Below are 64,978 nucleotides of genomic sequence, written 5' to 3'. Positions count from 1 at the left end.
TGCCTCTCACTGCAAATGCAGACACTCCATTGCTCCAGCTGAAGAGATCTGGGTGAAGTCTGCTGATTGCATTGGCCTGACTAGTCTCTCAGCTGTCATGGGACCTTGGATCATAGATAGGGTAAGGAGAGGAGAGACACCTCATGTTTGTGTATTGTCTCCAAATGCCAACACACACACTGCCAAGGGCGAGATTCTGAGTGTACTTCAGTAATCGCGCCGTGTGCTGTAGGCTGAAACACGTGCTGTGTTTTAAGGTGAGAAGAGATCCATCTGAATGGGAACAGGAACTAGCTCAGATGCATTTGATGCGGTTGCATCCACTGAGCCAACCAGGTTCTTCTGCACCAAGATGAATGGCCCTTTCACATGGATGATGGGAATGATTCCAGCTGCTCCTCCTACTGCCGTGCTTCATTTGGGGAAAAGAAGCAGCATCTGGCCACATCTGCCTAGAGAGGCTGAGTTGGGGACCTCTTGGGTACCAGCCTCATCAACAAGTGCCTGTGTGACTGGGGAGCCAAGGAACTGGTTTCCCACTCTCACAGCGACAACACACAGGTAGCCTTAGGAGTTGCTATTTCAGGTCACACATGTTTGGGTTTTCCCTTTTCCACAGTGGAACCAGGGCCTGTATATCAGACACTGCCCTCCCATAACTTTGAATATGTTTTCCACTCGTGGTGTGCCCTTCACGAGGGCACAGAGAGTTACCAGCCACTACACAAAACACATCCATCAAAATAAACTACTTCCCCACTCTTCCACCTTAGCTCCCTCTCAGCAAGATGTGTCCCCAGCCATTAGCTAAGGGAATGATGTGATGTTTAGCCACCACCTTCAAAATCGTGCACAACTTTTGACAACAATAAAAGAGAAGAGGACAACTCTAAAAGCGTGCATGAGGAAGTTCTTGCAGCCCCAGCACTGCGGGGAGATGGGAGGTTGGCTTGTCCACTTGGCTCTGCCCATCTGCTTGTCTGCGCTCATGCACAGCTGGGGCTAACAGGAATGGCACAGGATCCCTCTCCTGGCATGGAAACAGAACTCATGCTCCTCTGGTGTTTCCTCCTCCCCTTTTCTGCCCTCAGGTCTCCACTGCCTACTGCTATCATCCTTAAAAACTCCATACCTTGAGGGGTACAGGCCACAAATGTGCTGTTTATACCTCCAGGAAGGTGCTGCCTGGTGTATGTGAGGGTTCAGTCCAAATGCTGCTATGTGTTTCTGTGCACTTAATGTAAGCCAAAGAGGGGAGAATGAACTGGCCTGGATACCAAATGGGGATGGGGAAGGAAGGACACTGGCTACACAGACACTGTGCTCTGTGCTTTCCACTTCAGCAGGTACAGCCAAGCTGCAGTGAGCAACAGGACGTGTGCATCTGTTCAGTGGGGGAAACAATCTCTGGGACTTGCCCCAGTGCTACCTGAAATCCCTCTTGGATTGAACTGGTTTTGTTTCCTGTTCAGTGGTCAAAGTGCAGAGCTGTCAACTGGTAAACTGCCTCTGTGCTCCTTGAATCCAGAGAGCAGGAATCCCAACTCCCTCTGAGGAAAAGGAGTGCCTTAGAAAGAAAAGAGGTTTAGGAAGAAGGTGGCTTTGGGTGGGCTTTTGAACCCCTGGATGCCTCGGGCAGCACCCGTCTCACCTCCTGTCTAAGAGATCTGTGGGGTTCATGAGGAAGAAGAGTTTCAAAGTGGGGATTTCTCTGCAGAAATGCAGAGGGTTTTCCACCTAAATGAAACATGTCTGATAAATCCTGCACCCTCAAGAGCTGAGGCTTGTGTGTGTGGGGAGGAGCTGTGAGGATGTTTGGTTCTACTGACGAGGCAAAGGACTTTCTGCTGGTGTGATCCCCCCAATTCCTTTGCTAATGGCTTGTCATCTCTGTGGGAGGGAGGGGAAAAAGGGACCCCCCTCCTGCACTTGGATATGTCAGCTTCTGGTTTTGTAATCCCAACAGCACAAGCAAAGCATCATCTGAAGAGCCTGTACTCCCTGGACTCTGTTCTTTTCCATTACTGGAAAACACCCACGATGGCTTTGGGAAGAGAAGGTACCTTGCTTCAGATTCTCCCCTGCCTTGCACCATGCAATCACTGCCAGACATGGGAGAGAGTGCCCTTGGGCTGGAGAAGAAACTGGGTTTGCTCCTGTCTTGCACGTGTTGCAATGACTGCATGCGATGGGGAAGCCAGAAACAAGTACTCCTGGCCCTTCAGTTCAGGCAGTTAGCCCAAGCTGCTTTTAGCTCTCTTGAGTTCAGCATCACAATGGGCTGGCCAAAGCCCTCTAAAATCAGTTCCTTGGCATTGTGACAAACAAAATGTGCTGTACAACTCAGTACAGTGGAAAATAAAATCTCTCTATTAGTGCTGCTGTGTTGGGACCCTTCTTTTGTTTGTGCTGATTCTTCTGATGGTGCTCCCAGGCTGCAGGCACTTGCTGCCTCTCCCCTTGGTGAAGGTACCTGAGGATTTCCTATTCCTTGTCACAAAACAGAAGGAAGGGTAGGACATGCAGCCCCTGTGCTATGGTCTCCTACCCCGAGGCCCATCATGCTCTTCCCAGCAAACGTGCAGCTGCTTGGGACACCAGCCTCTTCCAGCCTCCTTCAGCCTCTTCCAGCCTCTTCAGCCTCTTCCAGCCTCTTTCAGCCTCTTCAGCCTCTTCCAGCCTCTTCCAGCCTCTTTCAGCCTCTTCCAGCCTCAACTTTAATGACCCTTAAAAAAAAAGCAGCAGGAGTTTTCTTTCCAAAAGTCCCAGGCTCTTGTTCCAACACTTCCGAAACAAGAAAAAAGGGAATTTCCCCCTTTCCAGAAGCTTGGATTTAGTTCCATTTAAGAAAGGGAGGAACTCAAAAGGACAAAAAGTTTGGTTTGTTGTAGCTTTCTTTCCCAAAATCACTTTATCTTCTTGTCTTGAAAACAGCAGCCAAGCCACCACTCCCAATCTGATGCCAGCCGAGAAAACCCCTCAAACATCTAAAACTTTGCCATCAATAACCAACACACACCTACAGCTCCAGGACACCTTGTTCTTCTGGGTGCATCAATACCCCAAACCATGTGGACCACATCCCTGCCCACAGCATGGGCCAGCCGGGACCGAAATCCCATTGTCTTTCCCTGGAAAACACAAAGATGTTTTGCATCAAAAAGCTTTAGAGAACTGGCTCATTCAGTGGTGTCATCACTGTATTTACAGCTTCTGCTGGGGTCTGTGTTTTGCAGGTAGCCTGCAAAGAAGTGGAACCATTACATGGAGTGACACATATGTATTTAGCTGTACATAGCTCGCAAATACATCGAGCGCTGCCTACACACCACATCGAAGGAATTGTTTGCCAAATACTTCACACGCTGCAGTCGGTTTCTCTGATTCTCTTCCCTGAAAAGAGAATCTATCCTACATTCATCAGAGAGCAAACACAAACCATGACAGGAACAGCTCCGGTGGGAGCCGGTGGGATGTGGCTGTAGGAGTTGGCTCCTTCATTGCCCCTGACCAGAGCACCCTGCTCCCCACAGGCATCCAAAGCCCTGTGGCTCTGCACAACAACCCCCCCCCCCCCCCCCCACCCCAAAACTGGAAAGCAAAACCCTTGGTGTTTCCCTTCTGCTTTTCCACGCTGTCAAATGACACTGGCCTCTCTTCTAACCTCCCTAGGAGGCCAGGAGCTCTCTCCCCACCAGGGTCAACCTGGCCACACAAGAACATAAATCCCAAGAAGCACTTGAAGTGAAATACAAAGAGCCAAACTGACTTTAGAAACGAGCATCCCAAGGTGCATAAAGCCTAAGAGGGTTTCAGGACACCCAGCCTGCATCTCTCTGAAGGCAGAGCAGAGCTGAGCCCTCGTCTCCCACATCAGAGGCAGCCTGTGATCAAAAGAGTGGGGAACAAAGGAAACCACAAGGACATTTGGTGCTGGAAACTGCTCATGGGGAGGGCGCGATGTCCGGAAGGAGCCCGTGGCACACAGCGTGTGCCAAGGAAAGGGACGAGATGTGCTATCTCCTCACCCACGCTTGGTGTGAGACACAAAGAGCATCCCCAGTCTGGGGGGACCCTGGGCTCCTGCCTGGGCGCCGTGGTGCCCACCACGAGCACCCTGCACCCCGACAAGCACCAACCAACCAGTTCAGTGATTTCATCTGCAGACGGTGAGGAGGCGGCTCTGTGCAATGGCATCAATACAGCTCTGCTGCCAGCTCCACGGTGTCATCGGTTCTGCTCAGCCTGAAGAGGTGCCCATGTAGAAAACAAGGTCATTGTTGCTGGGGTTTTGGGGCTCCGGCTGCCTGGCCAAGCTGAGAGCATGTGGTAGTGCTGGGGAAGGACAGGCAAGAGGAATGGTGTTATCTCAGATGAAGGTGAGGAACTTCCCTAAAGGCTGAGTCCTTTCAGTGCACAAAGGCACTTTTTGAACCAGATTTCAGTTATCAGCAATGTTTCTGGCTCCTGTGGGCTTCAAGAACATCAGAGCCTGTGCCTGCTGTGGATTTGGGGATGGGGACAAGAGCCACCCCCAGCTCTGAACTCACAGAAACATCTCAACCTCAAGGCACGAACCCACCAGAAATTGGTATACATAAGACACCTGACATCCCTATTTACCCCTGAAACACTCCCTCAGTGCCAGACTGGACACAGCTGCAGCAACGAGCAGTGAAGCTCCTTCAGACCCCCTCATGTCTCATCCCACCGCAATGCCAACGCAGGAGACATGGCACAAGGCAAATGCTCCAGCAGCTTCCAGCATTGCCCTGCCTGCCCCAGGCTTGCAGTAGTACAAGAGGCAGCCTGGTATTTCCCATACCCCTTGATTCAGACAGGAATACACCCTCCCACCCTCCAAAACCATGCCAGAAGGGCCATTGCACAGCTCTAGGCACACCAAGAATCTGAGTTTCAGAGCTCTTTAGACAGTTGTGATGCTCACCATACTCATGGTGCTCTCTGTCTTGAAGAGCCTATAGCACCTGCACAGGATCCATAGGAGTTCTGTGGCGTTTTGGAGCCTGAACCAGACCCATCCCAGTCCTCACTTGCTGTGGGCAGCACTATCACCCCACTCCAAACTGGCATTTCTCTCTTCAAAGCTCTGTGCCCGATGACCACCAGCTCCAAAACTGTTTGGTGAGAGGCACACATCTCTGAGAGGTGATCACAGAATCACGGAATGGGGACTGCATGAGTGAGGTCCCTCTCTGCCAGTCTGCATCCCTGATGGGGAAAAAGAGAAAAGCCTTCTTTGACTAACACAGGCAGATCTCAGCAGTGTGCTACATGCCTTAGCAAGTCAGCCCATTCCCTATCCTTGACCACTTAGCCATGGATTCACACTGAGGCAGTGAACAGGAAGTCCTACTGCTCCAGAAGAGCAATTTCAAGATGCTCACCTGCCATCAATTGACTCCCTAAAGGATGTGGGAACAAAACAAACCACATGTTAAAGATACACCCCAACTCTGATAAGTCCCTTCCCATTGGGATCTCATTTGGAAGGAAGGAGGGCTTTAACCTTCAAGAATACTTGAGGAGCGGTTTCAGAGCAGTATCTCTCTGCCTCCTTTCAGACTTTGATAAGTGGTCCATTTTCCCTGAATTCTGGCATACTCATTTGCTAAGAGGGCCACTCTGATGCTGAAGGCAATGGCTTTCAGCACAGTGCTGCTTGGTCTTCAGTTTTAAGTCTTTCAGGCAAAATAATCACATTCTGATTGAAGCTGATCTGAAGCAACATTCGCTTTGCACTCACCTGGCTGAACAGAATTCAAGTAATCTCTAACTGCAGCACTAGAGGCCATACAAGAAAAGGGGATATATTACTGCCAATTTCCCTCTCAGGGGAAGATTGGACCACCCTTAAAATTCCAGCCCCAGCAGATGAGACCATCAATGAAAATGCACCACAAAGGCTTCTTTGTTCTTTACAATTCTTTCAAAAGGGAATAACAAGCAGAGTTGAGCAGGAAGAAAGCCAGTTTATTTCAGCATAGAAGGTCTGCAATTGATTCCATGCTCACTAGGAGTAATGCAGTTATTGCTCTATATGGTAAGACTCGATTCATCGTTAACCCCCACCCTGAGTGCTGGGAGTCTGGGTTCCCAACATTGCCAGGAAGAACCTCCCAAGCCATTAGGATTGAAATAACTGGAAGAAAAAAACTTCATTAATAATTGCTTGTAAAGATGTGATCTTTGAGAAACACACAAGTTCCTCAGTTCTTCATATTGCCACTGCTTTGTGAATGGAGGCTAGACTGCTCTCCACACTAGAATGATGTACAAGTTAGAACACAATATTGGAGATAAGGTGAGGTAAGAACAGATGGTCCAGGTGATCAAATCAAAGAACACGAGACACAAACTTCTTGCACAAGGATGCTCTGAAGCTGGAATCCTTTAACTGCAATGCAAATCATCCAGAATTTGTTTTACAGCCTGGAGTTTAGCAAGAATTAAAGTCTTTTTTCTTGGGTAGTAGCCTGCAAAGCAAAAGCAAACATGACAGGATTCAAGTGTGGACCATTTCTGCATCAGACCACCAGATTCTGGTTTGCCCATCTCACTTCAATTACATGTAACAGACACTGCTGATGGCATCACTTTGAGTCATTTCCATGTCAGATTCCATCTATCAAGTTTCCCTGGGAGCAGACGATACCAATGCAGGGGCCTTCCATTCTCAACTACCTTCTGCCATTTACTTCCTCTGGGTTAAAAAAAAAGGATTGTTCAGTTTACTCTAACATGCTACAATATGTGCATGCATAACTGTAGGCAATGAGTGAGTTACTTCAAGATGTGCTTTTTCATTGAAGTGTGCTTTTACTATTACATATTCTACATCAAGGTGGAAGGAAGGAAGGAAGGCAGGCTGCAGAGTGCTCATACACTGAAGCTGAAGGAGCTTCCTTCTCCTGAACAGAGTTAAAATGTTCGTTCCAATGTCCTATGGACAAACCACTCTATCCCATGCACTCTGGCCTGAGCCAGTATTCAACATTCCAGAAACTTGTGGGTTGTTTGGATAGTTAATGGCAAGGCTGATAGCAGCAATGTTTTTCAGGGCCTAAAAGAGGGAAGGAAAAAACAAAGCCATGATTCTCCTCAATCCAAAATGAAAGAAAACCTTGTATGAAATTAAACAGAAATAGATAAATAAATAACCATCTTGCTGGTCCTCTCCTGGTAGTGCAACAACTGCTGTGTATCGTAGTTCATTCACGTATTCCAGAAGCCTTTCATGGTATTGTGAAGTCAAAGTACATTTATCTCTACTTTATACAACTGCACTGGGCAGTCAGAAACCATTCATTATCTCTGCCTGTCAGAAAGGTATTGCAAAACCACACATCACTGAGGTTGTGCAAGCTTATTACCTGTGCTGTGCAGTGATGAAGATGATCTTCAGTACTTCAGGCAAGCAAATACTCTTGTAGAGATCCAAGCTCCTGCAAGAAAGCATTCAATGAACACCAACACTTCTAGTGAAGATATCATCCTACTAATTAACATTAAAATGCTGATCATTACAGTAGGCCCCATGGACCAAAGCTACCTGAACTACACATAAGACTCTCCCTGACTAGAACACAGTTTGTGAACACAGAAATCAGTTCATTACAGACTGTTCCTATGTAATGTGCAAAACCAACTCAAGAAAAAGCACATATGAATACCTTGAAATTAGTTATTAAACCAGCATTCCTCTCAGAATAGAGTGGCTTTAGGGCCTGCTGCCTTAAGTGCATAAGGAGGAGTCATGACTATTCCATAAGGCTCCACAATGGATAGGGCAACAGTATGGCCCCTCCATTAGAATTTGCTGCCAGATTCCACAAGAGAAAGTTTTTAATGTTTCTGAAGCATTGAATGGTTCTAAAGCTCTGATGAACTTTGCCAAGGAAAGGAAAACTGCTTTTAATTTAACACGGAACTATGTATCATTGTGGGCACTGGGGAGAGGAGGGATACAAACACAGGAACTGCTTCCACTAACTCTGTTTTCTGTAACAAGAACGAGTTCTGCAAGTGCACCATGAAGAGGAGGAAGAATCCCAGGCTTGGCCAGGTCATGACACAAGTTGTTTTCCATATGGGTAAAAAGCTGCCCAAGTGGCTTCAACAACGGTAAGGTCACAGTCCCTGAGAAAAGGCAATTCAAATGAAATAGTGAGTAACTGTGACCTTAGGCCTGTTTCTGGGAAGGAAAAAACCCAACACAGAACCCCAAACAAATTGAAGAGAACAAAACCAGACAGTTTTAACTGATGAGTAAATGAAGGAAGAAGCACAAGAATTATTCTAAAATCTAAATTCAGTGAAGTGCTTCAGGACAATTAATTTCATTCTGAGTCAGTGAAGTGGAGAAAATGTCACATCTATGAATATGTCCAAATGACTCTGGTAAACCTCAGTGGCCTCCTGAAATGAGGACTTCAAAATTACTGTATCATCACTTTGCGAAATGCTGTAGCTCCATTGACTGAAACTATCAAATACCTGCACTACAGCACTGAGCAGGCGATTGCCCTTGTACAGCACAGACAAACCTGAGCTATAGCTGAAAACAATTCCAACCCTGCCTCCTTCCTACTCCTGAGTGAAAGCCAAACTAACCCAGATGTTACTTACTACACAGATAGGATGGACAAATGTTGGAGGGGAGGGAAAAGGGGAAGCTCAATTTCAGAATGGACCATCAGATTAACACAAGAAAAAGATTAAAGAATACAAGCACAATGGAGACTTGGCCTTTCCGCAATTAAATCTCTTGTCCACGTGACAAAGATGACATTTGCTGATGAAATACCTAAGGGAACTTGAAAAAGTAATAAATCCACGATGAAAATCCCAAAGCCAGGTTTTCAGACTTGGATGCAAATCAAGTTTGCATGAGAGCCAAATTGTCCATTTTTTATCACAGCACAAATATACTTTTTCACTTCTCTTTATCAAAGCAAGCTGGTAGGATGCTGCTATTTTCATGATTTTGCTTATTCTGAACTGAAAAGGTTCAAATTCAAACAAACTTCAAACAGCTGTTACTTTAGTAGCGACCCATTCTGTTCACCACACTCAGTTCTCTCTTCTCCATATACTCAATACTGATCTGGCAAGCAAGAAATACCAAACTGTACCACCAACCAAAAACCTGAGATAAGTCTGGATTACGTCTCAAGGTCACAAGTCTTTTCTTTGGTAACATCTAGAGCAAAATGAGAAAGAAACCTATCTGAAATTAAAATTTGCCCAAGTAAGGCAAATTAAACATAGGTGTTTTAGTCGTGAGGTGGCTCTGCCCAGGGCAGGCAGGTTGGAACTAGATGATCTTCAGGTCCTTTCCAACCCCAACTATTCTATAGGTCCTCACTCACTATGCAGTAGACTTCTGCTGATTGCAGTCATCCACCAGCCTCAATTTCATTACAACTATTTGAACTCTAATACAAGCTAACAAACCCTTTCATGCTATACCTAGAAATTAGATGCAGAACCAACTTAGTTTAATGGATACCTGTTTTAAAGATACAATTACAGTTATTTGTTTTCCTGATTATGGCACCTTAGAGTGGTTAATTCGGTGTGTAATTACTGATATAATGAAACTCTGAATGCAAATAACATTGTGATAATTGTCCCCACATCTCTGAAGATTTGGTATTTCTAACAAAGTCACAGCAAGTAAGAGACATTGGTCAAGAATCAACTTGAACAAAACGAAGCACCTTGTTTCCAAAACATTGGAGAAAGCAAATTCTAAGTCAAGAAAGGGGATAACCACATCTCTGTCAAAGCTTGGCCAAAATAACTCCAGAAAGCCCTTTCCAACACATCCTGAGCAGTGCTTACCTGTCTGAAACCTCCCAGGATGACCTGCTGTCACTGTAAACTTATAACCCCCACTCAGTGTTACTCATGTCAGAAGTAAATCTGTAATACAGCGTGGCACCTGTGTACAAGGGGAGGAAGAAAATCCACATCACAACCTTCTGAGTTAGCTTGGCTACCACAAATACAATTCAAAGAACAGTCTGTCATACATTAATCCTAGAAATCATCATTCAGGAGATGTGATCTTTTGCTTTTTTGGTCATTCTGAAACGCACAGAACACTATGATAAGCTGGAGGCTGAAGTAAAACAACGGAATGGTTTCCACTGTGTACAGGTACAAGGATAATGCCTCTTACATTTTTGCCAGTTAGATGGAAGGAGGATGTTAAAGAACCTCTATACCAGTTACGCTTCCCTTTTCCAACTCGTGTTATGGAGCAGTTATGATTTATGAAGAAAGAACCTTTACAGAGGCAGCCAAATTCACAGCCCATTAAACAAAAGGTTAAAAACCAGAGAAAGCAAAGCTGCACTGCTTTTACAGACAGAGAATTAAATGGCAACACTGCCACTCTAGGGAGCAAAACCCTTAGGTGGCTATGGCTAAAAAGTGGAAGAGCTATCAAAGGTTTGACCATTTTGCTGTAGGAACTGGAACATTCAAGAAGTTCTTGTCATTGTAGCATCCTCCAGCGTCTCAGAGGGAACACTGGTGGTTAGCTGAAATGCCAAACAAAACAGGTCCTTACCTGTCGTGCTCTGCAATACTAGAGCTGGTTTAAAACAGAACTTCCTTCTGTTCCATGGACAATCCTGGCACGCTGGGACAAGCATGCCAGTTTGCACCGAGAAGCAGAATTTGCAGTTTCATGAAGAAAACATTTTTAAACACATTTTTTTCACAATTAAAAAACCCCTAAAAGTCTATCAGCTTCTTCCCGTTTCCATCACGAAATGGACTCATTGCTCTCTCCTATTCCTAAGAGGTTGAGAAAGCCCTTGCCATCAAATGAAAAGCTCAGAAGCCTTCAAACGCTAATGACATTTCTCTGTTGAGATCCACTGTCCTCTTGCCAGCCCGCTCCAGCTGGGCAGCTGCAGAGAAACTGCTTTCACACAGAGCATAAACTCTCTCAGTACCTCCCCAGCTCTGCCTATGGAGGCCTTTCCACAAGTCTCTCTGCCCTCCTTCAGCCAAACTCATGAGCATCTGATGTTCTGGATTTGCAGGAACCACAGGTGGACACCATCACATCATCAGAGGGATGCTTTTAGCTCAGAGAACACTCTTTCTTTCTAAGGGACTCTTGACACAGTTCACACATCAACACCCATGATTTGGGGAAGCCAATACATTTATGTGTTTAGCACAGGAGTCATCCTCTCACAATCCCTCATATCCTCTTCCTGGGAATTACACAGCCCATTCTCCAAAGTAAATTCAATACCCGTTCTCCCACTGGGTGTGCTTCACTGCTTCATCTTACACAACACAGCAGTGAAGGGGAAGGCCTGTGCTATCAGGAGCAACATTGGCTCATTGTTTAATCTCAGGAAGAACCTGCAAAGGTGTAGTTTACATCAGCACCCTGCTGAGAGAGCTCTTACAAAACCAAACCAAACCCAAATGTACATTGCTTTAAATGTGTAAGCTCTTCCTGGTGGAAGGAAAGGGGATACAGAGAGCAGGCTCCTATGCAATGTCAGGGGTAGCTAATTCAGTCACACCTTAGCCTTTGTTTCCAGTTTAAGGCCAGTCCCAACTCCTGCCTGTCTCTCCCCTCAGCAGCAGTGGGCCAGCCATGCTGTTCCAGCAGTAACATCCTTATAAACACCTATTCTAGCCTTACAGTTGTATTTCTATGCTGAAATAGGTTATTTTCTCTCCAACCCCCAAATGCACTGGGATAAGCCCCTTTACCTTGGCACAACTAACTCGGCTCAGAGAGGTTGGATGGATTTAACTGTTTAATTCATTGATTGATTGTTTTCCCTCTCACCTGTATCAGCAGGAGCACCATCTGTGTCACCCCCAGGACAAGCAGAAGACAGCAGTACAAACTCGTGTCAGCAGCCTCTTTGCAAGCACCAGGAACGTTCCAGTGGTACCACTTTTCACTCTGGGGCCCAGGAGGAGACACACACCAACTGTGCCGGGCACAGAAGAGGAGAACACAATGTGTACCACCCATGTCCTAACAGAATCCAAAGCTCTACAGGATCTTGATTATTAACTCCCCTCTCTGGAACTTCCACCCATTGCTAGTGAAATTCTCAGGAAAATAAAGGCCAAAGTAATAAACACAACATGGAAGAAATTATTTTTTTTCCCCTTTTCCATCACAAATGGACTCATTGCTCTCTCCTATTCCTAAGAGGTTTGAGAAAGCCTTGCCAACAAATGAAAAGCCCAGAAGCCTTCAAATGCCTGGTTGCAGTTAAGCCTGCTGAGGGGAATCAAGAGCCTTAATCCAGACACCCTTGTCCAAACATGAAGTTCCACAAGGTGAAACTCAGGTTTCACAGCCAGGGCTGCTCCAAAACAATGGGCCTCCAAGTTCAGTTTCTTAGCAAACCTCTGCAACTATACGGGAGGATAAGGACAGAAAGAAGGTCATAAAAATCCAAAGTATTTCTACAGTATACACATTAGTTCCTAACATGCACTTTGTCACCCAAACTGCTTTGCTAAGAGAGCTCCTATGCCTATTTCCAGCTACTGACAGCACCCGAAGTCAAAAGCTTCCTGCAATGTCATGGTGCTCAGTGGGTTCAAACAACTTGAAGATGTCATCTTTCAGCTCACCAGCATTTGCTCCTGTGTTATCAAAACCAGGCTTAGGAGAGAACAGAGACTGAAGCTCTCAGTCAACTGAGTGAGGTTTTTTCAGCTGTACTCTGTGGCAACAACTGGAGACTTGCACTTGACATGGTTAAACATCATGGGGTTGGCATCAGCCCACCTCACAAGTGTGTCAAGGTCCCTCTGGATGGCATTCCTTCCCTCTGGTGGATCAGCCGAACCACACAGCTTGGTGTCATCGGCAAACTTGCTGAGGCCGCACTCAATCCCACTGTCCATGTCAGCGACAAAGCTGTCCAACCAGACCGGTCCCAACACCGATCCCTGAGGAACACCACTCATTACTGGTCTCCAGCTGGACACTGTACCATTGACCACAACTCTTTGTGTGCGCCCATCCAGCCAGTTCTTTACCCACCGAGTGCTCCACCTATCAAATTGATGTCTCTCCAATTTAGAGACAAGGATGTCATGTGGAACAGTGTTGAACGCTTTGCACAAGTCCAGGTTGGTGACATCAACTGCTCTAACCCTGTCTGTTCATTCTGTAGCCCCATCATAGAAGGCCACCCTATTGGTCAGACAGGATTTCCCCCTAGTGAAGCCATGCTGGCTGTCACCAAGCACCTGGTTGTTTTTCATGTGCCCTAGCATGCCTTCCAAGAGAATCTGCTCCCAGATGTTGCCAGGCACAGAGGTGACACTGACTGCTCTGTAATTCCCTGGGTCATCCATTTTCCCCCTCTTGAACATGGGGCTTGTATTTCCCTTTTTACAGTCATCGGGAGCTTCACCTGACTGCCATGATTGTTCAAATATGATGGACAGTGGCTTAGCAGCTTCATTTGCCAGCTCCTTCAGGACCCACAGATGGATTTCATCAGGTCCCATGGACTTCTGCACAGTCAGGTTCTTAAGATGGTCTCGAACCAGATCCTCTCCTACAGTGGGCCTAAGGTCTTCATTCTCCACTTTTTACCTTTAAGGGGAACCACCTGAAGTCTTAACCATGCTTTCCCAAAGAATCTTAGAGAATAACAGAATCATAGAACTGTTTGGATTGGAAAGGACCTAAAGATCATCTAGTTCCAACACCCTGCCACAGGCAGGGACACCTCACTCAAGATCATGGTGCTCAAGCCACGTCCAGCCTGGCCTTGAACACTGCCAGGGATGGAGCATTCACCACTGCTTTGGGAAACCTGTGCCAGTGCCTCACCACCCACACAGGGAACAATTTCTTCCTTCTAGCTAACCTGAACTTCCTCTGTTTCACTTTAAGCCCATCACCCCTTGTCCTATTGCTACCAGCCCTGATCAAGAGTCCCTCCCCAGCATCCTTGTAGGCCCCCTTCAGAGGCTGGAAGGCTGCTATGAGGTCTCCACGCAGCCTTCTCTTCTCCAGGCTGAACAGCCCCAACTTTCTCAGCCTGTCTTTGTACAGCAGCTCCTCCATCCCCCTTAGCATCCTCGTGACCCTCCTCTGGATTTGCTCCAACAGCTCTACGTCCTTCTGGTGAGGACACCAGAACTCTACCCAGTGCTCCAAGTGTGGGTCTAATGAGAGCAGAGTGGAGGAGCAGGATCACCTCCCTTGACCTCCTGGTCATGCTGGTGGTGATACAGCCCAGGACACAGGGGGTTTCTGGGCTCAAGCCCATGCTGAAGCCAGCTCATGTCCCGACCCCCAGGCCCTTCTCCTTGGGCTGCTCTGAATCACTTCTCCCTGCAGCCTGTAGCTGTGCTTGGGATTGCCCTGACCCAGGGGCAGGAGCTGCACTCGGCTTTGCTGAACTTCAGGAGGTTGGTCACCTCTCCAGCATGTCCAGGTCCCTCTGGATGCCATCCCTTCCCTCCAGCACGCTGACTGCACCACACAGCTCGGTGTCGTCAGCAAACTTGCTGAGGGTGCTCGATCCCACTGTCTGTGTCACCGACAAAGATGTTGAACAGGGTCTGCCCCAACACCGACCCCTGAGAGACACCATTCCTCACTGGTCTCCAGTTGGACATAGAGCCACTGACCGCAGCTCTCTGCTTGCAGTCATCCAGCCAATTCCTTGTCCACCGGGTGTCCATCCAGCAAATTCACGTCTCTCCCATTTAGAGACAAGGACGTCGTGTGGGAGGATGTTAAATGACATTTATTTGCTCCAGAGAGCAGGAACGTGGCAGGAAGGGCCGGGGGCAGCTGCTCACTTGCGGGGGGAGGGCAGGCCCCGGAGGTGGTAGATCCAGGAGCCCCCAGGGCAGGAGACCACCAGCCTGCTGGTGACAGGAGCCGGGCCGCCCGCGAAGGAGACGGTGATGGTGGTGCTGCTCTTGGCGCGCAGCACCTCGGGGGCCCTGACGGTGAAGCCCGGGTGCTTCACTGCGTATTGGAACGCCGTGGCCTTCCGGAAGACGTTCCTGAAGGAGATGGAGGTGGTGCCGCCGGCTGGGATGAGGAAGGGGCCCTGGGCTTCAGGGGGCAGCGCAAGGCCCATGAGTGGGATGCAGTACTGCCCGCCCAATGCAGAGCTGAGCTGCAGCGTGGCCTTGGCTTCGCCCAGGTGGCAGGGCTCAAAGGTCACTTCCACGCTCAGGTCCGAGCCCCCAGCACTGGCGGGTGCCGCACTGATGGATTTTGCCGTCTGGAAGTCGGCACAGTCGGTCTGTGCAGGGGAGACAAGAGACCATGGGGGGTGGGTCACAACAGCAGAGCCAGCACCTCGGGAAGAACACGATGGTCCCCTGGCCCTGTCCCAGCTGGTGACAAGCCCACACCAGTGGGAAGACCCCTGGGCTCACATGGCCACCCTGGCTCTGCCACGCCAAGCCAGAGGCACTTGGAGCCCTTGGTGGAGAGGGCTGGTGCTGGCCAGAGGAGCTGCCTCCCAGCCAGAGCCCCGGCAGCCGCGCTCACCTGTACGAGGTACTCGGTCTTCTGCTGGGCAAAATGCCGTATTTTGGTGGTGATGGTCTGACGGGAGCCCAGCCTGGTGCGGAAATACACGGGCTTCTCTGGCCTGCTCCAGGTGGCTTTCAGCTGCAGGGTGTAAAACAGAGAGCCCAAGTCGCTGCTCTGGAGCACCAGCTGCCCGCTGCTCTCACCTGTTTGCAGGGGCTGATACTCCAAGACAAGATCCGCCTGGGAGGAAGGAAGGAAAAAGCCACTTTGTCAGGCAGAGGCAGGGAACACGTGTGCCTGACAAGGGGCAGCTGGTCCCTGCTGTGCTCAGGCAGTGCCGGAAGGCTGGGCTGCCTTCCCTGCTCTGACTCCCCTCTCTTGGGCACAGCCTTGCTCCTTCTGGGGGACAGTTCACTTAGGGACAGATCCCAACCGCATCAGCCTTCAAGAGCATCCCCTGCAGCCAGGAGTAGGGAGAGCAGAGGGAGCCAGAGGAGCTTTGCCCCTACCTTTGACTGTGCAGGGACAGTAAAGTGCTGGGGAACGCTGACGTCAGGCACTTTGCAGTTGATGTCAAACGTCACCGGGACAGGCAGAGGGTTGTCCACCTTGACGCTGGAGCACACTCTCTGCCGAACAGCGGTGCTCATTTGAACAGTGCCCATGGGTCCTGAAGCCACCGCCTTGAAAGTCACCATGTGGAACAAGTACTCTCCGGTTGTCTCATTGAGGAAGGTCACCTAAATCAGACAGAAAGGGAAGGGCTGCTCATTCCACACATGAAAACAGACCCAAAGCAGCCCACTGAGCTCAGCGCCCTGCTTCCAGGAATGGCTGTGAGCACCCACCGAGGAAGAGCACAAGACCACAGAAAGCACTTGCGGTATTTCATAGGACCTGTGCACGTGGAGGTATGAAGAGGCATGTAGCTTCTCGGTGAGCCAACAGCTCCTTGAAGGGCCCTGCAGACCACTGTCCTCACTTACCTTTGCCCTGAAGACTCCTTCTTTGTAGGAGAGGAAGGTGAGCTGGTAGTCCTTCTTCGCAGAGCTTGGCACGTCCATATAGGAACACCCCTGCAGCACAGAACTGCTTTCCAGGTTCTCTGGTTTGAGCATGTCAATAACCACCAGGAACCTGTGGGTGAGAAGGACACAGTGAAGGTCAACACGAAGGACTCCCATAGGATACCCATCGTGTGGGGGTACAATACAGCCCCTCTCACCCTCAGTGCCTCAGGCACAGGGCACCAGCTCTCATCCCCCTTGGAGGAAAGCCCTCCAGGGTGCCTCTGCACAGGCAGAACGTGGGTATGGCCAGACACGGCCAAGGAGAGGGACAAGCTTTCGGGAAGGAGCTTCCAGGCACTTCCAGACTTCCTGGGCTGGACTCACCTCTGTGGTCTGTGCAGCCAGTTGGACACAGGGATGAGCTCCGTGTGGCACTTCCTGCATGGAACCTGCCGGGAAATGGCCCCTGAACACCTGGGGGCTTCAGCAGTTCCTTCCAGGTGGTAGCGTAAGCCTGTCCCGTCCGGCAGGGGGAAGAAGATGGAGCCCTACAGACAACGAATAGGACAAGTCGGCTCTGGAGCACCCCTGGCCAGCCCCATGCCTCAGGCTCTCACTGCAGCACCTTCCAGCACGCCCAGCTGGCAGAGCTCTGCCTGCAGCCCTGTCCCGTGCAGGAGGAGGCACCAGCATCGCACCTGCTCAGAGCTGGTTGTGAGAGGGTGCATGGCCCACAGGACATGGCACAGCTACAGGACACAGAGGCAGCATCTCTGGGCAAAGCAAGGAGACACGGGCCCTGCAGCAGAGCTGCTCTGCACATCCCAACACTCCCTTACTGGCCACACTCACCTGGGCACGTCCCTGCCAGCCTGTGCTCATGCAGGGACAGCCCTGGGCAGGGGGTGCCCGTCCCTCATGAGCTCCATTGCCTCAGTCCTGCTGGCCTTAGCCCCAACAGCACTGCCCAGACACCAGCCTCTAAGCTGGCACAACAGGGGCCCACCAGCCGCGGGCCATGGAAAGCTCATATCCATGCTCATTCTGGGTGCCCATGGATCCCAGACACCTGCCTTTGCCATCTCCTCTGCTTCCACAGCAGCTGAAAGCTGCAAGACTCCTCACGCAGGCTCAACGTTAAAGACATGCTGAGCACGTGCAACCCTAAGGGCACAGATCTGCTGAGCACCCTGGAGACGGAGACCAGAAATCTCTGACCTCATTTCTAGCCTACTGTAAGGTCAGCTGGAGCGGGACAAGGACCCGGCAGCTCCAGCACCCCAGAGCCCTTCTGAACTGACCCCTTATGGCACAGAAAACATTGCAGAGGGGCCAGTCACCCCCTTGTGCCCAGCCTGAGACCTGCAGGAAGGGCTCCTCCCACAGCTCCTGCATGACTGTCAAGAGATCTCTCTCGTTTCCCACTTGCCTGTTCACGGCCAGGAGGGCACTGAGAAACTGCAGGGCAGCTTTGCCCTTCTTGCTCCCTGCAAGCTGCACAAGGACAGGCACAAGTGGTTGTGCCCAGGGCTCGGAGAGCCTGTGCAGCCGTGCGCTGAGCGTGGGGGTCTCTGAGCCCCCTGGGCTGCCACAAGCAGCCACCAGGAGCTGCGCAGAACAAACTTCATTTCTTGGCCTTCAGAAAGCCTGGCTCTTTAGGTCAGCTGCTCCAACACGTTTGGTGTCAGGCCCGAGTTCCCATCTGCCCTTTGCCTGTGCCTGGCCCCCAGCCACCACAAAACCCAGCTTCCAACAGAGGGCACAGGACACCTTCAGCTTGGACAGGACCTCTGAAGGTCATCTCGGCCAACCTCCTGCCCAAAGCAGGGTGAGCTACAAGGGTCATGCCACGAGGGTCAGCACACGCTGGCACAGCTCACGTACCTGGTGCTTCTTGTTCTCAGAGCTCATGGTTAGGGGTCTGTAGGTGACCTGGTAGACCTTTTCTTTTTGCCTGGCCTCCAGATGGATAAATTCAGGCCCTTTCCAGTATTTCCCCTCAATGATGGGCTGCAGGGTCCAGGCCTCGCTGCTCGGGTTGGACAGGAGGATGGTCTGGCTCTGCCTCTCACGCACATTGCAGCTGAAAGTCAGCGTCTGTAACAGAGGAGCACAGAGGCTGCTGGGTCGTACCCACAACCCTTCCCACTCTTCTCACGCTGGCTCTGCACCAGGACCTGGAGCACAGGGAGCAGCTTTTCCTTGTCACATGCAAAAATTACGCTTTGGCCATAGCTTTTGGAGTAAATCAAGCTGGTTGCTCTTGAAGAAGGGAGCAGAACAAGCCTTTCGCATGCTGGGTGAAAGGAAACGGGGAGTCCTGAAAGGAAACTCCTGTGCAAGGACAAGATCTGCAGCCACACAGCCCCTTCCTTCGTGGGCAGGAGGAAGAGGAGCTCCACGCTCTCTTTGGGAGCAAGAGCCAACAGCTCCCAGGCTGCCCCATCCCAGGGACTGGATGCAGATGCCTTGCCCCTTCCTACTGCTGAATGCCCTCCCCTGGCCCAGCAGGGGGGAGAAGTGTGGCTGCAGGTGCAGTGCTGGGATACATGGCATGGGTGCTGCAGTGCAGAGCCAGGACAGCTGAGCTGCTCACTGGAGGAGCAGCACCTTGAACAGGGGAGAAAGGCAATGACAGGGCTCAGGAATTCTGGCAATCCTGCCCAGCAGTTTCTCTCTGGGATACCCCAGCACCAGCGAGTCTGTGCTCACAAGTGTCCTTCAGTTCCTGCCCTGGGAGAGATGTGGTGCAGATGCTGGGGTCCAGGGGCCCATCCTGTCCCTGCTGCGTTACCTCTTTGGGGCCAGGGGCCTCCATGCAGGATCCTGCCAGCGTAAGCCGCAGCGCCTCACTGCCCTGGATGAAGCACCGCAGCCCCTCGTACTGGACAGCCTGGCTCAGCTTCGAGGGGCGGAAGGTCACAACCAAGGGGACATCCATCCCTGGGCTGATGTAACCCTTTGTGGGGCTGATGGAAAAGTCTGGCTTGAAGCTCTCCGCGTCCCACATAAACCTTGCCGAGGAAAGCACAAGGACAGGAAAGAAGGATTAGCCACGGGGAGCTGTGAAGGCAGTGTAAGCCTCAGTGTGAGGCTCCAAGTCTCTTGTGGGCTTTCCCACCACATCTCAGGCCTGACCCTGAGCCACCTGGCAATAAGGCTTCAGGCTGGGCAGGACCTACTGCTTTACCTGACTCTCGTGTCGCCCGCGTTCCGCATGACGACGCGCCGGCACGTGTAGCTCTGCTGCACCACGGCTCCAAAGCTGAGCTGGTCCTGGTCCAGGCTCACGAGGCTGCCCTGGCAGGAGCCCCGCACCACACAGAGGGAGCGCACCAGCCCGCGGCACTCCAGCAGCACTTCCCCGCTGAACGGCTGCATGCGGCGCTTCGGGGAGAAGGTCACCTCCACTTTGCAGGTGTCTCCTCTGCCCTTCAGCTTTAGATCCTTGCTGGGCTTCAAGCACAGAACCTACCCGAAGAAACGAGTGGAGACTATTTCATCTGGCAAGTGAGCTGTGGAGCCTCCCTCACCACACTCAGGGAAGAGGCTTCCAATTCCTCTTCTGTCCCCACCAGCACTGCCCCAGTCCCACTCATTCCCTCCTAGGCATTCCTAGGGAATACCAAAGGTGTTTTTCTACCATGTGTCCACCTGGTCACGGTGAGGTCAACTCTGTCTTCTAAAGCTTTCACATACGTTCCAACAGAGCTGCAACTCTCCCTCTTTCAAGATTCACCTCCCTCACCTTTCCAGATCTAAAACACATGGCTGCATCCTGATGGATGTGTCTAAAACAGGCTAGAGGAATTGTGCTGCCTTCTCACTTCTGGCTCTCAGGGAGTCCTGGCACCCAGCTCAGCTGAAGCATTCGCACTGCAGGCATCTGCTGCCAGAGCAGTGCCAGCAGGCAGGACAGGGCAGGCACAGGCAGCCAGGGCAGCCCACACCTGAGTCATTACCTACTAGCTCCCACCCACAGCAGCTCAGCGCTCCCTGTAGGCACACCAAAGTGCTCTGCAGAGAAGGAACGGGCCTTACCCCAGCTTCCTGCAGCTCTGGCACGGTGGACGTGACCCTCAGCTTAAAGGTGAGAGGGGCTGCACTCTTGTTGGCTACGGTGACCATCTTCTTCACCGTCTGTCCAATGCAGATGTTTCCCAGCTTCACCACCTTTCCTGGTGGATCCACAACGTCAACCTGAGGCGGTAGGGATTGATATCAAGCCAAAGGAAAGAAGGAGAAAAGGCTTTTGTGGCAGAAACCCAAACCATGGGAGGCTGGGGAAGAGATGAGGAAATGAGAAAACCCTGCTGGTTACCACCTGGAGTTTTAGCCTTTAGATTTCATCTCACCTTCATTTTTATGCCCCTTCCTTGGGCTTCAGCATTCAGCTTCTCTCCCGGGGCACACGGAGGCAGCAACAAGCTGTTGGGGCTGTTGTCATCTTTTGGTGTCCGTAGGGGCTGTGCACAGAAGGAAGAGAAACCATAGACAGGATAAGTTTCTTGACCTTCACCATGTGAGCAGGCTCCCCAGCCGAGCCATCCCCTCCCACATTCCTTCCCCCCAGGGGCAGGGATTATCCAAGTCCCTCTGCAGCCTGCCAGCAGAGCTGGCTAACCCTGGAAGGCCACCAGGATTTGCCCTGCGCACTGCCCCCGTCTCCCTGCACAAGCCTGGCCATGCTGGAGCGCTGGGAATCTACAGAGTGTGCACAGACCTTCCCCCTCACCTGCTCCTCAGCAAGGTGCTGCTGCTCAAACTGCACTGAGTAAACCTCACAGGGCTTCTTCACCACCACTGTCCCCTCTTCCCCATGGCTCTGGGGCAGCAGCGGTCCCAGCTCCAGCTCTGTGGGGATGGACTCCAGCCGTGGCTCCAGACCACGTCCCAAGACCGGCACCTGCAGGCGTTGGCTGCTCTGGCAAATCTGGATCTGCAGCTCGCCCCGGTAGCACTTCTGCAAAGAAGCAGCACAGAAAGCTCCTCCGTGAAGCCCCAGCTGACAGCACCTCCAAGTCAACAATCGCCCAGGGTCAGGGGTCTTGTCAGCACCTCCAAGCTGAACCCAAAACAGGTATTTACTTAGAGCAGGGGCTACAGCATCTGCATGGCTCTCAGGAACTGCAGCGAGTCCTGCTCTGGAGCATAACTGGACAGTTGGCTCCCAGGTGGATCTAAAATGGGCTATCAGAGGTTTTCACCTGGGCATGGGGGAGCGCAACGCTCATGAGAAAGGTCTGCTTCCTCAGACACAGTCCTGGCACTGCAGCACCAGGCAAACATCAGCTGTGTGCAAGAGGCACCTGAGCTCTCACTGGACACAAATAAGGATCATCTTCTCTGCTGGTCAAAGCCAGACACGAGACGCTGAAATCTCCACAAGCAATTGAGATCCCTGGGACTGTTCCCAGGCATGGAAGCACTTGTGTCCATCCTGTCACACGCTACCAGTTTCCAAGTCACGGTGGCCACATGCAAACTGCCTTTGGGAATGCTCCATCATTTAAGCTGACTCCTGAACTGCGTGGGAACGTGCAGGGGAAACTGAGGCGCAGGAAGCTCCACGTGGAGGCAGAGCTCATCCCCCGCTCCCTGGGCTGGCCTCCCTTTACCACACTGCCCTGCCAGACCTCCTGGCGTGACACCCACCAATCTCACCTCTTCCGTGGGTGAAAAACGGACTTGGACGTGGCACTGCTGTCCTGGAGCGAGGCTTCCAGCTGAGGGCAGCACCTCAAAGCCACAGGGCACAGACTTCATCTCCTCCAGCAGCTTCTGGTGCTCGCTCCCTGGCAGATGTTTGTCCACCTGCGCACACAAACCAGTGGTGTGAGGTCTCCTTGGTCTGTGAGGACAGACCCTCGGTTCCTGCAGTGCTCCGAGATGCTGGCACGGTGCAGGAAGCACCTTCATCCCACCCAGACGTGGCCACCACTGCCTAGAACTGGAGGGCAAACATGCTGGCAGGGCAGGCAGATGGGGAGGCAGTGTCCTCAGAGGAGGAGGAATGGGTGAAGACGGCAGAGAAGTGAAGCATCAGCTAGTGAACAGGCCCAGGTGAACCAGCCTTGCTCTGTACCCTCAAAAGCTTCCTCAAGCAAGCTGCAGCCCAAGTGCTCAGGCAGCCAGAGGGGCACAAAAGGCAGGAAAGGCAAAGAGAACCCAACTGAGAAGTTGTGTGTTACACGTTGTCTGTGCTTTACCTCCTGAACAGGATCAGTCATGCTGATGGACCATTTACAGGGGACCTGGAACGTGTTGTGGAGCTGGATGGTTTCTTCCTGGCACTGTCCACACTGGACAGCAGAGAACTCCAGCCTGTCCCTGGACACGCAGAGGGACGGCTCAGCCACCATGGCACGGAGGCGGACCTGGAATGTGGGGCCTCCTCTGACCTAGAGAAGGACAGAGCATCTGGTTGAGAGCCCACCCGATACTCGCTGCTGTGCCCAACCTGCTGCCTGCCCCAGAAGCTGGAGTACCTTGATGGGCAGGAGCACATCCACTTTTCCCAGGGGCACGTTGGCACTTTGTGGGTCGAAGCACACTTCAAATGTCTTGCTCTCACAGGAGGGCAGGTGCTTCACACGCTCCAGGCACACGCTGAAGCCTGAACACAGCAAAATAAAGCAGCTGAGGTACGCAAGCAACAGGAAATGGCTCAGAAGCCACAGGGATGTCCTGGCTGGCAGCTCTGGGAAAGACCCCTTTGCATCTCCAGAGAAGCTGCTCTTCTCCCTTTGGCACTGCCCAAAGCAAAAGGACTTTCACAGCCAGAATCCAGGGGTTACATAGTAAAAAGAAATCACATTGCTTGAGGAACTCCAGCAATTCCTTCATCAGGCACCTCAGGGAAGGATGCATAGACCTCTCCAAAGGAGAATTGCCACCTAAGATGCCAAATGCTGGGGTGTTCCCTGACAGCGGCTTAGAAGAGACGACTGGCCACCCCGCAGAGACAGCAGTCACCATGTGGTGGAGCTGCAGCCTTACCTCAAGGCCTCTTTGGGAAGCCTGTTTCCATAGAGCAGAGGATCCCACAGGCCGGTCAATAAAGGCTGAGCAGAAATGCTCTGGCACTATGAACTCTAAACAAAGCACTTCCGAACCACAGAGAGTCCATCTGTTTGCAACATAAACCCTCAGAGTGCACAAAGAAACTGGGATGATGCTCACGGGAGCCAAGAGCAGAAGATGCTGAGAGGCGATCAAGGTGATCAGCCCTTCTGGCCCCTGCTATCAGATTTTAGGGCAGCCACAGGCAGAGCAGGTCTCTGGGCACTGCTCACCAGAAGTCAGGCTCTTGAACAGGGCACCCAGCACGGGGGTACTAAGGAGGAAAAAGCTGTCCAAGGAAGTACTCAAATCTCCCCGTGACCAATGGCTTCAGCTGATGTGTCAGAGATAGCTCCTTCAAGCCCCCGTGAAGCCTCTCCACCATGGGTTACCTGTGTTATACAGGACATATCCATCGACACGGAAAGATGCGGGGAAGTGCCCGGTGTTGGTGATCTTCACTGTGTGTGTGTGGATGTCACCGGGAACAACATAGCCAAGGTCCAGGATGTATTCGGGCAGCTCAGCTCTGAAAGGAGGAGTAAGGACACTCTGTAAACCCCAGCATGGTGTGGGCTGGAGAAGCAAATGGAGTGGATAATTCTGTATTCACTGCTCTGAAAGCTCAAGCCAAGCCCAGGAAACCCAAGGCCTGAGCACCCAGTAATAACACTTGGCTAAGTCATGGGGAGTGCAGGGCCTAGGATTTATCAGCCACCAATGGGATCTTCGAGTGACTTTAAAGTGGGTCCTGGACACAGTTCCTATGCTGCAAAAAGCCATTGCAGACAAGTCCACTGCATCTCCACTGGTCTCAATCGAACTGCTAAGCTGGTGTCCAGCCCAAGCCTGAAACTGCTTCAGGACCTTGTCATAGCATTTCCTTGCAGAGGCCTTTGGCAGGCAATCCCATTTGGAAAAGTGCATAAGGGATCTGGACCATTCCCTGCTCTTCCTGCTTAGGGGGTCTGTTTCTTGGCACAAAGATGCCAGCTTTGAGATGCCCCTTTCAGAGCTGGTCAGCAGGGCTGGTGCCTGTGCTGTCTGCAAGGGCTTGTTCGTCTGCACCCCTCAGCTCTGAGAACAGAACCCAGCAACTGTGGGGAGGGGAGCACCTCCAGAGCTCAGGGGAGCACTGTGCAAGCGAGGACACCGAGCTGCCCACAGGGAGCACATCATAGCTCTCAGCATCAGGCCCCTTCTGAAGTCCACAGCTGTTCCCAGCTCTGAGACACAAGGAGCTCTCAGGAGCAGGCCTGCACTGCTGGCTGTTACCCTCGGGGCCCCTGCACACAGGCTACAGGACTCCCTACTAACTTGAGAAGCCTCCGATGTACACGCTGGTGAAAGGCAGTGTCCTCCGGGGGACGGGAGCTGAGAGCTTTCTGCTGCTCCACGGCATGTTCCTCCATCAGCATCTCCTCCATCTGCATCTGCAGCTGAGCATCCCACTGAGGAAAGTAAAGACAGGGGCTGCTTAGCAAAGCTCCTTCCCAAGGCACAAGCTTGTCTCAGGTGGAGGATCCCACCCTGCTCTTGTTCAGAGAGGCGATGGAGTCATTCTGTCTCACTGCTCAGTGTCTGGGACACTTCCTGCTCTCTCAGGCAGGATCATAGCTCCAAAGAAATGAACTCCAGTGTCTCTCCCTGCCCAGTTATCAAAGCTGATCTGGACACATGGACAGACAAGCCAGAAACCTTCCAAAGCTCCAAGTATGTCCCTGCCCCCAGTTAGTGCCAAAGCAGCTTGGACAAAAGCTCTCCTGGAAAGGGAACCATGAGAGAGCTGGAGCCTCTCGGAGATCCAGAACACAGCACAGCCTCAGGGTGCATTCAGGCTGCTGTTTTACACTCTGTAAAGCTGGCAGGGCTTGGCCAGTGAGCAACAAAACCCCCAGCACCGACCTGAATGTCCTTCAGAGCACCATAAACCCAACTGCTTGAGCACAGCCCTTAGCATCTCCTGGGGTAGTCAGGAGCTGGTGCATCTCCAGGAGGGACAACTCCCAGAGGTGGGCAGCCCATGGGGCACGCTGAGCTGACACAGTCCGTGGCCAGGGCTGTGCAGGGAGGCACCTAGTGCCAGCAGAGCCCTGGGCACAGGGCCGTGGGGCGCAGGGGCTCCAGTGACACGCAGGAGGGTGGCACGTGTGGGACAGGGCAGCAGCTCTACTCACCATGGTGCCCGAGTCGTCCATGCGGGGCTCAGCTGCCACAGCCTCCCCCAGAGCAATGGCCTCGTCTCTCTGGCTGCCTTTGTCCAGCTTTTCTTGGGCCTTTTGGAGGATCTTCTCATATTTGGCGTTGCCTGAAAGCACAGAACACCACCAATAGCAGTGGGGCAGCACAAATCCCATGGAAGACGGGAAGCCCCATTCCCCCAACACGCAGACACAAACTGCTCCAGCAATGGAGAGAAAGGCGATCCTGCTGCTTCTCACCCCCAGCCGTCTTTCTCGCCACACAGGAGCATCTCAGCCCCACAACGTGATGCAAACCCAACCCTGTCAAAATCCTTGCCAGCCTCTCTTGCAGCTTCCCTGTGCTTTTCTGCCCAGCCCTCGTCTTCCCAGACCTCTGCCATACGCTGGCAAGCTGTGCACAATGGTTCCTGTGGCAAAGCCACACGGGCTCGTCTGCCAGAGACCAAGGAAGCAACCAGAGGGCTGAGTTTGCCTGACAGCCCTGAAACCTCCAGGCCTGGTGGAGGTGCCCATGAGCTGCCCTATGGGCATATGGCATGGGGGAAAGCCAGGTGACCTTCCTGGCGAGCAGACAGGCAGTGCTCACCTTTGATGTTCCTGGGCAGGTCCAAGTGGATCCTGGGAAAGGTCCCTTCTCCTTTCAGGCAGATTTTTGCTGGCTCCAGGTGACCCACTTGGATCTGGAAAGCCCTGCAGAAGACTCCAGGCACTCCTGGCAGGTAATAGACTTTCAGCACTTGCTGCTTGCCAGGTTCAACATAACCCTGCGGGGCACAGAAGACGGAGGGAGGTAGTGTACCAAAGAGGACTCAGTGGAGGGATGGCTCACACAACAGACATGCTGAGGACACAAGACAGCTTCTCATACATAAGGAAACATCAGACATCACCACCTCCAGCTTTCTTGTACCCAAACGCCCGAGTCTCCTACACCAAGATGCAGTATGTCCTTCAGAGGCCTCGCAAGGCTGCCCTCTGCTCAGCATGAGCACAGCTCTTCTGCTGACAGGGTTTACCCTCTGCTAGCCAGAGCCAGGCACAACAAACCAAAGCTCTTTCACCAGCTGCTCTGGAAGAGCACCAAAGGGCCTGCACTTCCAGCAGGGCCAGCACCTCCTGGCAGCAGCCTGCAGGAGAGGACATCAGCGTGTCATCCCTCAGGCGGACAAGCACTGAGGAAGGTGGAAGCCACTCGGCCCTTTGCTTCCCCTTCCCATTGCGGAAGGGCACCAAGGCAGGAACACTGCTCCAGCTCTAAGACACCCAGGCAGGATGACAACTGGGATGGAGTGATGCTCCAGTGATGGCACAACCAGAGAGCTCAGCACTCAGCTCCAAAGAGCTCCCGCAACCATCGTGCCTCCCACTGCTGGTTGCTGTAGGACAGCAGAGCCAGCAGTGGCCAAGGCCAGTCAGGGGCTCCATTAGGATCGTGCTTGATGCACCTCCTCTGCCTCTGCAGCAATCGCTCACAGCCCCGTCTCTCCTGCCTGGTTTTGGACGGGGGTTGTGTGCTCATTCCCTCTATTTTCCCCCAAAACTCTCTCCTGGGCAGCCTGACACAGGCCGGGTGAAGCCCTTGTGCTACTCACCATGCTGGGCACGACCAGGGGCACGCCAGGCAGAGGGCTGGCTGCAGTGCCTGTGCCAGGGCTCAGCACCACAAAGGCAAATCCCAGCTTCCCACTGTTCTGCAGGGTCACTGCTGCTTCCAAGACTTTGTTAAACACCTGAGGAGAGGACAGAAGAGCAGCAAGTTACAGGCACACATCTGCTGCTCACAATTTCATTCCTCTTCCATTGGGTCGAAAGCAAAGGAACACAGCCCAGAAGCAGGGAGCGCACAGGAGAGATGGGCACTGGGCTCTCTGGGTTAACCTGGACAACCCGCGACTGCAGGGTACCTGTGAGCCCTACACAGCAACAGGTATTTGTGGCAGAGGTGCAATTACAACCATGGAAACATCAGTAAGAAACCAAGTAGGGGACACAAGCCCTCTGCACTTGAAGGTGTCACCCAACAGCGAGCTGAAACACAGGAGGAGGCACTGAGGCATTTCAGGAGAAAAGGCACCTGCATACAAGTATTTGTGGGCAAAATACAAGCCAAAAGGGAGACAAACAGGGCAACGCACACATGGCCAACAGCTGGAAACAGCTGTGGGGTTGTAACTAGAAAGAAGTACAGTGAGGGTTATTCTGGGACATTCTATCCAGCTACAGTGACTGGAAGCCCAAGTCAGCTGCCTCCTTGGCCGATGAATCAGGAGCATTAAAAGAGAGCACCTCCTTGCACCTCTGGCTTTAGGAGCCCATCAGCGGATGGACATCTGAGGGACACATCCCTCTGGAGAGCAACACTGGGATCCTGCCTGCCCCAGGAGGCAGCGGTAGTTCCCTCCAAGAGGAGGGATTCCCAGCTTTGGGCTGGGCTGGAGATGGCCATTAAACACCAGCTTGGAGCTATCACCCAAACGCTGGACTTCCGAGCCACAGAGCCAGCAAAGCAGCTGGGAAGGAGGGAGAGCCCTTGACCTGGGTGGGCAGCAGCCCACCAGTCATGGCTGGAGACAAGGAGCTCTGACAAGAGCAGCGTGCGGTACCTGCAGCCCGCAGTCGATCTCGGTGGTGTCCAGGAGGTAGCTGATGCCTGAGGCCTCCCCACGCAGAGCCACCTCGTAGCAGGAGTCCAGACCTCTCTCCGGATACACCATGCTGAAGGGAGCCTCAGGAACTCCTCTGTTGAGCAGGAGCACCTGCAGCAGCAGCAAGAAAGCAACATGGAAATACATGAAGAATCCTCTTTACTTACTGAAGGCTCACTTCTTTTCTACTTTAGCAATTAACATCTGTAAAAGGCAGAAGATGCTGAGTGCTGCTGCCAAATACAACAGGACAAGTTCTGCCTCAGGGCTTTTTCATGCAAAGCAGGGATAACTTCACACAAACAGAGCCACTCTGGCCTTATTCCCCTGACACAGAACACTCCACTTGACCTGCAGTGGCAAGGACCTGCTCAGCACCACCAACCTGATTCAGACCCATCCCACACCTCCACCAGGCTCACTGCTGCCCACGAGCCATCCGGATCCACCCCATGCTCTGCCACCCGTCCTGCTCACCCCGTAGCTGTGACTTGAGCCAACAAACACCTTCCTGACGCTCACCTGGTCACAGCTGAGTTCCACCTGGGGCCCGACGCCTTCCCCGCTGATGCACAGGGGCAGCCTGGTCTCACAGCCTGTGGAGGGAAATCTCTGTGAGCGCAATTCCTTCTGCTACCCGGCACTTTCCAGGTTGTCTCAGTGCTGCTGCTGGTCCCTGGCCTGCATGGAACCACCTCCAGATGCTCCAGGAGAAGATACGGGACCCATCTCGTCCCTCAGGAGATCAGCCTTGGGGCTGGTTTCTCATTTCTAACCAACCCCCTGGGATGGTGTCTCAGAGAACCACAGAATGGTTTGTGTTGGAAAGGACCTCAAGATCATCCACTTCCAGCCCCTTGCCATGGACAGGGACACCTTCCACTAGACCAGGCTGCTCCAAGTCCCATCCAGCCTGAACTTGAACATTGCCAGGGACGGAGCAACTTCCTTGGGCAGCCTGTTCCAGTGCCTCACCACTCTCACAGCAAACAATTCCTTCTGGATATCTAAACTAAATCTCCCCTGTTTAAGCTCAAACCCATCACCCCTTGTCTCATCCCTCCAGCCCTGGAAAACCAGCCCTCTCACTGAGCAGATCACATCAGCCAGACATGTACTGCTAACGTACACATCCCTTGGTGCAAAGGCAACTGAGATCTCAAGGCTTACAGCCAAACTCCAGGGTGGCTTCTTTCCCTTAGATTTGCTAGAGATGACAGAGCACAAGATCTTCAGTCTGAAAGCTGCTCTCAGCCACTGAAGCCTGAATCCTGGCTCAAATTTTGGACGAGATCTCACTGCCATCCCATTCTACTCTGCACACAAGGCGAGCAGCACCAGGAGGAGGAGAGAGCCACGCAACCAAGACTCATCTTGGAGGTAAATGGTCTACAGGCTCCTGGTGCTCCTTCATTAAAGCTGTGTGTGTTGCAAATGCTGGCAAACCCGTGCCAGGAAAGCTTATTCCTTCACTACTTTGTCTCTTCTGGGGTCAGGAAGCCAGAGCCAGGCATCCTGAGCCCTGGCCTCAGACAGGAGACCACCGGGAACCGCAGGGACAGCAGCATGTGCCAGCACTGTCCTCTTGAGCCCTCCAGAGCTACACGAGATCCCAGTGGGCTGGAAGAGTGTTTGTACCTCCTCGGTGGGAACAGGAGCAGGAGGAAGGAGCTGTACCTGAGATGTCACAGTAGGCTGCCTCTTGGTAGACTCTGGCTTCTTTGGGCTTAAAGATCACCTTGATTTCAAGTGAAGAATTTGGCAAGATATCTCCCTCCTGAAACAGAAGTGACAGCAAACCATTTATCTTCAAACAGCACATTCTTGTTGCCACTACAGCCCTGTAAGCCTTTATTTAGAGCATCAGCAAAGAGCAAGGAGCAAGCAACACTTGTCAACAGAATTTAGAGGAGAGCTTGGAAGCAGCTGCAGAAACACCTTCCAAAGTCCCTCACCTTTACTGGCACCTGGAAGGGGCTTTTGTTACCCTCAGAAGAGACTGAGCTCTGGCTCAGGGATTTAAGTCTGGGCCACACTACCAGTTTCTGCAACTGTCTGCTGCTTCCTCAGGGTCTTCTCTCTCTGCTGCTCTCCCACAGGATCCTGGCACTGGTGCTCAGGCCCAGGAAGCCTTGTCACACATTTCAGCAGGCACCCCTGGTTTCTATAGGCTCTCAATTCCTCCAACTGCCTGAAGCAAAGGCACCTCGTACAGCCCTTCAGCCCCTAGCATTACAAATACACTTGACGTAAGTAGCTACACCTCTGGCAACCGTAATAACGCTCTACAGGAATTCAATATTGAGTTGACGGAAGCAGATAAAAAGAACAGAGTCATTTTTCTATCAGCACAGCCAGGCTCTGATTCCGCTCTGCTCTTGGCTATTCTCAGGAATTTGTCCAGAAGAGCCTTGAACTGACTGGAGCCTCCAGCACTCCTGCAGCATCAATATTTACTAGCTATGGTTCTGCCACTGACACAGCACTGACAGCTTAGAGGACAGCCCCACAAAAATTAAAGAGCTACAACATGGGAAGTTATTGGCCTGCAGCTGCAAGTAGTTCCCTGATGCACAACCTGCTATGAGTCAGGAGAACACGGGCAAGGACAGGCAGAGAAGAACCCTTTCAAACACCAACCGCCAGTAACTGCAAAAGTCTGAAAGAGTAAAGTCACTTGGATTCTTCTCAAAACCTGCACAAAGTCCCCATGTGGGACAGGAGACACTGCCCATGACACAAAGCCCTTGCTGCCCCAGCCTCCTCCCATTCCTGCATCCCCATTCCTCTAGCCAGGGCAGCTGGAGCTGGCTCAGGGCCTCAAGGCATCTGTCTGACTCTGCAGTTGATCCCGGCCCCAGATAACCCAAACTCAACATCACAACGCTGAGCTGCCACTGCACCAAAAAGTACAGCTTCAGCAAGAACCTGGAGAACACTGCAAAGGTGCATCTCAAACACTGAGGAGTGCAAAGGAGAGCCCGGCAGGGTTACTGCGAGTGCCCAAGGCCCTGGGGGCATTATTTGCTCCATACCGAGACCACACTGACTGCTGCCATCATTCTGTACACACTCTTTAACTAGTGCAGGAGGGAGCTTAGAGCTTTGGGCACGTGCCATTGCTTCCGTTACAAGCTAATCAGAGGAGGGTGCAGCACACACACCCTCTTGCCAGGGATGATGCCTTGCTGGCCACCAAGCACCACAAAGCCATCCAGTGAGGCACCACGATCATCACAAGGGACACATCTCCATACATCCAAGGTGCTGCTGGGTCCCAAGGCACAGCCAGATTAGACCTCTCTAAGGCACCTGAGGAACAAGCTTATGGGCTAGCACTAAAGCCTCTCCTTTTCTAGGGATCAGCACAGCTCTCAGGAACAATCCTGATACAGCACCCCCACTGGAGCCTTGCATTCATAGCCTCCATCCCAAGAGAACTGACCCAGCACTTAACAGGCTCAGGTCTCCTGAGCTCCTGACAGGAAATCCCCATCCAGCAGGATTCAGTGTATTGGCATGGAAACTTTTGGCAGTCTCTCCACAGAGACATTCCCTGGATCAGCAGGGAAGCTGTAAGCCAGAGCGTTTACCTCCGATGATGGAAGGCCAGGAGACATCATCAGTTACACTTTATCCTACTATTCCATGGCCAAACCACATTCTTGAAAGACAGACCTATACTGGGAAACCCTTCGGCACTTCTCCCTTCATTACTGCTCTAGGGCAGACCACAAAAGCAGAACACTATTTCTCTCGGGAAATTACAATAGGCTGTTGAAGAGGTTCTTCACATGCCTGCTACTCCCCAGCAAAAAGAACTGCTGGATAAAAGGATGTGCTTCATCCCCCACCCTTGCACACTGGTGACACATGCGGATGAGCCTCGGGACACCTCAGGAGCCAGCGTTCTGCCCACGAGAGCAGGTTCTCTAGAGGATGGCAGCTGAGGCAGAGTATAGAGAACTACCACGGATGCTACCCAGGACAGCAATAAAGCTCTGCAGTGCTCTCAACAGGACACTGCAACACTCCTGGCTTCACGGCAGGCTCAGGCTGTGAGGGCAGGTGCCCTAAAACACAGACGGTGGCTGCCTGGTGATACAGCACAAACCCCTCAGCTCTCAGACCCTGGCTTTGCTGCACCAGAAAGCAATGGCACCCAGGAGGGGATGGCACACCACAACTCACAGCTACACAAGTGATCCCTGGGCGAGAGCCAACGCTAATTACACACAGATCCTATTGCTCCTTCCTCAGCCCCTAAATGGTGACAATCTGTGAGACCCCCCCCAGGCTGCCGAAGAAGAAGCTGGCCTTCAAAAGCTGCCCACCACCAGCTGGGGCTGCCCAAGCCACTTGCTTTGCTTTGCAGAGGTGGAAGGTGAGCCACGGAAACCAAGCCAGTGCTCACAGCAAAGAATACCCAAAGACAGAGCTGGCAGAGGCAGCACCATCATGACATCCAGAGAGCATCCTCTTAGTTCAGGGCACTCAGGAGAAAGGCAGTGCCAAAGCCAACATCTGCCTCTATCCACAAATGACTCAACTCTCAGCTCCCACTGGAAATGGGGCCTCTGCCAAAACCTGAAGGGCTCTGCAGGATCCTCTCATTTGGATGGGGACCAGCTTGGCTCCCAGCTGAGGTGGACATTTGCAGGAACAAACAACACCGCTACCTGCTGGCCCAGCCTCTGGATCAACAACAGCAGCACTTCCATATCCTGCACAACAGCTCCTTCCCCATGGGCCTGGAAGCTGCTCCAAATGTTCCCCCTCACATGGCAAGTCGCAAAGCACTGCCTCCTCTGTCCTGGTCTGATCTGCAGCCAGGACTTAACCCTAGACATGCTGAAGTGACCTGATGCAGCTTCTGCAGACAGCAACACCTGAAATACAGGCAGCTGATGCTCCACTTAGCAAAGCTGCTGCACAAGCCCTGCAAAGCCATCCTACCCACAAAGCACTTCCAACACCACTGTCCCTCCACCAGCTTCCTAACCTCTGCAAGCAATCACTTCCTCCAGTCACTTGTCACCAGGGGTTGATGATTTCTAGAGGGTGCTCCCACAAACCACAGGCAATTGGTGCCAACAAGAGAGCAGCTGCTTCTGGCCAGTACATCCGAGGCAGCAAGGTCCCACCTCTGGGGGGGCCTCCCCAGCACATTCAAGAGCAGTGCAAGAAGGGGGTTGGTCCAAGCTCAAAGTTACAGGGCCATCGACAGACAACACGGTGTGGAAGTCAGTGGCAGGGGATCTGCACATTCTACATGTGTAAAAGAGGGGAAAATACTGTCAGTTGGAGTAAAGACACACACATGTCAGGGGGAATGCAGACACCAGCAAGACTCTCCATGGGAAAAGGACTGTTCCATAAAGAATGGAGTTCATGGAAATCAAGAGACTGATAACACTGCACAAGACAGCAGGGGAGAGACTCCTGTAGGAGCCTGCTTTGATTCAGCCCTACAGCAAACCATGTAACAGGAACACGGCCATTTAGGAAAGGTTTCCACACACAGCTTGGGGCCAAGCTACACTTCACGTCTCTACATCATCACATCTTGATGTGGACAGGACTCAGCCACAATTCCAGACCTCCCCTTAATGCACCTCAGGAGCTCAAGAGCAGCTTAAGCTCATTGTGGAGACACAGCAACTGGAATGAAGCAGGAGCCCTGGGGCACACTCCAGAACCAGCTCACACACCACAGGATGCTCTGAAGGCTCAGCTCAGCAGCTCCCACTGTCCCCAATATCCCTGCTGCTCTGACACAGTCTCTTGCTCACATCGTGCTGCTGCCAGCTACAGTGCTGTGAGACCGCACTTGTGCTGGCACTGGTGGCTCTCAGCCTTACATGCGCTGCAGGAGCAAGCAAGAAGAGAACAGCAGCCCCTTCCTCAAAAACAAAATCAAAACATAAACTAGTTTCACCCACTGGAAAAGAAAGAAGAGGTTGGGATTATTCCAGGCTTCACTCCAAGATGAGAAGGGATGTTGCACTGCTCAGACAGCAGCCATTCTTCAGCTCAGACCATGTGAATACCCACAGCAACGGCTCTGGCTGATTGAAGGACATGGGGGTTTTGCTTGCATCACCAGGAAAGTGAGCAGTTTTCTCTACCTATCTGCAGTAGAACTCAAAAAGCTTGTTTAAACCTGCCAGCCTCGTGTCCAGGCTCACAGACGGCACTGGAAGGGACACTCAGATGTGGTATACATCCAGGTTTTAGGAATGGATTGCTGTCCCCCCGATTAAACTTGGGCTCAATTTGGACTCCTTTCCACAGGAGATCATTTCATTCTGCAGGTCAGGATGTAAACTAACAGTGCACCAGTGTCCCTTCTTCACCCCCATGCGCTACATGGAAATGTGTCCTTACAGAGAGTAACTGATACCTCTGAACACTGTGAGGACACTCATGAAGTGCCCTTGAGTCACAGCCCTTGCAGCAGAGCCCAGCCTGGGGTCGGCTCTTGCTGCTGCTCAGAAATGCTTTCTGCAACAAGCGCCCCCAGCCTCACCAGAAACCTGAAGTCTCCTCTCTTGGCACATGGAGCAGCTGACGTGGGATCTGCCAAGGGACCTCATTCAGAGAGGAGAAGGACGAGGAGCAGGAAGGAAGGTTCTCAGCCATCACTTACCATGGGCACAATGGTGAAAATATCACTGCAGAAAGGCATGGAGTCTCCCTGCACCTCTGTCCCCTGGCTCTGGGAGGTGCAGACGGGAAGGGAAGGGTGTTCTCTGAGAGGGGGGACCACCCCGTGCTCCTTAGGAACATCAACCAGCTTGTCCTCTTCCTGCCTCTGCAGCCTGTGCCATGGGAGAGACGAACCAAGCAGATCATTGAAGAAGCAGCAGATTTGCAGAGCCTGTTGTGTCTGTGCACAAGCAGCAAAGCACTTGGTGAGGAAGAGCAGCAGGTCAGCACGGGGCTGACCCTGAGACACAGGCTCCCCCATGGATCCCATTATTCCCAGCACAGCAGCGAGTTTTACTCCTCACTGACAAGCTCATCAGAGGTTTCTTAAAGCTGGCAGCCCTCAAGAAAAAGCCTCCTGCACTGGGAAGGGAGAAGCAACCAGGTTTCAGCTGCACGTTACCAGCAGCACACTTTTCCCCTTCCCTTTTGCACCCACAGGGATGAGAAGACAGTATCTGCACTGCCTTGCGCCAGAGGATCCCGGTGCACTTCCAAAGCAAACCAATGGGTTTGGCATCCCACCACTTCAGTGACACAAATGTGTTTCTGTGCATGAAAACAGAGGTGCCAAGAGAGGAAGGGATTTTGCCCAGCATCACCCAGGAAAGAAGTCAGGACCAGCATCTCTGAATGCAAACCCTACGCTGAGACTTGAACCACCTCATCTTTTCCCTCATTTTGGCCTCCTCTGCAGAGCTGCAATGCAGTTAACCTCTGCCTTTATTGCTGGTTGCAGCAGAAATCATTCTAGTGGTTAGAGATCACAAGCGGGAGATGAGAGGGGAGCAGTGCTGCACAGTGGCTGCTCCTTACTGGGAGCCTGAAAAGTCGCACAAGGATTCCCCAAGTCAGAAGCTTTTAAGTCTCATTTCCAGTTCATCCCCCCAGGCTGTCAGTGTTTCTCTGCTGCCTGAAATGGCAATTTCAAAGCTTCACCAGAGGCACCCTTGGAAGAACCTGCCCCATCTCTCACCACCAGGACACAGGTTGCTGAAGCCCAAAAGCACTTCCAAGTCCTGGCTGCCCTCCCTTCCCTGCACAGCCCTCCCCCTCCACATCTGCCCAGCCGAGGAGCAAGGCCAGAAACACCTCCTTGGGCCAGAAACCAGGACACTGGAAGGCAATTCCCCAGCCTACAGCAGGACGGCCTCCACCTTCTGGGCCAACCGAGCACTGTATCCTGCGTGTGGCTGGAAAAGGAGCCTGACACCTTATTAAAGAACAAACTGCTTGAGTATCATAAGAGTTGTGCCACCTGCAGCTCTTCAGTGCTACTGCTCAGTGCAGTCCCAGGTACCGAGTGCTGACACCTGCCTCAGTCTCATGGACCCTCCGCAGTGCACGCAGCTCTGAACTCAATAGTTTTGTGGCTCCCAAACACAAATTTGCCCTCTGAGGCAAACCAGTGATTGCAATCAACCTTCTCTCCCCAAAACATCATCCTCAGCTGTAGCACGGGTGGGACTGGAATGGCAAGGGTTAAGCTCCACGCTGTGCATGGCTCTGTCTGCCCTAATCCCTTCAAAAGCCCCAAGAGCCCTCTGAGGCTGTGTGTTAGTTTTCCCCTGGGGCATCTATCTTGCTGGGAGGTATCTCTCAAACAAACCTCAGCTTCTGCCGCTCCTCCTCTTCCTCATCAACAAAACGCTTCCACTGGAAGTGGGCTGTGATGCCACTCTGGTTGTGGATGACCAGGGAACTTTGCTTTGACAGCGTGAGGGAAGTCTTCTCAACTGTCAAGGAGCTCTTGTCCAGCCTGATGTTGGCATTTACAGCTGTTCCACAGAGGCTTTTGTGAACATCTTCACCTGGAACAAAGCAAAGGCAAAGTCTTGGCTCATCTCACTTGCTGATGGAAGTACAAGGAACGGGGCAATCTGCAGGCAACAGGAGAAAGAGCTGCAGTTCTGAGCTGCATCAGCAGTTCCCCACATCAGGACATTTATCGTATCCTGACAGCTGCACATGAGATGGCATGAGGATGTCCTGGCACCACCTTAGGCACCTTATTTTGGGGGGTGTTCGTGGAGATTTATCCCCAAGGTGACAGCATTTACAGTGAGACTTTGCAGATGTGCCCGGGTGCCCTTTGGGCTGCCATCCCACTCAGGTCATAGGGAATTCTACATCCAAGTCACTCAGTGATGCTGAGGAGCCCACCTCAGTCATGGCTTGCCCAGGCTCTCCTGCAGGCAGGAGATGCCCCCACTCTCGTGTCATCCTCATCTCCTGCTCCTCAAATATTGGCCATAGCTCTCATCTCAGAAACCAAGCGGGAACATTTGAAATGAAATGGACAAGGGCAGAAAGAACAATGGCAAGTACAGAGCAGCTTCTGTGCTGAGCTCTGCACTCAACAGGGTGCTATGGGGCCCTCAGATCCATCTGCCAACTCCTTCTTTTGCTCCTGCTGCTCTCACAGCCAAGTGCCTCACCACTGCCAGCACATTCTCCCTTGTCAAACGTGCTGCTGTTACCACTTCACCACTGGAGAAGTGAGTCCCTTCACTAGGGTAAGTGTCCGCTGGAAAGCTGGAGACTTCCAGCATCAGAGCAACACGCACAGCAGCACAGCCATTCCCAAGGGTTTCTCCAAGGTCCTGTTCACCACCTACCTTCAGACATCATTACACCCTCACATTACTGACTCCAGCCCTAGCAGCAGCTTCTTCCTAAGCCTCACCATTAAATAACTGCTGCTCACAAGGGGGGTTCTACAGAATCATTCCCAGGCTACAGCAAAGCTCAGAGCACCCTAATAGCTACTGCTGCCACACTCACTGCTCCTCACAGTCACAAGTCCTCAGCATAGCCCAGCTCTCGGCAGAGCACCCACTGTACCCGTGCATCACATCACAAGAAGAGGGTCTCTACCTCAAAGGCCTTGCCAGGAACTGTAACACAACACATCAGGATGAAAAGCAATGACCAGTCAGGAGAGCTCTATGGGACAAGTTGCAGGCTCTTCAGACAGCTCTCTTGCACATTAAAAGCCATCTCCTTTTCAATCAGGCTCCTTGCTATGCCTTCTTCCCCAGCGGAGCACCCAGAATATTCCCCATCGCCCCCTGTGCACTGTGCTTAGGAAGATCTGCTGCCTTGTTACAGGCTGAAATATTCCAGCACAGCAATATCTGGCAGCCAGCATGGAAGCTTTGCTCTACCCAGCGTGAAGGAGTCTTGCAGAAGGGATTCAACAGGACAATGAAGCCATCAGACGATGATGGCAGACACTGCTCTCTTTGGAAGGACACACCAAGGGTGCACCAAGCACTTACCTGTGTCATAGTGAACAATCATGGGACTTGTATAAACACCGGTCTTTGGTGGGTGAAATTCCACCGTGACTTGCATCGCTTCTCCAACGCCAAGAGTCCCAATGGAGGGATCCACAGAGAAAGGGCTGCAACACAAAGAGAGAGATCTGGGCCCTCCATTAACTTTGCAGTCTAGTTCACTTCAGCTCTCTTGTGCAAGCAAGGAGCAAGCAAACCACAGGCGGTACAAGAAAACCAGAGCATCCAGGATCAGAAACAGAGCGGGTGACTCTCCCTGCTGAAGAATCCCATGCAGAAGAACCCTGCAGAGGATCCCGTGGTATAACATGACCTCAGCCCCCCATCCTCTGCACACAGTTCTCAGCTCTTCACCTCTGCCATCCAGTTACTCACAATTCTACGGTTTTTGTGTAGCTCACTTAAACTTTTGTAATGCTTCCCATTTCTTTATTGCAAATCAGGACTGAAATAGTTCATTGCTGAAGTTCGGGAACTCTTAAAACCCTTGTCAAGGAGCTCTCAACACATGCTCTGTCACCCAGTAGAGTAGTTGGCAAGTGCATTGCAAATAGATGCTAGACTTCACTGGGTACTTATTGTGGTGGTGACAACTAGGCCTGGAAATCCCAGAAGGAAACTGTACAGTGATTTACAAGTTCCTGCCCATGGAGCTCCACAGGGAAAAGCAGCAGCCTGCTTAAAGAGCACCCTAGAAGCCTGCTTAAACAGCCTTGCCAGCCTTTGGCAGAAGCTCCTCTCAGACCCTCGTGTTTCACAGGAGACAAGTTGAAAGTCTTCTGAATCCCGTTTCCTGGAGAAGAAACTGAAGCAGCTCAGGTGCACCAACTGAGACGCAGCAGGTCTTTGGTGCGTTCTTAACCTCAGCTCCTGCGCTGAGACCTCTGGGACCAAGCAACTCTCAACTCCCAGCCAACTGAACCGCCTGCCTTGCGGATGCAGTGTCATAAACACATTCCCCTCTCCAGTGCAGCAAACTGGAAAACCAGTGACTGGCTTCTGAGACCAACAGGAACAGGACAGGCTGTCTGCAACACAGTTCACCTCAGGCATTTGATGACGGGACCACCAGACTACCATGAACTTGTGGCCTCCAGAGACCGGGTGTACTTGGTTCCTAGTGGTATGGAACCATTTCAGAAGGTTATTTGTGACCACAAGGGTGCAAACCAGCTACTCAGCTACTTGAGCCCTCTCCAGGAAATGTGGGAGAGAGACAGCTCCAGGAGAAAAGGCCCCCAGCCCTTTGCAAATGCACCAGGCACTTGGAGCATCTTTCACCTGTGCCCTCCTTGGCTTTCTGGTAGTCCACTTCTGAAGCCACCACCTGCTCCTCTCCACTTCAGAGCTCATTCTGCTTAGGCATATTTGGTCCCAGGCACCAGACCAAGCCCACGGGAAAACAAAGGCCCTGGACCACACACTCTTATTGCCAGGGCCTCCAGAGCAATTGCTTTCATCTATGATCTCTGCTTGCTAATACAGACACAGCTGCTGATCAACTCCTCAGTGCCTCTCACCAGCTCATTGCTTGCCCATTTCTTGATGCTGCCTTTGGGCTCCATGACCTGAGCCCCTCGAGCTGTCCTCTGCCACACAGCACCTTCTGCAGCACTCCAGCTGCCTTCCTACCTTGGCTCTTCCAATCCAACAGCATCAGATCTGCAAGATGCTGCCTTGGAGACACCACTGCACTGTAAAACTTGCTTGCAGAGCTTTCTCAAAACACCGTAAGCAATGGCAAACCCCACGTGTCCTGCCCATGTCCAGCACCTCAGATGCTCTGCCTCCTTTTTCTCACTGTTTACAACTCCATGAGCACACAACAGCGTTTTGCACAAGAGATGAGCTCCTTTACCTCAGAGTGGTGATGCTGTAGCAAGCCTCCCGCTTCCCCACGTTGCGCACCAGCAGAGTCTTCTGGGTGCTGAACCTGACTGGACACTCGGAGAAGTTCAGCTGCTCAGGGAAGTCCAGGCTGGCTCGGGCACCTATGGCTCGGATAGGCACAAAGAACTTCTCCCTCTCTGTGATGATGATAAGCTCCTCAAAATAATCCTGCAGGGAAAGAAACAAGCTCAGCACAGTGCCTTTAGCACCATGCCCGTGCCAGAAGAACTGCTGCTGGTTTCTGTGACTCTCACAGTAGCATTCCATAATGTACTCGCACTTTTTACCTTCATGGCCTTTCATTACAGATTATTTCACAAGCAGGGGCAGCCAGGGACCATGGGGCAGATCCTCTGTAGTTTTCTAGAGGCATGCTGCTTGAGGATAGGACAGACTATTCAACTACATTTAAGCAGCAAACACAAGATGAGTAAAAGGCCATGCACAGGCAGCAGACTCTCAGCCCTCAAGCCAACAGACATTCCATTAAATATTCCACCACTGAAGGACAAAAGAGCCTGAAAGAGGCAAGAGCCTCCAGCCTATGGGATCACAACCTTCAGCACCAGCAAAGAGTCTCCCCCAGGTCTAGATCCAGTGCAACCCCACTGAACCCAGGACACTTCTTCAAAACCCACATCAGATGCCTGCTTTGGAATCCAGCCCTGCAGGTTCACCTCCCCTCAAGGCATCATCTCTCAGGACCTCCACTCTCACCTTGTTCTCATCAGGTCGGAAAAGGATGCGGTAGGTTGAAGACGTGCCCGGGGCTACCTTATAGTCCTCATCACTCGGGCTGATCAACTCAAAGTAAGGAGAGTTCCCCAGGATGACGTTCAGCAGACGAGGAACCTGCACGAAAGACACACAACTATGATTTTGTCACTTGGGGAAACTTGAGAAGGGACCAGGACAGGCCACGTGACAGCCTCCTTACCACCTTCCCAAAACACTTTTAACTCTGAAGGTACACGCACGGAACACACAAGGCTGGACTTGAATCCCCTTTAACTGCTCCTGCTAAGCTAGCCTCTTTCCACTGCTCTTCCCTGTGCTTTGACAGGCACTTGCACACAGGTGGCTGAACAGGCTGAGAGAGGAAAACATGGCCTGCCAGAAACCAAGACTGACCAAAGAGCCACCAGGACACGGTGCACACTCGAGGTAAAGCATGACAGCAGGCAAGGACTGCACAGCCCTCGACAATCCCATCAGTCCAGGGCTTTCAAGGGGAAGCATGCTGGCTCAAAGAGCTCCTTTGGGTAGATACCACCAGTGCACGGCCAAAACCAGAATCCCCAGCATGGGAACATTTTCCCCATCTTGCAGAATAACGCTGGTGAGACATTTTATTCTGCATGCGCTGCACTGCAGCAGGGAACTTGCTCTGCTGCACACCATGTGAATTCCACTGCTCTCCTCTTCCAGCCCAGTGCTCAACCTCCACAGCCCAGCACTTACCCTGTCTTTGTTCCTCAGAGCTAGCGACGCTATGTAGAACTGGTGGGGAATGTAGTTCTCAAACACCACCTCGGATGGGAAAGGCTGGAACGACCTCTGGTCCCGATCAACGGCTGAGAACTGCAGATGCAAGACAGCAGAGAGAGCTTCAGCTGCTGGGAGAAAGATTAACGAAGGAAGATCCCACACTCATCTCCAGTAAATACAGTCTCTTGGTGACTACATCTGCCCAGCTCACGCTAGGAGATGGCAGCTCACCCACCTCTGCTCTCAGCTCAGCAAAGGGTTCTGGACCATGCTGAGCAGCCTCAAGCTAAGAAGCTCTTTTGGAGGCTCTTTCTTCAGGTTGCCTTCTCCAACAGGCAAAGCAGCGCTCACCTCCAGCAGAGCCCTCTGCTAAGCTGCTCGCTCAACTCCAGACACTTGCTGGAACAGCCACCAGCACTCGGGGAGCAAGCAAAACCCAGCAGTTTCCATGAGCCTCCACAGGAAACAAGTTGCAGGTGAACTTCCCTCTGGGACAGCGACACTGAGTCCCACACATCCCACATATCTTTTTTTGATGGAGAGCCAAGAAACCAGGCGGAAGACACCAGTACCAGGGAGGAAAGGCCAACAAGAAAGTAACGGGGCAGTTGGGAAACAGATAAATGAGGTGAATGCTGGATGGGGATGAAGTTCAGCTCTTTCCCCAGCATTACTGGGCAACTTGAGCTAGGCTGCAATTCGTATCCCGTTTCCCCAGGAGCTTTAAGTTGCTGCTTCACTGTATTCTATCACTGCTGGTTTATTTAACAGCACTGCAGAAGCAGCTCTGAAAAGTACACACAAAGAACAAATGCTGACCCAGCAGAGGCATTACTTGGAGATAATTCCTCCCTGCTTGGTCTCCCCTCTCCCAGCTGCACTGCTGCCACTCGAGACACACAGGCAGGTCTCCTGCTGCCCCACAAAAGCCACGGTCAGGCTGAGGCCAGAAGCTGTAGCACTGCCAGTTATTTGGGCGCCTGTCTTACGTGTTCCCACCTCATGTGCTGTCTGGGGCAACCCTGAACTGATGTGCTACAGCTCACTTGCTGGCAACACTCTGCTCAACAGCCTACCTCAGTCGTCCACCCACCTGGACTGGCTGTTACACTGAGCAGTCCTGCAAGAAAAGCAGCTTTAAACATCCATCTAAGAGAGCACTGATCCAGGGAAAGCGCATCCACTCTCCTCTGCCCAGGGCGATTCCCGGCTATCCAGCAGCCTGAAAACTCAAACACCCTGGAAGGCTCCCACGCCTTCTTCCAACCCGTTCATGCATTAGTGCAATTGGGTTTCTTACAGCTTAAGTAATTGCCACAGGCCCTCAGCCTTCAAAGGTCACTACTGCCACCACTGAGGGAGTCCTGTGACCCCAAGCACGTGGCAGTTGACTACACCAAAGCCAGAGGTGGGTCTTTGAACAGCAGGATGAGAAACAGCAGCTCCTGCCCTTGTGTCCTGCCCCAGCCCTACCCCCAGTAGCTTTAGCGACGGTAGCTCAACTCCAGCAAAACCCACCAACTGCAGCACAGGTTCCATTGGCTTCCTGCAGATCAGGACTTCAATGGCTCACTGCAAACACACGTTTTGCCTTTCCCCCAGCAGAAAGAACTCTACCACCACCAGTCGGAAATGACAACAGGACCTAATCATCAAGCTGCTTGGGTGAGCTGGAGGCAAGTCAGCCACAAGCACGTGCCCTCTTCAAATAGCACGTCAAACAGCAAGGAAAAGGCCAGGGAAACGCTACCTTTTGATGGCAGACTTCACCCATGTCCCGAAGCTGGGCAGTCCGGGGCCGCCTCATCTCCCGAGGCCTCGCCAGCCTTTGCTTGCTGCTGAGAGACTCTTCTGCCTCTCTGACCAGCTTGGGATTACGAGATGCTACCACTCTGCTCTGGAATCCATCCGCCCTTCTGGAGGACCTCATGGGCTGGGGGGTCTTGCCACTGGCCATGTCGCAGAGCTCACCTGGAAGAAGCAACAACTGGACAATCCACAACCCCAGAACCTTAAAACCCCACACCCATGGAAGCCTGGAACCCACAACCTTAGGGAAGGGCCCTTAAAACTCACCCACTCCCAACCCCTGCCATGGCCACAGACACCTTCCACTAGAGCAGCTTGCTCCAAGGCCCATCCAACCTGGCCTTCAACACTGCCAGGGATGGGGCAGCCACAGCTTCTCTGGGCAACCTGTGCCAGGGCCTCGCCATTCCTGGCACACCCAAAGGACACAGCCGTGTCTCCAGCCTCTGGCATCCTTCCTAAGCGCAGAACGCAGGGAGGGCCTCCCCACCCTCACTCATCATTAGACCACATTTAGGCTCCATTCATAGACGTAAAACCCCACAACAGACAGCCCCTGAGCCAAAACAGCCTTTTGCTCTGGGTGCAGTCCCACCAGCCACGGAGACACACCAGGGGCTGCTGGCACTTCTCACCCTTTCTGCAAGGAGCCTGCTGATGTTTCTAACTAACTCAGCACAGAGCTCAAGACTCTGGTTAAGAACCAGAGTTTCTCAAGGCTACTTTGCCTGCTTGAAGTTACAAAGATTAGCTGGCAAAAACGGCTCCTTCCAGCCAGGAAACCACCCCACTGCCCAAGAGCACTTCTCCATGCAGAAGGATGCCCTCATTTTCACTTGGTAACACCCAAACTCGAGGCTCCCTACAGCCATTCCAGGCTGCCACAGCAGGAAAGAAGCAGGAAACCATCAAAGGCACAGGAGCAATTACCTCAAATCTAAAGAAAATCCAGGAGGATATTCCCTCCTGCTTCCCTGTGTTCCACAGCACCTCTGTTGTGTGCACTTGCTCTACACAGCAAGACAGCATCTAGGCAAAGATGGCCATTCCCTGCCCCTCGACTCTCCCCCACACCCTGCATGCAAGGCAATCACCTCATGCCTTTACGCCCAAGACAGCTACAGCACGGCACAAACGGTGTTTGTGGTGCTGGGCCCTTGGCAGCTTCAGGAAACAAGGCTACCGGTTCCTTTTGTTCTTGCAACAAACACCAGAGCTCTGCACTGCCTCTGCTCAGGAGGACCTGCTGCAGCAAGAGCTGGCCTTTAAAGCTGGAAAGAACTGCTTGTCAGGGGAGAAACCTCATGGGGATGATCCAACATTCATCTGATTTCAGGGTTTATTACCGGCTCTTAACTGCCTCATTCGTCCCAATTCTCCAAACTGTGATTTCACTTCACTTGAAACGAATCCTGTCGTCACCCCCACAACGCTTATTTCCAGAGGGCTTCCAACCTGCACAGCCCGGCCAGCCCAGCAGCTTCCCCTGAGCCCTGGAGCAAGGCTCTTCCACAGCCCCAGAGCCCGCAGGGACCAGCCTCCCAGAGCAGCAGGAAAGGAGCACAACGGAGCAATCGGGCACATCTCCCTGCAGGGGCAGCACAAACCAGCACCCAGGACACAGCACCCCTCCAGCCCACCACCCCGGGGCTCCCTGCTCCCCACCTCACACAGACAAGGCTCCCTTTGCTGCAGGACCTACAGCCTAGCTCCAAGTCTCTACCATCGCTGCAAGCCACACGGCAGTTCCACAGCCCCTTCAAGCCCTTCTACCTGCCCAGCCCTGCTCTTAGCCCAGGGGTGTTTAAATCCTGCGGCTATCACACAACTGCCCCATCCCTGCTGCCAACGGAGCTGCCTCCTCCCTGCCCAGGGCCAGACGCTACCTCAGCACGGGTGATTCACGCTTCTCCTGGAGGATTCCTCCCCGCAGGGCCTTGGCTCCCGAATGCCCTTGCACTGCTCGGCACCTGTGGGCAGCTGGAGGGACAGGAGCCGCCTCGGTGGGGATGCTGCCCACCAGCACAGCAGGGAACTGCAGCTGGGCTGCCAACAGCCAGGGGAACCTGGGCACCAAAGGACAGGGCTGGCACCTGGGCTGCCCAGCCCCTCTCCTCAACGCTCTGGCTTTGCCAGCTAGGGCAGGGTTTCACCAGCGCCTCCACGAAGCAGAGCTCAGAGCCTGACAGTAGCTCAAGCCTGCTCCTGCCTCAGTGCATTGAGCAGCAGCAGCTCCCTCTATGTCACAATAGGAGAGGTCCACACCCCCCGGAAAGAACGTGCTCACCCTCCCGCACCACTTCCACACCAAGGCCACCACCACCTGTGGCTCTGGGATTTCTCCAGCTCCAGGCTGGAGTGGAGACCCTGCTGCTTCCTGCCTTGAGCTCTCTCGCTATCACTGTCGGCCGCCTTGTCTCTCCTCTGCTGGCTTCCACGGCCACTGCAGGGCCTTGCTAAAGTTACAGCCTTGCAGATCCCTGCAGCCCCCCTACGCCTTCAATGTCTGCCCCGCACTGAAGGGCTGCAGCACCATTAAAGTGCACCTTACAGCACCAGTTGTTCACGCTCCGTGAGCGGCAGATCAATTGGTTTATACACTGCACATGAGCCAATCATTTCCCTGCTGCAGGAGTAAAGAAAAAAGCTTCCACACTGACTACAAAGCAACCATTTAATTCCTATTTTGCTGGCCCAGGAGGAGCTCACTCACACCAGGGCCATGGCCAGGCTGCCTTTGGGGTGACCCCTCTTGCTGTCCCTGCTGAGCACCCATCCATCACTTTGTACCCATTCAGCCTGCGCACACGGGCACACGCACCAGCCAAGGCCACCCAGCTTCCTGGGGCATCTCAGCTGCCAGGAGCCTCACACGTTTTCAGCACAGCCTTTGCCAGAAACAAAAGCTTCCCATGAGACTCTCGGCCACAGGCAAAGCAAATTCTCACGTCTGCTTGGTGGGGAACGTGGAGCCCTCACTTTGAAACCAACACTCAGCATCTGGGGGTTTACAAACCAGCCAAGGAGGAGATGAGCCCCGAGTGCTAACTGGCTCTCCAGGCAGCCAGACTGTGGAAGCACTCCAAAACATGTCCCGCATCATGTCCAGCCACGAATCCAGGTGAAAACTGGAGAGCTCAAGCAAAGGCTTCTCTCCTCCTTTCCTAAATCCAGACAGCATTTCAAATACCCCAGTTTGGAGACCCTGATGTCAGCTGTGCAGTCAAACCTGAACTGAGGAATTGTTTTCCTTCCATCACTTTTTAAAACAAAACAGAAGTAACTTGGGCCCAACAAGTGTAATGCCTCCTTGCTCTTCTTCTCCCTTCACACTGTGAAACCATTTAACCCAGCAGCTGCCTTGCTGCAAACTTCAGAACATTCAAGAAGTTACTCACAGCTCAGGGGCAATCTCTGACACGAGCAGGGCAGCAACCGAGGCTGTGACTGCCAGGAGACAGGGCACAGAAAGATGGGCGCATTCAGGATGGAGGTTCGGGCCCAATTCAGCAAGGTACTGGCACCACATCTCAGGTTAAACAGGAAAGGGGACAGATGTCAGGGGCACTGATAACTGTGCAGCAGCTACAGAATGGTTCAAGTAGTTCCTGGGGCTGACACTGCCTTAATCCTAACTGCCTTGGCCTCATGTCTCCACTGGCAGCTAAAAACCATCAAAGTCACCACGAGACTGAGGACAGAAACATCCTACAGTCCCCCCACACTGCAGGACCAGGGCTTAGTCAAAGTCACACAGCCAGAGCAGGGCTCAGTCTCTCTTCCCTCACACCCAGCTCTTCTCTCCCTCCTGCCAGGGCCTTCTCCAGGCCACCCAGCACCAAGACACACCACAGCCTAGGGAGTACAGGCTCCTCCTCTCCTCCCCCAAGATACAGAGCTTCCTTCAGAGCCTGAGCACATGGCAACTCTTTACTTCCTGGCATCACACACATTTGAAACCGTGTTTACACCCAAGCACCCACAGCCCAGCAGGATCCTCCCATGGTCAGCTCCAAGGACCAGACCAGCTGCCACAAGCGCTCCTTCCCTCCACCTTCTCCTGAGCAAGACAAACAACAGCCCTCACGTGCTTTACCTGCTCCACCACAGCTTGGTTGGCATCTGCAGCTTCAGACATCCCCTGGCAGCTCCATTTGCAGCAGGACTGGGCTCCTGGGCTCCTGCCTTTGCAGCAAGCTGGTCATCCACAGCAGGGCTAATACTTCTCCTGTGGGGCACCTTCAAACACCGGCACGTGGGTCTGTGGTTTGAAGCAAGGGAGAGAAAGATCAGACCAGGAGACACAGGGAGGGGACAAGCCCAGCCCGTGACCTGCCTTTCAACCTGAGCCCACAGGAGCACCGGCCACAACCCCAGCACCTACGAAGCCCCACAGGCTCTTCAGAAGCTGTGAAAGGAGCAGCTTGGGTTATTTATCACTTGGGAAGCACTGGAGGGACAGGCCCATCTCTTGCTGCTGACAGGCAGCTGGGGCAGCTCCCTGCAGCACGCACGCTGTGCTCAGAGGTGCTGGGCAGGCTGCAGGCACAAGCCCTGCTGTGCAACGAGCTTCCAAACTGAAGCAGGCACCAAGAAATAAAAGCAAAGATGAATGTAGCTTTACCTGCCCCGGGCAGGTGCCTTCACAGGCCCATTACAACCATGTCACAGCCACAACTGTCTGAACTCAAGCAAAACCCCAAAGCAATCGCTGCTCTGCTCAAGAACAGACCACTTGATTGCCTTTTGCTTAGTCAACTATTTGACTGCATTTGTACCTGAAAGTCTTTGGCCAAAAGCACTGTGAGTTTTGTCAAACAACAGCTGTGCAGAGGCTCTCCTGGGCTGGAACCCAAGCCAGGGCTTTGATTTTTAAACAGGGCAGCCAGTGCATCCCTTACGAGAGCCTCTGCTCTCTGCCATGCAGGTACTGTCAGACTCTACAGCTCTGATGGGATCGAGACCTCCGTGCTGACTGCCAGCACATCCCCTCTGGGCACTGGGAGCAGAGGGGCAGATCTTCATTTTCCACAGAATCCCAAGGGTTGGAAGGGACCTCAAAAGATCATCTAGTCCAACCCCCTGCAAGAGCAGGGTAACCTGGAGTACATCACACAGGAACTTGTCCAGGCAGGCCTTGAATATCTCCAGTGGAGGAGACTCCACAACCCCCCTGGGCAACCTCTTCCAGTGCTCTGTCACTCTCACAGTAAAGGAGTTCTTCCTGACGTTCACATGGAACCTCCTATGCTCCAGTTTACACCCATTGCCCCTTGTCCTATCACTGCATATCACTGAAAAAAACCATCATTCTGACACCCACCCTTTACATATCTGTAAACATTGATCCTCACGAGCAGCTGTATTCTCTTCCCTTGTTATTTCCCTTATTATTATTATTGGTGGTAGCAGCAGTGGTTTGTGTTATACCTTAGTTACTTGACTTACCTCAGCCCCTGGGAGTTACACTCTTTCCATTCTCCTTCCCATCCCTCCGGGATCAGGGGGAAGTTGATTGGCAAGTACATGTTCCATACAGGCCTCGGGCCAGTGAGCACGTAGAAAAGATGAACCATCTGATCAAACAACAGATTAGGAAAATATGTCAGGAAATGAAATTCTATTGGTACCAAGGTTTACCACTGGCTCTATTAAGAATTCAAACTAAACCTCGGTCAAAAGAGGTTAGCCCATTTGAAATTTTATATGGAAGACCATAACAGTCCCAGTTTAAAGCAGGAAGTCTTCAGGAAGTGGCAGAAGGCTATCTCTGACAATTTTTGGTCAATCTGGGAAAAGAATTGGAGGAGATAAATAAGAGAGTAGCAGGGACAAGAGCAAGAGGTTTGGATTATCCCATTCACCCTTTCAGATCTGGAGACTGGGTTTATGTTAAGAATTTTTCAGGAGATGCTCTACAGGAGAAGTGGAGCGGAACGTACCAGATATCACTGACCACCTTTACAGCAGGGAAGATAAAGGAACAACCTGCTCGGATACAGTATTCAAGAATAAAGAAAGCACCAGAACCAGAGAAGACGTGGCAGATGGAACCTTCAGGACCCTTACGTATGAACTTGCGTCGGTCGTAATTTGGACTCATATGATAACTGGTGCACAAGCTTGGGACCAGAATTTATACCTGAAATTAATGCAAAATGGTACTGAAGTTTTTAATCGTAGTGGCTGTTGGGTGTGTGCACAGTTGCCTAAATCAGGAGAAAGCCTGGAACTCCCATGAACTGGAGTTCCAATTCCTAACACTGTTTCATGGACAACTCTGTGGGTGAACACTAGCAATTTGTATTCAAACGAAAGGTTAACATTTGGAACAGTTAATCCTAATCCAGGTAATAAATATCACACCTGTGCACAAAGATGTATTACACCAGGAACCAGGGCAGGAGATCATGCTTGTTCAAATGCCACAGATGTAGGTCACCATTCAAACTGCAACCACACTATTAATATAGATGGTAACCTGGTTCAGTGGTGGCCCATTCCTAAAGGGAAAGGATGGTATTGGTTATGTGGAGAAAATGCTTATGAGACTCTACCCCCCCAGCTGGAAGGGGGCAGGCACCTTAGGTGCTGTAATACCCAATTTTACTATTACCGACAGGTATCCTTCCAGGACCTGGATTAGAACTTCTGCCAGAAGGGATGAAGATTGTTGGAAGAAGTAAATACCCTCAGAGACCACCACATTTTTGTACGCATGCAGGGAACGTTCTGGAAAACAACATAATCCACACGTAGCCTCATGACTATGTATGTATGCCCAGGGACTACATAAGGATGGCCTGTGGAGCAACAGGGGGACACAACGGCAGGAGGAGCTCTCCCCCGTGTCTCCCGGCGCCGCAATGAAGAATACCTGCTTGTCAGCTTGAAAACTGTGTTGGCAAGTTTGTGCCTGGAGTTTTCTCCCAATCACTGCACTGGGTTCAGCTCTAACAGTTCTTTTCCTCCTTCTTAACAGACAACCTCAAATGAGTTCAGATTGTTTTATAAAGAATGCACAAAAGCTTCGATTATTTCTTCATTGACTTAGGTTTTGTGGTTTGGTTTTGTTGGGGTTTCTTTGTTTTGGTTTCTTTTTTCCCAATTCTTGTCCAGTATTATCCTAAAGTTGTATGAAACCTTCATGGAGATTCTACTGCTCTGATAGCAGAGTATCCCAGACACACTGGGGAACCCCAAATGTGGTTTTACACAGGGTTCTCACACCATACAAACAGTCACGTACCACACACTTGGACCAAACACTAGCACCCTCACTACCAATTACTAGTCCTAGTCCAACTCTGCCAGGCGCTCATGCTACTTCTGCTGCAGTCCTGCTCCTGCCTATTGATTCAGATGTGCCTGGACCAGTCCTGCAAGAGACACTGACTAATGGTGTGTGGGACAGTGGGAGGGTTTCAAAGACATGCTGGAGGGGCTGGGATTCTGCCATTATTTCTGCTGGGCTGCAATACCCCTTCTCCTTCACAGACAGCTCTAAGATACCCTAAAGAAAAGCCCTAGATCCAGGGCTGGGCTGAAGCTTCCAGCAAAAATCCACCACCTCATCACATTACAGGGCACACAGAAATATACAGACACACATATACAAATAAAAGATATGTGGCACTGCAGCCACTCCAACCCCTACAACAGGCACCGCAACTGCTACCTCAGCAAGAGGTGGCACAGCTATTTCAATGTCAGCAACAGGCACTGAGGCTACTCCAAGCCCTGTGACAGGCACTGCCCAAAGGTGACTGAGGAGCTGTTGGTAGAGCTGTCTTGGAGACAGAGGAAATGCAGCAGCTCTGCCTTGCCTGGTCTCTCACAGGATCCTTCTGTGCTGGGGCTGCTGAAGGGAGAAGAACAACAAGTGCCAATCACTACCACAGCAGGGCACCGGTGGCAAGATGGCACTGAGCGAGACTCCCCGATTGCCATCCATGAGCTGATGCATTGTTTGGAGAGCCCAGGAGTGCTCAGCAGGACCCACTCACCCTTCAGGAGCCCCACAGGGCCCGTGCACAACCCACAGGACAGTCTGATTGTAAACTGCAGCAAGTGAGCCAAGGAAGAACAATTGCAGATGGGGCCCTAAGCAACAACAGCCTCTGAACAAATGAACCAGGAGATAGTTCATGCCCTTGGGCAGTGCGCACTGGGCAAGATGTGAAATGTGCTCTGCACTGCACTGGGGAGAATGGGCTTACCTGGAGCCTCTGGAAGAAAGCTCCAGCGCAGACTCCAGGTCGACCCCTCGGCTTTTGGAGTCGGGGATACACAGGATCCAAGGCTGCTCTACCGCACCTGAAACAGAGATCCTGGCAGCCTCTGAAGGGCTTCGAGCTGCTTCAGAAGTGATGGGCACTGAAGCACAGCTCCTCCGGGCACCCCACTTGCCCGTGCTGCCTTCATGTGCAAAGGGAAGGCCTACACATCAGGAAGTATCCCCTCCTGGCTCTTCGGCTCTGGGTGCAGGGGCCAAGCGTTCGTGCCCCTCTCTGCTGCCGGGCAGCCGAGGGCAGGCACTGCATTAGCTGCTCAATGGCCAGGCCTGCCACATTTCTGTCAGCTGCATCAGGGCCTGAACCTCACTGGGAAAACACAATCCAATAGTACCTTCAGCTACTTCAAGCCTTATCACATCCAGCTGCTGCTTTCCAGGAAGGAAAAGGAAGGAAGGAAGGGAAAGGAGGGAAGGAAGGGAAAGGAGGGAAGGAAGGGAAAGGAGGGAAGGAGGGAGAGAAAGGGAGAAAGAAAGGGAGAAAGAAAGGGAGAAAGAAAGGGAGAAAGAAAGGGAGAAAGAAAGGGAGAAAGAAAGAGAGAAAGAAAGAGAGAAAGAAAGAAAGAAAGAAAGAAAGAAAGAAAGAAAGAAAGAAAGAAAGAAAGAAAGAAAGAAAGAAAGAAAGAAAGAAAGAAAGAAAGAAAGAAAGAAAGAAAGAAAGAAAGAAAGAAAGAAAGAAAGAAAGAAAGAAAGAAAGAAAGAAAGAAAGAAAGAAAGAAAGAAAGAAAGAAAGAAAGAAAGAAAGAAAGAAAGAAAGAAAGAAAGAAAGAAAGAAAGAAAGACATGAGAAGAATAAAAGAGTAGGGATCTGCACAGAGATGGAGAAAGAAGCAGCAGGGAAAGAGGAAGAGAGGCAAACAGTGGGAGAGGGAGCAGGGCAGAGAGAAGTAAGGACTACAGGATTGACAGAGATCATCAAAAGATGTGGTGGGTAGAGGAAAGGTGAGTGGGTAAAAAACAAATAGGGGCAGGGAGAGCTTGCTAGCAACACCAAACTGTGTGGTTCAGTCGATACACTGGAGGGAAGGAATGCCATCCAGAGGGACCCTGACACGCCTGAGAGGTGGCCAATGACAACCTCATGAAGTTCAACCAAGCCAAATGCAAGCTCCTACACCTGCGTCAGAGCAATCCCAGCAATCCCAGCTACAGGTTGGGAGCAGAAGAGACTCAGAGCAGCCCTGTCCAGAAGGACTTGAGGCTGTCAGTCAATGAGAAAATGAACATGAGTGTGTGCTCACAGCCCAGAAAGCAACCGTGTCCTGGGCTGCATCCAAAGGAGAGTGACCAGCAGGGCGAAGGAGGTGATCCTGCCCCTCTGCTCTGCTCTTCTGAGACCCCACTTGCAGCACTGGGTGCAGTTCTGCTGTTCCCAACATCAAAAGGACACGGAGCTGTTGGAACAAGTCCAGAGCAGGACACGAGAACCATCAGGGGCTGGAGCAGCTCCTGTATGGAGACAGGCTGAGAACACTGGGGTCTTCAGCCTGGAGAAGAGAAGGCTGCATGGAGACCTCAGAGCAGCTTCCAGTGTCTGAAGGGGGCCTATAAGGATGTGGGAGAGCAACTCTTCATCAGGGACCAGAGTGACAGGATAAGGAGTGATGGGTTCAAACCGAAACAGGGGAAGTTTAGGTTAGATATAAGGAAGAAGTTCTTCCCTGTGAGGGCGGTGAGGGGCTGGCACAGGCTGCCAAAGGAACTTGGGAATGCTCCACCCCTGGCAGTGTTCAAGGCCAGCCTGGACAGAGCCTTGGGTGACATGGTTTAATGTGAGGTGTTCCTGCCCATGGCACAGGCTTGGAACTGGATGATCTGAACGTCCTTTCCAACCCTAACTATTCTAGGATTCTAAAACCAGAGCAACAAACAAGACTAACAACTAAGAGAAAGAGAAGTGCAGGAGCAAGGAGCAGCTCAGAGGGATGGAGAAAGAAAGAGAAGCATCAGAAGCCCTGCAGAGTGATGGAGGAAGGGTCTGGGAGCAGCAGACACAGCCAGAGAGAGAAGTAGGCAGGGAGAAAGACAGAGACGGTGGGATCCAGAATGAGCTGCAAGCAGGAGAAGGGGCTGGTAGAGTGACAGAGAAAGAAGGACTTGGAGAAGAGAGGGACGTGGAGGACAGCACAGGAATAGAAGAGAGGTCTGGGGAAGGGAGACAATGACAGCAAGGGGAAAGGGAGCGGGAGCTTGGAGAGATGAGAGGCAGACACGGCCCCAAGGGCCGGGCACTCACCACAGCTCCCGCTCTCCGTCCTGCCAGGGAACCTCTTCAGCCCAGGCCCTTCTTTCTCTGCCTCTCTGTGCTCTCCCCTTTCCTCCTGTGCAGGCCCAGGGCCAGCTGCAGGCCGCAGGCCGGGCTGGGGCAGCTCTCGGCGCTCTGGCAGTCGGGGTGCCCGGTGCCTGTGCCCACAGCGGGGCTGTCTCCATCTCCACAGGGGCTCGCTCACCTCAGCGCTGGCCCCGGCCCTCCCCTCAGCACAACCTGCAAGCCCCAGCACCAACATGGCCGCCGGCAGCCCCAGCACTACAGCTCCCAGCATGCCCCGGGGCGCTCCTCCTGCTGCCAGGCCCTGCTGGGCCACCGTCCATTTGGGCCCTCCCCATTGGTCCCTCCCATTTGGCCCCCCCCAACCCCCTGTGCCCCCCCCCCTCCATCCCTCAGATCCTGGCAGTGGATGACAAGGAGCTGAACCGTTGGTGCTCCCTGCACAAGACCTGCATGTACCGGTAAGGGGGGTACGGGGGGGGGGGGGGGGGTCCAAGGGATGCTCAGGACCCCTTTGCCCCCAGCTTGGAGCAGGAGGAGCGGCAGGATCAGGCCATCTACAGGCGCCTACAGGTCACACCTAAACCTACCCCCCCCATCCTCATCCTCATTCCTTTATCCTCCTCACCTTTTATCTTCATCCTTACCCTTCATCTTCACCTTCATTCCTTTATCCTCATCCCTGTCCCTTTATCCTCATCCTGATCCCTTTATCCTCACCCCTCTTTATCCTAATCCTTTTATCCTCATTTCCCCCTTTATCCTCATCCCCTCTTTGTCCTCATCCCTTTATCCTCATTTTCTTTATCCTCATCCTCATCCCTCCCTTCATCCTCATCCTTATCCATTCATCCTCATTCTGATTCCTCTTTATCCTCACCCTCTTTATCCTAATCCATTTATTCTCATTCCCCTTCATCCTCATCCTGATCCCTTTATCCTCATCTCCCCTCTTCATCCTCATCCTCATCCCCCCCCTTCATCCTCATCCCTTCATCCTCCTCCCCTCTCCCAGCCCCAAGGAGCCAGAAGCGGAGCCGGAAGCAGAGCAGAAGCCCTGGGACAGAGGAAACGACCCCAGAGGGGGCCGCTTAAAGGTGCCCCCCCCCCCCCCCCCCCCCCCGGTACTGGGACTCGGCCCCATTGGGCCCCCGAGTGCACCTGGGGGGGGCAGGAATTCACCGGGAGCCATTTGGCTCCTTCGGCCTCAGTGCCTGGCGCCTCCGGTACCGGCAGCAGCACAAGGGGGGAGGGAGCCGCTGCCCCCCCCGGCCCGGGGGTAATGGGGGGGTCCCCATGGGTGACCTGGTTCAGTTCATCCTTATTGGGGGGGGAGCAATAAATAACGTGTGACCCCCCCCACCGTGAGCAGCGTCTGGTACCCCCTGGGGCGGGAGGGCACAAAGGGGTGGGGGTGGGTGTCCCTGAAGGGTCATTGTGGGGTTGGGGACCCCCCCATAACCCACAATGGTTCAGTCCCATGGGGGGTTTGAGGGGTTGGGACCCTCCCACAAACCACAGTGGTTCAGTCCCATGGGGGGGGCGGAGTTTCAGGGGTTGGGACGCCCCCATAACCCACAATGGTTCAGTCCCGTGGGGGGGAGTTGAGGGGTTGGCAACCCCCCCATAACTCACAATGATTCAGTCCCATCCCCCCCATAACTTAGAATGGTTCAGTCGCGTGGGGGGCGGGCTGTTGAGTAGTTGGAGACCCCCCATAACCCACAATGGTTCAGTTCCCCCCCCCACATTACCCACAATGGTTCAGTCCCATGGAGGGGGGGCTGTTTAGTAGTTGGAGACCCCCCCATAACCCACAATGGCGACCTTTGTATAGTTTGGAAGATCAGGAAAAATGGCCTAAAATGGAACTTTGAATTATGGTCCATTGTTACAATTAATGCTGGTTTTGAGCTGGCAAGGAAAATGGGATGAAGTAACGTGTGCAGATATGGTTTTCACTTTAAGAAACCATCCCAAGTGACAGCCGGAATGAGAAATTAATATATCTCCACCTGATCCCTTAATTTTGGCTTTGGAAAGGAACAGGGAAGAACTGAAAGGTGAGCTGGAGAGATGTTGTTCAGATTGTGATACTGGGGAAAGATGCTTAAAGTTAAGGAAAACCAAGGGGAAAGGAGGGGAGATCGGCAGCTCCTGTGTTTGAGTGTGGGATGGGTGCTGGGGAGGCAGAAGTGGAGGGATGTGGGGCGGAGGTGGGGGAGTGGGTTCTTCTCCTGTGGGACCGGATCGGTGTGCGCTGTGGGGAGTTTGGACTTGGAAGTGAGACTGCCCTGGGGGCAGTGCCATGGGGTGGCTCTGGCAGCAGAATTGGAACTAGACTGACGGGGACGTGGGGAATCTACCCCAGCAGATCCACTGGTTCAACTGAAACTAGGGACTAGAGGAAATAAAGTGGAATTTAGTGGATACAGGAGCAACTTATTTGGCATTAAATCAGAGGGGAAAGAATTTGTTACAGATGTGGGAGCTGCTGGCACCGAGAAAAAAAAAAGGGCATTCTTTCTGAAACCCTTAAAGTACAAATTCAGAAAACAAATGGGAATGCAGAAATTGTTATGAACGCGAAATTATCCAACATTTTTATTAGGGAGAGAAGCAACATTTAAAGAAGGTAAACTGGAATTAAGAATTGTATGACCCAGAGTAGGAGCCAGTGCAGGAAGGACCTGATCTTGACTTGGAGCAGGTATGCGACCTCCTAAAGTAAGATGAAGTACGACAGTGAGACTTGGATCTTAAAACAAACACAATTCACACAAATGGAAGTTAATTCAAAACCATCATTCTCTCTATATTTTTTCCTCCCAAGCTTGGTTTGGGTTTTCTTCTCTTTCAGCTGCCAACATAATGCTGCTGCAAACTGAAGAGATAACATAGTTCAATCATTTGCTGCCCGAACATGGACCCTGTGCTGTGCTTCCTGCTGATCCAGGAGTCTCTGGGACCTTCACGCCAGGGCTGGGGATATCCCAGAAAGGAACCACAGATCCCAGACCAACTCGGGGCCTTGGTAAGACCCTGAGTTTATTTCTTTCAAAAGGCTTCTTTTTGGTAACTTGTCCACATGAGTCACAGGGGATGCCCTGCGCAGTGGGTAAGGATTTGTTTCCTTGTCTGGACATTGTATTGGGATGGAGGTCAGGACCTCTGCCTCCAAAGGGAGGATTTTGAAGAAATCCCCATTGGGTTGCATTTTGTAGGGTGGGTTTGGATGCAGATGGGAAGAGAGCTCTAGCCCCATCATGAGGTGAATAACAAAAGGGGCTCTCCGAGGTATACAAGCTCCTTACACCAGGGAGCAGGGGTGGAGGTGACTATCAAGGTGTCTTTTTCTGGGTCAGATTTATGAGCCTAGAAAGAGTTAGCTGGGCCCTTTAGGGAAGATCCTGAAAAAGTAACTAAAGTGATGGAGATGATTATTAGAACACAAGATCCAGACTGGAATGATTTACAGGTAGTCCTGGATACTTTGGTAAATAAAGTACAGTGCTGGCAAAAGCAAGGGAGGAGGCAGAAAAGATCCATATGTAGGGGGCACAGGGCAGTGTCAGTAGACAACCACTTTCCCTCTGCAGAGCCTCCATGAGATCCAAATCATCTACCTGAGCAGGATCTATTAACCAAATACCAGCAGTTGGTTTTGTTTGGAATGAAACAGAAGGATACAGGTAAGGACCCTGAAAAAGGTGCAGCACAGTTATCTTACACTTTTATTGGTCAATCAGACCCAGGTATTAAATGCTAGCTGCAAAAACTGGGAGGGACAGACTCTCGGTCACTCAATAAACCAGTGGAAACAGCCTGGAGAGTATCCAGTAACAGAGAAGTTGAAAGGGAGAGTGAAATAGTAGGGAGAAAAAATACATTGTTGGCTGTTGCTCTCCCCCAGGAAAGCAGGAAAGAGAGGAGCAGCCTGGGAGGAAAGGGTCAGAAAGAAGGATTACATGGGAAGGTTGTGAACAGACTGCATGGGATGCACTTGGAGAATGACCAGAGTGCAATCTGTAAACAGAGGGAGCACTGGAAGAGAGAATGGCCTCGGAGTCAAACACTGGAGATTGAGTGGAATGTCAGGGCCTGCCCTGACATACTTTAGATGAAGAGTGAGGAGGAGCGGGGGAAGATTCAAAACCCTCCCCAGCAGAGCCTCCGGTTACAGTTAGGTTGGGCAATGATAAAGTACAATTTCTTGTAGAAACAGAAGCTACTTATTCTGTTATAAATTCTTGTCAAGTGCAAGTTATCTCTGTAGAAGCTTCTATACAGAAAAGCTATCTATAAGAAATCTATGCCAAAACCAAGGACTAACATGACACAGAAACAGGCTCTTCTCTCTCCAACTGAGAGAAAGCAGCTTGGCTGTTTGAGATGGCTAAGTGAGAGAAAGCAGCTTGGCTGTTTGAGATGGCTAAGTGAGAGAAAGCAGCTTGGCTGTTTGAGATGGCTAAGTGAGAGAAAGCAGCTTGGCTGTTTGAGATGGCTAAGTGAGAGAAAGCAGCTTGGCTGTTTGAGATGGCTAAGTGAGAGAAAGCAGCTTGGCTGTTTGAGATGGCTAAGTGAGAGAAAGCAGCTTGGCTGTTTTGAGATGGCTGAGTGGAAAAAAATCAAATTGTCATAAAATGACAGCACTGATTTTTCCAATAACTGCCTCAATCAGTAGCAACCTTGTTGTTAAACCAAGAATGTTGGATGCTGATTTCTACTGAAAAACACATTTATTTCTCAGCCCTACTCAGCCAGCAATGCAAAGCTTTCCATCTGATTCTTTAATTGAGTTTAATTTTTAGATGTACTTATGGTTTTTCTCAAAAAGCATCCTTCTTTCAGTCTTTTTAATCATGTACCAGAGTTTTGGTTGAAATAATCTTACTGCAAACACGCATCCCCTTTCTTATAGCCAATTCAAATGAAGCCATTTAAAAATCAGTTGCCAGTTGTATTCCCCACAACTCTCTGTGCACACTGATTATCGATCAGCTGTTGTGTAAGTCACACGTTACAGCCTAGGTTACAAGTAGTTATATATTGAATTTCCATAGCATACTTACAGTTCACAGCTTGTTCTGGCACCTGGGCAGTGCATGGTACTGTCTGTCCTCGGAGGACCTTTTGGAGAGGGGAGAATCAAAAAAGCCCATTCAGCTTATCTGAAGGTAATTGTTTAAGAGAAATTCTAAAGCTGTCATTACTTACCACCTGTGGGTACTGATGGTTGCTGCTGGATCTCCTTACGGAGCCTTTTTGTGTAGCCAACACCATTTTTGAAGTTGTTCACAGCCTAGAGGCAGAGGAACATGTTATAAAGGTAACCTGAAACTTCAGCACATACACCAACAAAAGCCTCCACATGTATGTAAATACTTGAGCGTTAACACCAAACTTGAAAGTGAGGTGATTGTGTTAAACACAAGTGTGACCTGAATTCGCCACATTGTCTGTAAAGAGCTGTCAGAGATAATGTGTTTGAAAAGTAAATTTAGCCTTATTCAATTTAGCCTTGCTTAAGGCTAAATTAATATTACAGTAATCTTGTCTTCTCTCTCAGCTCCTTACGAGCTCTTTGTCCAATTGATGTGAAAGTCATCACACTACCTGGCGTAGGCTCTTGTTGGCAACTAAACCATCAGGAGGAACGTCTGTCCGGTGACACTCTGGGCATGTATATTCCTCAGTCTCCAGCAATGCCGTTCTAATACCTGTGCATAATTAGCATAATCACAATGCAATAGTTTTTAGCCAAACTAAGGAAAGCTGTTCGGTTCTAATCAAAACACGTATATGACTCATGGGTGAATGTGGTCTCGAGCGTACAGCATGAAGCTGCAGATGTTCAAGTGTCAACAATTTCTAGTCTGCAGCAAATAGTTACACAGTTTTGACATTTTGCTGTTGTAATATTTGGAGTGTCGGATGTGTCTTCCTGATTCAACCCATCCTTTTTCCACTGTCCGTGACAGCAAGAAGTCATTGACCCCAAAGTTAAGGAACAAAGCACGTCTCAAAAAAAAGCATTGGTAGGTCTGAGTTCTGAAGGTTTGAACCAGCTCTCCCGTGGAGAAGAATGTGGATTAAATGCCTAACTATCCATTTGTTGCAGACCACAGCCAGTCACCAGAGATGGCTGTATAATTTTGTATGAGAGAAAGGGCTGTGGGCAAACATTTGGTACCTAATACTGTAATCAAATGCACAGTTAGACACTCCTCTGCATGCAAAGAGGATGTAACTGGATCTGTAGAAAGAGAAATAAGTTTTCTGCCCCCCTTTTTTTTAGTCCTTTCCTAGTCAGGGTATACTTAGGCTTTAATTAGAACAGGTAACAAAGTAATGTTGTTCTCTGCTATTTTTGCTTTCAGAAGATGAGATGTGATGTTTTCAATTAACAACATGGGAATAACACTTACACTCATCACAATAACTGCTTCCACAGCAGGGAAGAACAGCTGCGTCGGTCATTATATCTTTACAAATGAGACATAACAGCTCATCTGGAACAGGACCATCAGAAGAGGAGGAGGATGGCTCCTCTGGTAAAGATAGAGGCCTTTTCCTGTTTTCTCTAGCATAAGCTTCCCTGGAGGCCATGTGGGGAAGGAAAAAGAACAAATTTAAAGATGGGTAAAGGAATACTTGTCCAAGCTTTGCGTTTTATCAAAAGAAGATACTAGATGGAATTCTTCTCCCTCCACATTACCCTTCTGAACTGTAGGCACTGAGCTGAAACTACTTCTCTATAGCCATAACTCTGTAAAATAAAAACCCAGAGGGGGAGGAAATCTCAATCCAACAGCTGTTGGTTCAATTCTTGTAAGAAGCGTTTGAAACATAAACCAGATGCAAAATGAGCTCTCAAAGAGAATGACTCCTTGTCAACACTACTGAAATGGTTTGCAGAAATACAGATCCTTGGTGCACTGCAACTTGAACCAACTTCCAGGGCCATGACAAGTATGAATGACCACCCTCTTTTCATGCGAGCAAGCATCACAGATTTTAAAGTTAAAATGCAATGGCTGCGCTTCCTCTCCTGTAATTACAGATGCAGTCCAACTTGGTTGCATTATCCACTCAGATGTTTATGCATGCTTTCTCTCATTTGCTATTTGGTCAGTCCAATTAATCCCGTACTCATAGAATCATAGAATAGTTAGGGTTGGAAAGGACCTTAAGATCATCCAGTTCCAACCCCCCTGCCATGGGCAGGGACACCTCACACTAAACCATATCACCCAAGGCTTCATCCTGCCTGCTCTTGAACACTGCCAAGGATGGAGCATTCACCACCTCCCTGGGCAACCCATTCCAGTGCCTCACCACCCTAACAGTAAAGAATTTCTTCCTTAGATCCAGTCTAAACCTCTGCTGTTTAAGTGTCAACCCATTACCCCTTGTCCTATCATTACAGTCTCTAATGAATAGTCCCTCTCCAGCATCCCTGTACTTACGCATTAATAATGGGGATTGCATATTTTCCAGTGTTGGTCAGCATTGCACCCTTTGTGTTGGGATCTTTCACCTCTATCATGAAGCTCCTTGGAATTCCTGTGCTCCTTTTCAGTCTGGGAACAGACTCCACATTTCTGTCCTGTTAAGAAAAGAAATGCAGACATACCTCATCTTAAGACCTACACTTAAAATGACAGTTCAGTGACGATTGGAAGAAGCAAAAGCCTTGAAATCTCTCCTTTTACCCAGCGTGAAGGTTGTTCAACCAAAGTACTTCTTTTCCTAAATGAACATGGCCAGAGTGTTCCTAAGTCACCTATTGTTCCTAAGCCAGCTTCTCAGGGAAGTGGTGGAATCACTGTCCCTGAATTGTGCAAAAACACACGTAGACGAGTGCCTTACTGACACGGTTCCTGATGGATCTGGCAGTCCTGAAGCATCAGTTGGACTTGATGCACCTCTTCCAACCTAGTTGGTTCTATGATTCTGTGAAAGGCTTAAGCAGAGTTTTGATCTGAGCCGACATTCTTTGGCTTAACAACAGGTTTCTTAAGGGTGAAATATCCCTTAGCACATGATCCACTGGGAGAAGAGACACAAACCTCCTCCCCCAAAGCACAATTCAGAGAGAAAACTTAAGTCAGGGCTCTGGGTCAGCCACTGCAGAAACATCTATTCACCAGCTATGGATGAAGGTTGAATTCATACCTCATGTGTATACATTCAGTGACTAATGTTAAAGGGCATGAACACTCAGCCAGAGATTTGTGTCGGTAAAACACACAAATATTCAATAGATGGGGTCAACAGAAACATCTTGGTTTCATGCAAAATACTGAAAACACCAGCTCTCATTAAAAAGAGTTAAAACAGAAACATTTCCAGTAATACTGAAATACATAAAAATATGCATGTAAATTCACAGATGAAAAGATCTATGGACTTATTTCATGTCTGTAGCTTAGAAAAAAGAAAACATTACATTTATAATCCCGGCTTTCCCTTGAACTTTGAGGGCCTTTTCAGCATTGCCATGTAACCTCTGTATTTCACCTCAAGAGAAACAGTTCTTCATACGATCATTTCTGTGTTTGTTACCTGACTGCCAAGGTCAGAAATTAAACAAGGTCGGAAAGTAACACCACAAGTCCCCAAAATCTTACCCCATTTCTTGGGCAGTCCTTTCTATAGTGGCCAGGTTTTCCGCAGCGAAAGCAAACATATGATGGTGGAGGTGTAGCCAAGGGCTTCTTCATGGGACTAAAAAGGTTTCAGGAAAAGAAAGGTATGCATTTGTCTCTCTTGTTAAAACAAACATCTACACAATTTTTCCATAGTCATCAAACAACTGATTTGACTTGATCAACACTTACTGGACTGGATCATATTCACGGAAAGACTGTATCATCATGGCTTTTATTTTATCTTCTTCAGAAGCACTGGCTTCAGCCAGGTTGGCAGTCTGTTTAACACAGAATTATTTGACGCACACATTAGAAACACATGCAAGCTCAGCCAGCCAAAGACAACACCACTTGCTCAGTCATGTACACAGCACCACAATGCTAGCTAATATTGCCTGAAAACAGATGCTTCTATGAAACAGTTGTCCTGAGGGTGTGCTGGGGAGACTTTGTGCTTGTAAATGATGCTTATGTGCCTGCTAGCCTACTTGAAAAGAGCCTTCTTGGGCACTCAAAACCTTAGGCTTGACATAGACTTGTGTAACCCATCCACTTTTCTTCCAAGTGGACTGAAGTGATGAGGAAAAGAAATGACACTAGCAATAGTTTTCAACTGGTTTTGAAGCTCCAGCCCATTTGAAGGAGATGGTTACTGTGCATTTAATTGAGATAGATGTCTGCGAGTTATATGATTTACATTTTGCAGCATTAAAAAGAACACACTATGTTAGTGTCAGGTCTCTAGTTTTTGCTTGCTGAAATTCAGCATCAGACACAGAAGCACTGAAGGGAGTCTTTCGGATCCCTCAGCAAGACACAAGGCTCTCTTCAGTATAAACGTGACCATCCAGTCCTGTAGGCAATCCAAACTGCATTTCCCCAAATAATATTTCACTGCACAATGCCCCTGTGCTAAGCCAGTCTGAATAAAGTGTTTAGAGTAAGTAACAGTTTTGAGCTGCTTTATGTTTTGTTCATGCGTTTCTCAAAAGGTTCAATGGGCACCACTTGGACAGTTTTTCACATCTGAGAGTAAAACTTCACATGGGTTTAGAGAACCAAGGCCACATGCAGGGACAGCCAAAGGCACAACATTTAATTTCTTCACTGAGAGAGGGAAGATGGTGCCGGTGGGAAGACCTCTCGTTCTTAGCAATGAACTCCTGTCTCTCTTCTCAGGAGAAAGAACTAGCTCCCATCTTTTGCATTGACTTGGCTAACTCTATGCTTTTGCACAAAGTGCAGTCATTAGTGTCTTGCTGATGTTACAGTGTTGAGCCAAAAGAGCACGCAGTTCCATCCCAAAACAGGCCACTGCAACACTTTCAGCTGGTCACATCTAGTACACTGTAGATACACACTGGTATAGTCCTCTAAACAATCAAGTACACAATTTACACAGCTGACACAGTCTGCATTCAAACAAATTTGTGTTCTCCACTGTCTAGAGCCTGGAATTTGTGGGACTGTGCAGTATTCAAAGAATGCTTCTGTGCCTCTGACGACTAGAAATTCAAAACCAGCCATGCCATTGTCCAAGTTCCAGAAACACTTGTACTTCAGCTGTTGCAAACTGCCCTGAAATGTCCATAACATACAGACAATTAAATTCCTTTGTAAAAATTCTGTTAGATTCCAACACAAAATTAATGAAACATAGGAAAAACAGTAAAAGCTTCTGAAGTACTGCTGCTTTATTTCCTGAAGATGAGTAATGCTGCAACATTGTGTTGGTGCTGAGAAGGCACTCCCCTTCTGTCTTCCCAAATTGGCCAGTACTCTTGAGAGTACAGTATCAAATTATACATACTTCTTAAGGTTAAAATAAATACTTTATTAAAAATTAAAGTTTTGTTCACATGACAACAGTTATCCATCTACAGACTGCAAGTAAGGCTTAAAATTATGAAGGAAACACTTATTCTTAAGTATTTTACAACAATACATATATATACACACCTTTGAAAGCTGGGCCAGAGAATTAGATGCAGAAGACTCACCATTCTTTTGTGCAGCAAAAAATAAACGCATATCCAAGTTCTAGAATCAAAACATAGCGAGAGTTAACCCCTACTGCAGTCTGAAAATCTGCACTATACCCAC

The 64,978-nt window shown here is 51.1% G+C and overlaps 3 protein-coding genes and 2 long non-coding RNA genes across 5 annotated transcripts in view; 1 reads left to right on the top strand and 4 right to left on the bottom strand.

Moving 5' to 3' along the window:
• Nucleotides 1-14,849: 14,849 nt before the first annotated feature.
• Nucleotides 14,850-18,624, bottom strand: LOC117438573 (hydrocephalus-inducing protein-like). Its single transcript, XM_034074045.1, has 7 exons — nt 18,439-18,624; nt 16,939-17,102; nt 16,531-16,681; nt 16,054-16,284; nt 15,560-15,784; nt 15,086-15,308; nt 14,850-15,025 (listed from the first exon to the last, which is right to left on the bottom strand). The coding sequence occupies exons 1-7, from the start codon at nt 18,463-18,465 to the stop codon at nt 14,850-14,852; spliced, it is 1,197 nt and encodes a 398-aa protein (XP_033929936.1). The 5' UTR covers nt 18,466-18,624.
• A 651-nt stretch (nt 18,625-19,275) lies between these two features.
• On the bottom strand, nt 19,276-22,856 carry LOC117438572 (hydrocephalus-inducing protein homolog). Its single transcript, XM_034074044.1, has 8 exons — nt 22,764-22,856; nt 22,219-22,368; nt 21,429-21,517; nt 20,910-20,991; nt 20,596-20,754; nt 19,745-20,025; nt 19,349-19,568; nt 19,276-19,287 (listed from the first exon to the last, which is right to left on the bottom strand). The coding sequence occupies exons 1-8, from the start codon at nt 22,782-22,784 to the stop codon at nt 19,276-19,278; spliced, it is 1,014 nt and encodes a 337-aa protein (XP_033929935.1). The 5' UTR covers nt 22,785-22,856.
• A 6,143-nt stretch (nt 22,857-28,999) lies between these two features.
• LOC117438557 (uncharacterized) lies at nt 29,000-35,141 on the bottom strand. Its single transcript, XR_004550885.1, has 3 exons — nt 35,115-35,141; nt 30,143-30,242; nt 29,000-29,061 (listed from the first exon to the last, which is right to left on the bottom strand). It is a non-coding gene; the product is annotated as an uncharacterized lncRNA (long non-coding RNA).
• A 22,741-nt stretch (nt 35,142-57,882) lies between these two features.
• On the top strand, nt 57,883-60,650 carry LOC117438590 (uncharacterized). Its single transcript, XR_004550887.1, has 3 exons — nt 57,883-57,913; nt 59,285-59,398; nt 60,602-60,650. It is a non-coding gene; the product is annotated as an uncharacterized lncRNA (long non-coding RNA).
• Nucleotides 60,651-61,686: 1,036 nt separating this feature from the next.
• Nucleotides 61,687-64,978, bottom strand: part of LOC117438571 (E3 ubiquitin-protein ligase RBBP6-like) — a 7,445-nt gene continuing 4,153 nt past the window's right edge. Inside the window, exons 4-7 of the mRNA XM_034074043.1 lie at nt 64,835-64,915; nt 63,065-63,153; nt 62,855-62,951; nt 61,687-61,830 (exon numbers count right to left, since the gene is read on the bottom strand). Of these exons, the coding sequence (XP_033929934.1) occupies nt 61,687-61,830; nt 62,855-62,951; nt 63,065-63,153; nt 64,835-64,915 (411 nt within the window). The remainder of the gene's footprint in view (nt 61,831-62,854; nt 62,952-63,064; nt 63,154-64,834; nt 64,916-64,978) is intronic.

This window comes from Melopsittacus undulatus, unplaced genomic scaffold, assembly GCF_012275295.1.
Source record: "Melopsittacus undulatus isolate bMelUnd1 unplaced genomic scaffold, bMelUnd1.mat.Z mat_scaffold_49_arrow_ctg1, whole genome shotgun sequence".
Classification (NCBI taxonomy): Eukaryota; Metazoa; Chordata; class Aves; order Psittaciformes; family Psittaculidae; genus Melopsittacus; species Melopsittacus undulatus.
Note: the sequence above shows the minus strand (reverse complement) of the source record. Positions and strands in the feature narration are given on the sequence as shown.

Bases quoted from the DNA above. Each gene is read 5' to 3' on its own strand.
- LOC117438573 (XM_034074045.1), bottom strand. From the start codon at position 18,465: ATGAGCTCTGAGAACAAGAAGCACCAG. The intron at 15,785-16,053 runs GTAGGGGCAAAG...CCTTCCTCCCAG, and splicing joins CTGTCCCTGCACAGTCAAAG to GCGGATCTTGTCTTGGAGTA. The intron at 15,309-15,559 runs GTGAGCGCGGCT...TCCCCTGCACAG, and splicing joins AGACCGAGTACCTCGTACAG to ACCGACTGTGCCGACTTCCA.
- LOC117438572 (XM_034074044.1), bottom strand. From the start codon at position 22,784: ATGACTGATCCTGTTCAGGAG. The intron at 21,518-22,218 runs GTGAGATTGGTG...GCTTCTTTGCAG, and splicing joins GTTTTTCACCCACGGAAGAG to AAGTGCTACCGGGGCGAGCT. The intron at 20,992-21,428 runs GCTGGAGTCCAT...AGATGACAACAG, and splicing joins GGACGTGGTCTGGAGCCACG to CCCCAACAGCTTGTTGCTGC.